The following is a 69,048-nucleotide window of genomic DNA, read 5'->3' as shown; positions in this document are numbered from 1 at the left end:
CGTCGGTGATCGCTAACATGTCGTCGGCGACGAATGCGTTTATGTTGCTAACATAGGGTAGCAGCGATGCGTTATCACTGAACGCATCGTGGAACCCCTGCTTTAAACATTAACGCATTGCTTCTACCCTATGTTAGCAACATAACGCATCGTCAACCCTGTGTTATGTTCAACACATCGTCGGTGTTCGCTAACATGTCGCCGGCGACGAAATACCAAAGGGACAAAATTAGAAACTTGAATTTAGAGGGGACAAACTTGAAACCACATTTTATAAATGGGCTATTTTGGGAATTTTCTCTTTATAGTTTCGTTGGAACCAATATATTTACATTTGGATTTCAAAAAAAATATTGTATTATTATTTTATCAATTGGGGTCCAATTTTGTACCAGTCCCAAGTTGGGACCGGAAAAATTATTAATTTTATCAATGTTATTAATTTATCGAGTATTAAAATATTGAGGTTCTACTATAGTTAAGTGAATCCATATTGTACATCGCGTTTTCGAGAATATCACAACGATAATGTTTGTTTTTCACGAATCACATCTGTCATTGAGAATTCCGCGCAAGAATGTGACGAACCCTTGAATTCAATTCATAGAAATTCAATGGAAGGGCTAAACTGGGATCCGACAAAAGCATGATCGGCACCGTTGGAGACGACGGTTCAATCTAACGTTGGAGCCTTCATTGTTCCGTAAGACATTCCAATCTTCTGTCATATTCGCAGGAACATTTTAACTCGGGACAAATTATTTATTATATTATATTCGTTTGTCGTTAAAAAATTATTTATTTTGTTTTATTCATCAAAATAGGACCACATTTGGATATTTGACCAGAAAAAATGTGAAAAGTGAAGAAAATGAAGCTACTTTTGGTTTGAGCATTTAATGACTCAACGTTGATTCATGATTGATAGTAGATAGATAACATGGGCAGAGGTGTTCAGAAGAGTAATTTGGACTGACACAAATCACACAATTGAAGCAGGTATTTTAAAAGATGCATATGACAGGTCAGCACTAGAAAATCTGTCCCCACATGGGGTCCACTTCATTGCCTCATATGCAGGCATATGAATATGATGCCAGAGAAATTCAGGTTCTTGAATAGCTTCTCTATATTGTGTTTAGTTTTTCTATTTTTTAACTACCAAGTTTTATAAAATATGAGACTAGTAAGTTGATAGTTGTCAAAATTCAAAATTCTTAAAATAAGAAAGAATATCACATCTACCGATCTAACCTAACCATTTTACCTTATATTCTACCCATAAAATGAGAGTTGTCTTATGTCTTCTTTGATTCGATTAATCAACGCCCGTGAGCCATTAAAAATAGTTTCATTTCTTTTCTTCCATAAACACCAACATGTGGTATATATGATTGATTGGATTGCTCTTCAACTGTCTTCATGTTCCTTTATATTGACATGTATATTAAGTAGATCGTTACTCTCGCATGCATATATCGGTGGAATACTTACTCCACACCAACAACCAATGAATTGACATATAACTGATGCGACACAGCAAGAGGTTAGAACATGATCAATTGACTCCAACACATCCTCACATAACGGTCACCATCTAGTCTCTTTGAAGACTCGTCTTTTGCAAAGCGCATCTGGATTTACTTTCTTTCCCCATCTCTGCCTCTCATCCAAATAAGTTCACCTTTAACGAAACTCATTTATTCCACTCTAGCAAAGAAAACTGGGCATGGCTCTTGAAGAGGTAGGTCCCAGCAGAGCCCAGTTGGACCCGCAAGACTCACCTTGAAGAGGGACGTCTGCGCAAGGACCAACTGGTTCCGCAGGACCAATCATGCTCAGAGAAGACCTTACGCGCAGTACGCCAGCTGTTCCCGCATGAAAAGCCTCCCAATGGTGAAGTACCCCGCCTGTTCCCGCAGCTGCGGGTACAAGCCATCAGGGAAGGCTATCCGCACTAACAGCAAGGCTACACGCATAAGGCACTAACTCAATAATTCAGTAATGTCACCTGAAGGAATGAGCAAGGCGGGAACACTCCCGCCCAAATGAGCCAGCCCGTACGCTTCTGGAAGGTCTTTTGTACTATACCTGCCAAGGTATGGACAAAATAGACAAGATCTGACCAGAGCGGCCCATGAACCAATCACAGGGTGACAGCTCACCGACAACAGTACGAGGAGCACGTTCTAGTACAAAATGTCACTATCAGCCGCTGCCTACTCACCAACCCTTGCGTGGCACGTACATAGCCTGCAGTTGGTGGAAAAGGAACAGTACACAGCCGGCCATGTCACTATCAGCCGCTGCCTACCCACCAACTACCAGCATGGCACGTGCGTAGCCCAAAGTTGGTGGAAAAGGAATATTATACAGCTGGCTGTACCTGCTTGGAAACCTACATTCGGCTATAAATACTCCAACACCTTGGAACGGTATCATTATCTTGTATCTTATCTTCTCTAGCAATCTCTCTTTATATACACTTATATTTAGAGCAATCTAGTCTGATTCTCACGCCGGAGGGTGGTCACAAGGAGGAACCCCCCCCCCCCCCTTCTCAGTGACGAGCTCACGGTGTCTGTTTTGTAGGTCATCAGAATAACCATCTCTGCCGGACCTAACCCTCATGGGAAACATTACTTAACCCCCAGATTATCCATAATCTACTCGGGGTCACCTAGTGTTTCTTCAGCTCTCTATTCATGATTTTGGAGTAAAAATACGTACCTTTGTTATCTAGGCATCAACTCCATGAATCTCCAAATAAGTTCATCTTTTCATGACTTTGGAGTAAAAAACGTCTTTAAAACTTTATGAAAATAATAATAAAAAAAAGAAGCAAAACCTTTGTGTGTTGTGGCGCATTATAAAAATAAGCAAAACCCTTACGGGTTGGAACTCGAACCGGTGCATGGATGGCGTATTGGGTGAAGCATGCTACCAAGTGGACCAACAGTTGGTACGAGAATGGCCATGCAACTCACTCACCTGGCTACGGCCATTTAACCCACTTTGCAACTTATTCACAACATATTAAATGTATTAACATGACAACTAGTTTAATGAGTTTAGATACTGGGTTGGGTATAGTTTTACAAATAAATGAGATGTTAAAACACTTATACCGGGAACATGATTTTGATATAGTCCCCAGTCTCGTTCAGTGGCGGATCCAGGTAATTTTTTTTGCCAGCGGGTGCAAAAACGGTCAACATAGAACTGTAAGCAAATGAAATTACATTAAATAAACCACGTATAGAAATGTAAGCAATAAAATTTCCCCAAAACACAATAACAAAATACATATCACAGTTGATAAAAACATTTGCATAATTGTTACAACACAAGCGCTCTTATGTACAAATAAAAAAAATTAAAGTTAAATAGTGTAAAATTATAAAAAAGAAATGATACTCTAAATACTATCATATTTTGGTCTAATTTTTATAATGGTCCGATTAAACTAACAAAATATATTACTATATTAATAACTAATTGATGAAGTGGTTAGACAATTTTAACAATCTAAACTTAATTGTTATTTGATTAAAGAAAAATTACACTTGCGTTTGAAAAGTTGGCTCGAAAAGTTGGGTTTGGGGCATTAAAAAAACACGGATGGGGCATTTGAGGTCTTTTAACCTAATATAGTAGAAGTTTATAGAAGAAAATACGAATTTAAGGTGGTATATACGCTCTCCCTGACTCAATACTGAATCCGCCCTGGTCCCGTTTAGCTTAATATTGTGGTTTGACTTGAATTAATTTCGTACGGTGGTTGGCAAAGCTTAGGTTGATGTCACCAGCTGTATAGGTAGGTGGAGATCCGATATAAGGAGGTGATTTGAGGTGGTAGGCCACTATTATTTCTGCCTCGTATTATCACATTTATATGCTACTAATGCATAACTTTATAAGTTTTTAATCCGAAATTGAATAAACAATTATCATCAAAGTTACTAGATGCGGGTTTGGGATTCAAAAGAAGGTTTAGGTCATAATTAATTTTAAAAAGGGTGTTTGTGATTCCTTAGTTTTTACCTTCTTAAGACTTATCCATAAATAATAAGTTGCAATCTTGTGACTTATGAAACTTTTCTCACGCATTAAGCAATCCCAAACACCTTTTTAACTTTGTATTAAGTTATAAGTTATAAGGAGACAAAGATAAGGAATCCCAACCACCGTTAATGAAGGAAATCTGGATACGGATGATACAACGCCCAGATCATTTCATTAGGATTATCTTTCCGATGAAAACTCTAGCAAACCCCAACGCCTGATCTGCAAAAAAAAAAGAAAAAAAAAGAATCACCGTTAACCTCGTCGTAGGACGAGGGTTCTTCTTGTAGCCACTCTTTTATATGAGAATAAGTACTGGTTTCTTGAGAAAATCAAGTACGAGAGTAAAGTGTTAGCGGGTAAGAGAGCATACCTGAGCACTTTCCATCTTGTGGTATTTATGGGAATGAAGGATGGGCCTGATGTCATTGATCACGTCTATTAGTCCCCACTTGGTGGCAACGACTAACGGAATTGTGACAACAACATCTATAATTCTACCAGTGGTAAATGTTCATTTTGTCCATTGAGGAATCCCTAAGGCTATGTGTAGTGGAGGGGCTACAATTGGTGGCGAATTGTGACACGTGGCGCCCAGTCAGCATTGAGTGAAAATTTGTTTTTATGGTGTAATGGTGTAGGGGCTACAAGTTGGGCCCACAGTGTCTTTTTTTATTATTTTCTTTTTATAATTAAACTAATTAAATAAAAACCAATTTATTTAAATAATTAAATAAAAATGTAAAATTAAAAAATAAATACAAAAAAAATACATAAACTAAAAAAATACACGAATAATAAAAATAAATTATAATAAAGAAACACACCAAAATAATAATACACATAAAAATTTCTATAAAAAAACTAATCTATTCGTCTTCGTCCTCCTCCTCGTCCTCCTCCTCAACGGGACGAATATCACACGTGTTGAACCAAATTCGCCTTCAATTTTTTATGTATATCACTTGATGTGAGCTGGTGTATGTTAACGTTCGTTGGTCTTGGGTTGGTTCAGGGAACTGTTCTGGAACGCTTCCTGGTATATAGTGTTGACATATTGCTTTTCCCTCGTCTTCTAAAATCATGTTATGGAATATGATACACGTATACATGGCATCGCTCATTTTTGCCAAAGTCCATACACGACAAGGGTTTTTCACATAATGCCAACGTTTTTTTAGAACCCCGAAACACCTCTCGATATCCTTTATCGCGGACTCTTGCTTCTTCTTAAAATAATATTTTTTTTCTTCGATAGGGTCTTGAAACGTCTTGACGATGATCGAATACTCTGGATATATCCCATCTCCCAAATAGTATTCGTGACGATAGAAGGTATCGTTGGCATAAAACGGTAAGACCGGTATGCTACGGCTGATGTAATACTCTAACACGGGTGGCGGGTTCAGAACGTTTATGTCGTTGTTGGACCCGACTGAGCCGAAGAAGGCTAACCAAATCCAGAGGTTGTGTGAACAAATGGCTTGAAGACTAACCGTTGGCACTCCATGGTCACCACGAGTGTATTGACCTCGCCATGCGGTTGGACAGTTGGCCCACTCCCAGTGCATGCAATCTATACTCCCGATCATACCTGGAAAAGAATGTTTGTTTTCGTGTACATCATATATGCGAGTCAGGTCGTTTGAAGTAGGAATCCTCAGATAACGACGAGAGTATAATTGTATTATCCATATACAAATAAATTATTAAACAATATTTATATTAAAAACAATAGTTAATACAAACAATTTAAATATTACCGATGCAAAAATTCTCCAACGCATTTCTCGTTGTTTTCTCAGCCATCTTTAAATACTCGTCATTGATATCGGTCGTGTTGCCGTATGCGAGGATGCGTATAGCCGAAGTACATTTTTGGATGGCAGAGAATCCTAAATATCCTCTTGCATCGGGTTTCTGTTGAAAATACTCATACTCCCGCTCCATATCTCCAACGATGCGCAAAAATAAATGCTTGGACATCCGAAAACGACGTCGAAACATAGCGTCGTTAAATGTAGGTGTGTCGTCGAAGTAGTCATTCATCAAACGAGCGTTCGCTTGCGTACGATCCCGAAGGATATATGACCGTCTACGTGGTGCCGTAGATGGAGCAGAGCCGGACACCATGTTATTGACGACGGCCCGAACCGCGTTCGTGACCTCTAAATGCTCTTCCGCCACTTGTCGGTGAATCTGATGAATTCTTCGACTCTTGTTTATTAATTGATCCAAAATCTCGGCAGAGTTCGTGGAATCCGGGGAACTCATTGACTTTGAAGAAGTATGAAAATAATAAAAATGATTGGTATTTTTATGTTTGTGTTTGTGTATGATAAGGTGAAAATAGTTAGATAAAGTTTGATATATATATTAAGTTTTTAAATTATTATTTTTTTTATATATAGCCGTTACCCAACGGCATTATTATTATTATATTATTTTCTTTCCATCTTCGCAGGCGACAAATATATCCCGCCCCCGCCCCTTTTCGCCCAATTATCGCCCAGGGGGGGGGGGGCGGTGTTCCTCCAAAAAATCGCCCCAAAATTGCCCTTTTTCTCACCCACTACGTTTAGCCTAAGAGACTGTAACATTCAAGGCTATCAGGATCTTCCTATTCTTCTCGAAGGGTCGTGTTAGCTCCATGGTCAATCTGGGTCATTCCTATTTAGGCGCCTTTCTTTAAATTGGACCTTACAGTCTGTTTCAATGGTTTTTTAAAGTGTAAAGCCATTATCAATAAATAATTAAATAAATAATTGATAGAAGAAGTGTTAAAGAGTATTCATTAAATATCATAGAAACATCCAAATGATTTACAATGAAGTGGCAGGTAAGTAGGCAACAAGCTGCGTCGCAACCCCCTTTTGGATAGCAAACCCAATCCTACTAAAAACAAAGTTTCGATTCTTATGGGCCGGTATGTTACTATGCACAACTTTCTGAACCCTATTCAAAAGGTCCACGACATCCGGAGCTAAGAACCAAAAGTGTCAAAGGCAAAGGGGATAAACACGTATTGATTCTCCAAACAAGCTTTCTCGTGTTTAGCCACCTTGCCCGATGCCGCCTTCAATATTGTCTGGCCTGCTACAAATCTATTGTCCATAATCCCAACAAAAGTATTTGATTTAGAATATACCATCACTATCTCTCAAAATTGTTGGGAAACACTCTTTCCCGTATATGTAAGATGTCTCAACTTAGAAATGTCCAGCTAGTACAACGGTCACTTAGGTCTTAGAGCATAGAAAATCCTCTCACTTTGTCCCATTTTTTCTCGTATGTCATATTTTTCTTGATTTTTTTATTTTCCTTACACTTCTCATTTTTTTCCATTGTTCTCCATTTCTTCCTAAAAGGGTCCGCTACACACATAATTAATCTGGGAGAAAGTAGGGAGTAATCACCGGATACCGAAAAAAATCATCCGCGAGAAACTGAAGGGATGGTGTTCACCATCCCCTTTTCCCCGCATGCTCTTATCGAAAAACTGGTTGGTTCAATCGGGGCTAGTCCAACCCATGTAAGCAGAACCGGCAAAAGGTCTGTTTCTAGATCCATCCGGTTTTAGGAGATCATTTATTTTAAGCAATAAGTTATTTATATTATTAAATTTTGATTTTGGGTAATTTTGAAAATTGAAAATAAATAAATCCTGATTTAGACGTAATGTGTATATTGATTGTTGAACTAATATCATAGATACAAATAATGTATCCGACACATTTTCTATGAAATAGCAGTAACACTGATTTGATAATATAATAACGATTATAATAAACATAATGATTGTAAATTATGTATTTAGTCTTTTACGTGTCTAACCAACAAATAATATAAATATAAATAATGGAAAAATTCCTAAAATAGCCCATTTATAGTTAGTGTTTCCATGTTTATCATCCATAATTAAAGTTTCCAATTTTAGCCCTTTGCTATCTCGTCGCCAACGACATGATAGCGAAAACCGACGATGCGTTAGCGAAACAAATAGAATAACGACACGTGTCCAACGACTCACATGTGTTATTGTTATCTCGTCGCCGCGATGTGTTCTTGTTAACGAAGTCAACGACTCACATCGCCGGCGACTTGTTAGGTATAACATAGGGTTGACGACGCGTTATGTTACTAACGTAGGGTAGCAGCGATATGTTATCACTAACGTAGGGTCCCGGCGTCATGTTATATAACCTAACATGTCGTTTCAGCATATTGTTTCCCCAGACCCGTTTAGAATTGAAACTCCCGCCTAACCTTTCAACTGCCACCAGCCCATATTACCTTTATCCCCTGGTAACACCTACGTCTGCCACTATCTCCTTTCTACCCAACAAAGGTCCTGGCTACAATGGATTTGAATCACGATATGGATCTCCATGAGAAACATGATACCATAATACAAATTGTCCAATTCGATTGTGAAGTTTATTTGAAGTATTTGAGTTAATTTTATCGAGTATTTGTAGTTTATACTTACAGACCTTCGTAAGTATTTGAAGTTTATTTTATCGAGTTAATTTTTTGTTCACCAATGTCTGTTTAATTTGTTAATTATGGACAGCATATGAAGTTATGGATTTATATTATGTTACTTGAAAGTTCACCACAATCGAATTGGACAATCTTGTCCACTGAGAGCATTCACATCTCATCCTCTAAATTTATGTGAGGAGAGTATGTAAATTATAGGGTGAGGTTTTGAGTGGTTGTGAATGTAAATTATAGGGTGAAGAGAAAAATGTAGTGATTTTTTGTAAATTTGGGGAAACATTTGGGGAACATTGTTTGCCCCTATTTATTTTTTAATATTTGTTGGATTGGTTGTGAGTAGAGGAGAGAAAAACTGTAATGATAAAGGTATAAAAAATATTATTTAATTGAACAGGAGAGAGAAATGTAATGTTTTTTAGTGTAATTATAGAGATAATGATGGGGAATGGGATGAGAATGCTCTGAGTGGTTATCGCTGTTGAAAGAGAAAAAAGGAGATTGTGGCAGACGTAGGTGTTACTAGGGGATAAAGGTAATATGAGCTGGTGGAAATTGAAAGGTTAGGCAGGAGTTTCAATTCTAAACGGGTCTGGGAAACAATATGCTGAAACGACATGTTAGGTTATATAACATGCCGCCGGGACCCTGCGTTAGTGATCACGTATCGCTGCTACCCTACGTTAGTAACATAACGCGTCGTCAACCCTATGTTATACCTAACAAGTCGCCGGCGATGTGAGTCGTTGACTTCGATAACAAGAACACATCGCGGCGACGACATAACAATAACACATGTGAGTCGTTGGACACGTGCCGTTATTCTATTTGTTTCGCTAACGCATCATCGGTTTTCGCTATCATGTCGTCAGCGACGAGATAACAAAGGGCTAAAATTGGAAACTTGAATTACGAAGGATAAACATGGAAACACTAACTATAAATGGGCTATTTTTGAAATTTTCCCATAAATAAACGCTTAGTGTTAAAGGTATTTAAATTAGTATTACAAATAAAACTAGAAAAAAAAGGGTGAAATAATGTATCCGACACATTTTCCATGAAATAACACTAATACTTAGATAATATAAAATAATAACTAAAAGAAACATAATTATTGTAGAGTCTGTATTTAGTCTATTCTATGTTTAGTACTAAAAAATTATATAGAATTATATATACAAACAAATGCTCAGGTTTAATTGTAGTCTCACCTGACCGAACGTCTAAAAAAATAGAAGCTAGAGTCTGAGTCATCTAAGACGAAGGAAGCGTTAAAGGCTCAAACATTTACTTTAATCCTAGACGTTTCTGGTTCACATTTTGACACTTCAGAGAAAACATCTTCTTTTTAGATGTTTCCTTTAGAAGATGTATCTGTAGACGCTCTTTTTCAAAAGTGGCACGCATCATGAAATAAATGGTCCATTGATGAGTCTGAAAAATGCCACATCACAAACTAAGTGGACCATTAATGAGTCTGAAAAGTGTCACATATCACAAACTAAGTGGTCCACTGATAAGTCTGACTGTTAGATAAAGCATCTAAAGTACAGCGCCTCACCCATGTGTCTGTCTTATTCATAGTTCCTCAATTTTCATGAAATGTCTCAAGTTACACTTCCTATGTTTATTTTGGTAATTAGTTGTGAGAACTTAGATTATTTGGATGATTTTCCCCTAAAAGAAATTAACTATGCATAGGAAAATTATATCACCCTCAGAATTTAAATTACAAATGAACAAAATTTTGGTATATCCAATACTTAACACCATCATTCATTCTTGGAAGGACCGACGCAATTATCTCTGGCCCAGAAGTCTGATTTGATTTTTGATTTGGGACATTTTAACCACTCTTGCTTTTAGATTTTTACATGTGTGTCGGTCTACATTACTTTGTACAACACCTTATATATTATAATTATAACTAGGAAAATTGGATTTAAATAATCCCACCTTTAATGGGTTGGCCAATAATAATCCCACCTCCGGTATTTCTCGCTGGCAGTCCCACCTTTTCAATGTTTTTTGTTTTATAAACCAACGTTAAAAAAACTTAACGGGGTTAAGTTTTTGCTGATGTGGCTGGTGAGTTGACAGTGTCATAATCCTATATGGTTTTTCCCTTTTAATCCTAAAATGCAATTACTATATTAATCCTACAAAAACGGGTTGCAGGGGATTCGAACCTGCGCCTCCAGCCCCGCAGTCAACACCCACATGCATAAGCCAACTGATCTAAGTGATCCTTTGATAAAAATCCAGAAACAGAACCTATATAACCAGACATTCGCAACCCATGGAGTATTATGAACCCTAGATCATCAATCGGCCAGGTCGTTATTTGATTGGCCGATTGAAATTAGGGCTATTAAAGAGTGAATGACGACGAACACAAAGGTATAATTAGTTACCAATAAAGATGATTGGAAGAGGGTTAATTTGATCCCAGCGGTGACGGCGAAAGGGGCTCAAGAACACGCTTCAAAACATCAATGATAATATAATTCATTATAGGGTAACTGTAGGCGATGTATGTGAGGTTATTTCTGAAAGTTTAATTGAATTATTATGAACAATATAAAGTATATTGATTAACAGGTTACGTCGGTTCATTCAAACGAGTAATACGAATCAATAATTGATCTCATTCCATGTTTATGGTGTCGGTGGGCTCGTTATGGTATGCATAAGGATATGCAAGATTCAATTTCTAAGTTTATGACGAGAATTATAGTGCAAGCTAGTGATTTGGGTATCCGGGTTCGCAAATCGGGTCACGGGTTTGGGTCAGATCCAAGTTAATAAATATGGATAATAGGATTTAATATAATAAAATATAGTAATACCGGAGGTGAAATTATTATTGACCAGTACATTAAAAATATGATTATTTAAATTCAATTTTCCTTATAACTATTATATATATATCAAAAAGTAACATTTAGCTACTCTCACAGAATTAATATTCATAAAATCCTTTGTTCTCCACCACACACTTGGACGATCACTAATCACTTTTTGTTTTATAGTAGCTCAATAGCTCATCTGTCTCTCTCTGTTTGCCAACGTTCACCACCGAATGCTTCTCTCTCTGTATATCATATACCGGTCTTTCGGTGGCCGCCTTTACCATTTCCGGGTTCCATTGGGAGCCCTGGTTTGTCGGCCGGAGAATAACGTCGTCTACTGTTGTCGGCTTCCGATTTGGAGTCCCTGGCTGCGACCCGTTAGTGGTGGTTCACTGGCGCCATGGACGTGTATGTCGCTATCTTCTGGTGGCCGCCTTTACCGTTGCCGGGGTTGCCGTTTGTTGTTGCCGACTTCAAATTCATAACCCTTGGCGGCGATGGAGTTGGTTTGTGAAACGTTAGCGGGTGTTGTCTGTCGTTGTCGGGTTCCGGGTCGGAACTCTTGGTGGCGGCGGAGTAGGTGTGGTGGCTCAGTAGTGGTTGTCGTGGGTGGTGTGAACCCTAAATCACGTTGTTGTTCAACGGAGTACAAGCGGGGTGTGGCCGACTTCGTTGTATTCTATTGTTACAGAAGGCGTTTGAGCCGTTTGCTTTGTTTGACAACTCTTTTGCTTTTGAAGAAGGTGATGAAAACTTGGAATTTGAAAGTTAAATGAATACTAAAATTTGAGACAGGAGACAAAACTTCTTTTTGATCTTTGTGCAACTGACGATGATGATAAATGATGATCAACTTGCACTTAATACATAAGCTTTGCCTCTGCCAGGTTTTGATTGCGAACCTTTGGCGATGGTTGAGTCGCGGTGGCAGTTGCCTTTGATTGTATGTCGTTGCCGGGTTCCGACTTTGAACTCCTGGTGGAAGTAGAGTGATGGTGGCAATTGTGGCCTATCATGGACCAATCCACGATTGTTCGTCATTGTTTAGCCAACAACTTTACACCCGACTTTTGTCAGTTTGGTTGATGAGGACAATGATGATAATGTATCTGAGCCTGCAATTTAAAGTCGTAATTGCTGTTTTAAATATATTGTTGTGGTTGCTTGCATTTGTTTATAGAAATGAGTTACGGTTTCATTCATAAGGTTGTGATGATGGTAGTTCTAAGCGTATGATGTTGTTTAATTCCGATTTTAAACCCGATGTCTTTTCATGCGTTTGTGAATTCTGGTAATTTGGGATTTGCTTTCATTACCCATTTATTTTTCATATATTAATACAAAGAAACACTAATTGACCCCGGCAGACTACGGATAATCTGGGGGTTAAATAGATATTTATTCTTTTATGTTCTGGATTTTTTAGGGGTTGAATTATTTTGCTTTGTAAGTTATTAAAAATTCAATTTTTATTATGGACCTTAGTATATAAGTTTCCTTGGAATTTCATCTCTGATGTATTGGGATACAATGTAATTTAAGTGCTCATATTTTATGGTTTTAGCAAAAGAGTAAGACTTGCTTTCTTCCTTCATGTCATAAATAATTTGAATGCAACATAGTCACAATGTTGATACAATATGATGGATAACTAAATATTAGTTTGTAAATCGTTTTCAAATTGTAAGATAGTTGGTAGTGCCAAGTTTTGTATCTATACCCGTGTATACCAATAATGCCTGCACGCGGCAACGCGTGGATGATAAAGCTTGTTATCTTTATTTATTAACGTTACATTTTTTACAATATTTATTTTGGTGTGATTAATCTCAACAATAAGAGTGATTTGACAAGGCCGATTTGGTTGAACATTCAATAAAATATACTAGGTATGTGATTTCGTAAACGACTTTCCCGATATGGTTGGTAGCATCAATTGCACAAATCTGGAGTGGTGAAGCTGTCCCACGAGCTGACGATGTAAATATTAACGAGGTGACCATTGACGTCCATGATTAGTTGATTAGTTGTTCAGGTGGTGACATCCTATTAGACTATGATCTTTGGATTGGCAAGCATATTTTAGTGCTGTGGGATCATATAACAATATTAATGTTTAATAACAGTCACATATTTTCTACTACATCATTGAGAGAGTTTGACCCGAGTCTACACTAAATGATGTAGAATACAAATACAGATATTGTCTTGCCGATGGTATGTGTGTGTTTGTGCGTACGTGTGTGCATGCGCGTGCATATATAGATTACGTCACATTTGTGAAATTATTTACATGCCTTCAATATGAAAAACAAAAAATATCTCAAAACACGTCAAGAATCGACAAGAAAAAATACTGAAGAGCGATTTGTTGATTCAAAGTCCATAGTTCATACACTAAAAGCCTTTGTTCTAAAACCTGTTTCTCTTGACTCTTGACTATAACCCCCTAGGGACCCTAGTATTAGAGGTGCACAAATCGGGTTTTATGAAAAACCGGGTTCGGGTATGGAACCGGGTTCAGGTATGATCGGGTATTGAAAAATCGGGTATTAACAATAATCGGGTCGGGTTCGGGTTGGGTATTGGCTTGAAAAACCATACCCTGTGTACCGGGTTCGGGTAGAGTATTTAACCAGGTCTTCAATACCCGGGTATTTGAAGACCCTATTTTCGGGTATTGAAAAAAACTCGTTTTATGGGTTTTGAATACCCTATTTTCCGGGTATTAAAAAAAACTCATTTTCTACATTTTTCTTCTATTAACGGGTCTGCTTCATTTTTTTATCCTAACTCCATTTTTTGCATACAAACTTCAAAGTTCATTCAAACATACATAAACAACTAAACAATGAAACAAAAAACGTATATTTTATGTGTTTTTAGTTGTTTGTTATATCAAAAGGTGTTGCTCTAAACAAGTATTTATATCATATACGTGCTCCAAAAAAGATCCGTTGGAGAACGACTATAGATCTTTGGACAGCCACACAAAAACATGTGCACAAACACTAATATCCTAGCATGCAAAAAATCCGGTTCGGGTATGCAAAAAACCCGGGTTTCGGGTATAACTAGAACCGGGTTTCGGGTATACCTAGAACCGGGTTTCGGGTATTATCGGGTTTAAATCGGGTACGGGTTGTTCAGGTTTCAACATTGAAAGTCATACCCTATCCGTACCCTACGGGTAGGGTCGGGTTCGGGTATTAAAAACCCGGGTTTTAGAAAAACCGGTTCCGGGCTTTTTTCGGGTCCGGTTCCGGGTTCGGGTTTTTTGTGCACCTCTACCTAGTATTCTGAAAATGAACTAATTAATGGGCTGGTCACTAAGATTTGTTATGGCCCAAAGGTCCGAACAATATTATTGAAAAGACGCAGAAAAAGTCCCTCTCTTTCTTCTTGGAACCTGGTAAAAGAACTAGTTAGTCGTAAAAGGTTTTACAGGTTTCGGACGAATATGATATCGATTGGCTCATTCGAAGCTTAAACCCCGTATCCAAATTGGAACTGAGTATATGGATCAGGTTATCTACAAAAGTAACAAAACAGAACTAAAATGAAAATGATTCGAAAAATTTGTGGAAAAAAAACCCCTTAATAAATGAATAAAAAAATCTTAATTCAAAAGAAAAGAAGTAAAAAAACAATAATGTTTATCTCGTCTTTCTCGTTCAAAAAAAAAATACAACGTTGAGAAAAAAAGATCATTGTATCTTTTTGTTTATCAACGTGTTTTTTTGTTTATTTTCATCATTGATTGTGTTTTTTTCATCCATAAATTGTGTCTTTTTTATATTATTTTATATTACTCAACATTGTGTTATATTTTGTTTAAAATTGTGTTATATTTTCCGATCTATTGTGTCGTTTTTAATTTATAATTGTGTCTTTTGTTAATTTTCATCATTGTGTCTTTTTTATCGGCATTGTGTCTTTTTGTCGTTTTTTTAACGGGAATGACGGAGGAAACATTATGGTTTTTAAAAGTTTTTCGTTATTTATTTATATTTTGAGTTATGAATTATTTATTTATTTATTTATGAATTTGTTTGAAGGGTTTTTTGTGTTGCTACAAATCATTCTCACACTTCTCATTTTTATCTCCATATATATTTTAACTTTACCATGAGTATATTAATATATTTTTATAATCTTAAAAGGACACTTATGCATCTCTATAGATATGTCACCACTTTTTTAGACATCATCCACATCTATCGTTAAATATCACCAAGTATAAAAAATGTGTACATCATTAATGGTATTGGGTTCTAAGGATGCAAGATGAATATAAATTTCTAAGAAATTAAAGATTAAATGTGTGATGCAAAAAATCACACATGAAAAGATGGGTATCTCTATGCTTCGCCAATGGATACATGGTGTTTGCAAAATACTTGAAGTCGAGAATCTCTGAAAGCAAAATCTCTATCTTATACGTTTGAGGTATTGTCCGCCTACAACTAAATTTCCTTATACCCTGCTAAATACCATTGCTATTAGCGAGATTTTATTGGTATGATTGTTGTTGTTGTTGTGTGTGTGTGTGTGTATATATATATATATAACTAGTTTGATCATCCCGTGTCACGAGAGTTTATTTAAATTTTTGTTTTTAATCGTTTCGCTATTTTATGATGATTTATTTTGTATTTTAACGTAGTTTGTTTTAATATATATATATATACACACACACATTAGTTTGTTATTATATTTTTTTGCGTTTGGGTATTTTTAATTGAGATGTGTATGTTTTTTAGATTTTAACGAACAAAAATACACGAACATGAACATGTTGATTTTTTTAAATGAACAAACATGAACACAAATATTTGTCTAATGAAAAAGGGGATGTTAATGTAGTTGACGATGGCTGGTGGTATCGGAAGTTAACCGACGATGAAGATGATATACCAACAATGGAGAACATGTAAAGAAGATAAATTAAATTAGGGTTTGAGGATGAAAGTATTTATCAATAAATAAGATCTTATAACCCATTTGAGAGCTATTAGGTTTGGTAAGACCCATAACCCGTGAAAATTATTCTTTGATGATTAAGGGGTTATTTCACAAATAAATGAGATGTTATAACTCGTTTAAGGGTTATTCGGGTTTGGTGAGACCCATGACCCGCGAAAATTATTGTTTGATTAATGAAAGAGTTTCATAAATAAATGAGATGTTATAACCCATTTAAAGACTATCTGGGTTTGGTAAGACCCATACCCGCGATTTCGGGTCAAATGCATGAGAAGCCTCCATTTAGAAATCAAGCAATCTGGTGGCTCTAGAGAATTGGGGAGGGGGGGGGGACAACCTGAGGGCGACACGTAGGATTTTATGGTAGACAATTATATAGATAGTTAGATGTATATTATGTAAAGTCTTTACATAATATACATCTATCAATACTTGATAATATTTATGTGTATGTTTAATTTTTTTATTATTGTTGAGTTTTATTTTGATGAATGCAATCCTTTTAATGTGATATTTCTTGTGACCAAACTATTTGAATTGCACTTTAAATAATTATACAAGTACGACTTAAGCTCTAAGCATATAGCACATCAATCATCTTGAATAATCAATTGTACTATAGTTTTGGTAATAATTAAAATTGATGTATGATAACCGTATATCAATCACATGAAACTTGTTTCACAAATTGAATATGAGCAAGTCAGCAAACAAGATGGGAAGAAGTCCTCACAAAATAAGCAGTTTGGTGATAATATTGCATATTAGTGTAATGTTAGACCATATGATTATGAATACTAATACAAAAGCCCTATGCTTATAGTTATTTGAATTGCTTTAAGTAAAGATGCGATAAACACGTTGACTATGTTACACCCATCTTAAATATAAACCTTTCGGTTAAATAGAAAAGTTATTTGCCGAACAGGCGAACATATATACTACAAGTTAATCACATTTAACTTAGTTCTATCAGCATGATATGTTTCACACTCCTTTTTGTATAGTTGTAGCTTACATTTAAATATTCGTCATGCCTATTAATTAAATGGTTGATCCACACGTATTTTTTATATTACTTTTGTAGATGTAACTTACATGTAGTATATATATGAAAAACCAAATAAAAGAATTTTGTTAGATGGATTCTGCATATATCTCCATAAATGAAATACTATATATATATATATATATATATAGATATGTATATATAGTATACTAGTTTTTACGGGGTTGTTTAAATTTTTCGTTTCTAATATTTTCGTTTCTAATACTGCGAATGTAGTTTTATGGATTTTAGTTTAGTTATTGTAAAAAGTTAATAATTTACTTGAACTTGTTTTTATTAATTTATGTTGGGTTATATTCATTTTTTAAAGAAAAGTTGAATGAATTATCTAAATTTTTATATTTATTCATTTATGTTCATCTGTTATAATTTGGATATTATTTTGTGAAACTTTTTATTTAAGTTAAACTTAAAAGAAAAAAGAATCGTCTAACTAAATTCACATTGACAAATTAAACTAGGGTTTGATTACCGGGTTTGTTTTACATTTTACGTTTCTAATATTTATATATTTTTAGAATTTTAATTTTATTTATTGTAAGAAAAATTAATAATATACATAAGGTTTGATGATAAAAAAGTTTCACAAATTAATGAGATGTTATACCCTGTTTAAAAGTTATCTACTTATATGGGTTTGATGGGACCCATGATCCGCTTATTTTTATTTACTATAAAATTGTTTCATAATTATAAATAGTATATTTTTTTAGAAAAAAAATATGATATTAATTTTTAATATATCCCTATTTTATAGGTTTTCATATCAAATATTTGGTGATATTAAAATTTTAATATAATGAGATGTTATAACCCGTTTAACGGCTATCTGGGTTTTGTGAGACCCACACCCGTGAATTCGGGTCAAATGTACGAGAATTCACTATTTGCAAATAAAATAATCTGGTGACTTTAGAGAAAATAAAGAGCTTTCATTTATGTTTTACATTATTCGTTTTTAATATTTATATACCTTTTTGAGTTCAATTTTATTTGTTGTAATGAAATTTATAATATATCTAAAGTTTGATGATAAAAATGTTTCATAAATAACTAAGATGTTATAACCCGGTTTAAAAGTTATCTGGGTTTGGTAAGACCCAAGACCCGCTTATTTTTTTTATTATAAAATTGTTTCTTAATTATACATAATATTAAAAAAAATAGGATTTTCACATCAATAATTTGGTGAGAATAAATTTTAATTTAATGAGATGTTATAACCCATTTAAAGAATATCTGGGTTTGGTAAGACCCATACCTGTGAATTTGGGCCAAATGAATGAGAAGCCTCAATTTAAAAATCAAACAAATCTGATAACTCCAAAAAAGAGGGAGCGACCACATCGCGACACGTAGAATTTTTATGTTTTCGTTTATATATACACTAGTTTTTATCCCCCGTATTACGGGGGCTGTTTTACATTTTCGTTTTTAATATTTATATATTTTTTTGCAGTTTAATTTTATTTATTGTAAGGAAATTATAATATACTTAGAGTTTGATGATAAAAGAGTTTCACAAATTACTAAGATGTTATAACTCAGTTTAAAAGTTATCTGGATTTGGTGAGACCCAAGACCCGCTTATTTTTTAAAAATAAAATTGCTTCTTAATTATAAATAATATCTTTTAAAAAAATCATATAATAATTTTTAGTATATCCTATTATATAGGATTTTCACATCAATAATTTAGTGAGATTAATTTTTATTTTAATGAGATGTTATAACTCGTTTAAGGAATATCTGGGTTTGGTAAAACTCATACCCATGAATTCGGGTCAAATGGATGAGAAAAACCTCCATTTAAAAATCAAGCAAATCTGGTGACCCCCAAAAAAGGGAGCGACTACATCGCGTCACGTAGGATTTTTATGGTTTCTTTTATATAGATTATAGATATGCATCTTAAAATTAATAGGCATCATTCAAAAGTGGTGATGAAAAATACCCATGGTGAGGTTACATTGGTTATGTTTTCAGCCATCATTTTAGTTTCATGATAGATTATTGTTTTGCTGATTACTCAGTTCGTGCCATATAAAAAAAGCTAAAAACAAAATGAGTTCGGATCATATAAAAAATGTGACACTTTTAGTTCGGATCAAAATGGATTATAACCAAAAATGAATTTACTTTAGTTTTGAAAAGATATAAATTTTGGTTTGGTAAGAGATTAATGATTTCAAATGATCAACCCGTGTTCGGATGAGAACTGTATGTTGGAAAAAATCCTGGGTTAAGTGTATATCACCTTTACATTTTTTATGATTCAGTTTATCATTTTGATTGATTCAGTTATTAGCCTTATGAAATATGTAGGAAGTGGAGTATGACAAAAAGCTTATTATGATCCATCCAATATATTATGTTAAAGGTGAATAATGGACTTCAGCATAAGTAGCAACACGTAAAAGATGCATATCTATAATATATATATATATATACTTTTTAAATAAATCAAAATCATATATTAATTTTAATATATCCCTACTTTATAAGATTATTATATCAAATATTTAGTGAGATTCGTTTTTAATTTAATGAGATGTTATAATCCGTTTAAGAAATATATAGGTTTGATAAGACTCATACATGTGAATTCGGGTCAAATGCATGAGAAGCCTCAATTTAAAAATCAAGCAAATCTGGTGACTCCAAAAAAGAGGGGAGCGACCACATCGCGACATCTAAGATTTTTGGGTTTTCGTTTATATATATTATTATAGATTATAGATTATGGATAGGAACTTCAATTATCAGCTATCACTATTTAACATACTGAAGAGGTAGGTCCCAGCAGAGCCCAGTTGGACCCGCAAGACTCACCTTGAAGAGGGACGTCTGCGCAAGGACCAACTGGTTCCGCAGGACCCACCATGCTCAGAGAAGACCTTACGTGCAGTACGCCAGCTGTTACCGCAGGGAAAGCCTCCCAATGGTGAAGTACCCCGCCTGTCCCCACAGCTGCGGATACAAGCCATCAGGGAAGGCTACCCGCACTAATAGCAAGGCTACACGCACAAGGCACTAACTCAATAATTCAGTCACCTGAAGGAATGAGCAAGGCGGGAATACTCCCGCCCAAATGAGCCAGTCCGTATGCTTCTAGAAGATCTTTTGTACTATACCTGCCAAGGTATGGACAAAATAGACAAGATCTGACCAAAGCAGCCCATGAACCAATCATAGGGTGACAGCTCACCGACAAACAGTACGAGGAGCATGCTCTAGTACTGTTTGTCACTATTAGCCGCTGCCTACTCACCAACCCTTGTCGTGGCACGCACATAGCCTGCAGTTGGTGGAAAAGGAATAGTACACAGCCGGCCTGGTCACTATCAGCCGCTGCCTACCCACCAACCAGCATGGCACGTGCGTGGCCCGTAGTTGGTAGAACAGGAATATTATACAGCTGGCTGTACCTGCTTGGAAACCTACCTTCGGCTATAAATACTCCAACACCTTAGAACAATATCATCATCTGGTATTTTACCTTCACTAGCTATTTCTCTCAATATACACTTATATTCAGAGTAATCTAGTCTGATTCTCACGCCGGAGGGTGGTCACAAGGAGGAACCCCCCTTCTCAGTGACGAGCTCACGGTGTCTGTTTTGCAGGTCATCTGAAGAATAACCATCTTTGCCGGACCTAACCCTCGTGGGAAACATCTACCTGACCCTAAGATTATCCGTAATCTGCCGGGGTCAATTAGTGTTTCTTCACATACGTTGATAGCAAGCGTGCCTTTAATGTAGCAAGCGAGTAATTATGAAAGAGTTAAAGTGTACGCTAACTTATAATTGTACTTGTGTTTAATTATCTCTTCATTAAATATAAAACTAAATACAAAAGTAATTATTTTTATAGTGCCTATAGTGCCTAAAGCTTATAAATTTTATATATTTGTAAGGAACTAAGGAAGTCACTTTCGTGGAGTGGCTAGGAGGTTTCCGTTAAGATTTTCTTACCGGAGGTCTCGTATCGAATTCAGGCTCACGTGCACGCTTTGAGATATAGGCAGCGACACTGTAAAAGAGATTTGAACTTGGGTAATAGGGTATAACAAGTGTTATGACCATTTGAAAGAGATATTATGCCACTTTCTCCTTCCATGGATGTCTTTCAATATATATATGTTTATATATATATATATTTGTATGGATTAAATATATTTGAGATATTATAAACACGGTAGCAAGAAAAGTTAACCATAGGAAGTTCTCATATTTAAACTTGATGAAGAGCAAAAATGATGCGAGAACAACGCACGTTCGATGCACATACAACCTATAGAACAACCGACATGAATAAAACCAAGCAAGCGTCAAGTACAAGTTCCATGTATAATGAAAAATGTTTACGTTAAGGAAAAGTTTGCAAATATGTTGAACATGGTACTGGCGGAAAAAAATGAGCTCATTAATAGAATCATATGTAGTCATATACTAAGTAGATGATTTGTCTAATGACCAAGTATAAGCTTAAATGGGTTATCCAACAAAATGTCTTAAAGCCATTTTTTCTAAGTGAGCATAACAAACTACTAACGTATTTGTTCTACTAAACTTAGTATATTGTATATGAAAATAAACATGGTGATTTGTAGGATTGTAAAGTCTTGATCAATTCAAGGACCAACAAATAGTTGATGAAATGAAGTAAGAGAAAACACTCATTAGTCATCATTAATCTTCTAAGCACGTCTTTTATAAACTAAACAAAGTTATATAAGATAGTTTAAGGTTAATGAGAAAAAAATACCTCAAGAAGTAGCTTATGTTAGTATGTTTATATCGAAAGTACCTTTGCGTGTAGGTTTAAACAAAAAAACATCATATCTAATTTTCCGATGTTTGAAAGTAGAATAGATGATCGACGATTGAACTCTATACATAAACCATCCCACACCCTCACTTTTCCCCAAAGTTAATTCATGTATCTATTTAGAAAACCATTCGATCTACACTTAAGCCATCATCTTAGGTACAAAACTGATTCTTAATCATTATTAAGTGATCTAAAAACCCTTCTAACATTTTATAAGACGTCATAAAAGCAAAGCGTTCAAATTGTGATATATTTGAGACTACTATGTATTTACGAGTGGTGATCACACCAAAATTAGTAAAATTTATAACGACATCTACCTTATAGAGAAAACTAACATGCCACTATTGATGTAAAGAGAAGTTTGTAAACATGGTTTCTCTCCATTTAATAAAGAAATACCCAATCTTAATTGGAATACTGGATTTCAATAATCCTTATTAAATGGTATTGGCCGATAATAATCCATATTCGTTTTATCGCCGCCACTGGCGGTTCCAAATTCAAAAAAGTTGGCCCCCAATGGTCCCTGTTAAATTTGACTTAACGGTGTTATAGTTTTTTCTGGATTTCAAACCAATTTTTAGGGCTTTTGATCGTTAGGAGGATACGAGTCGATTGGTGTAAAATTTAGTTTGAAATAGTGCTTCAAAATGACGAAACAATGTTTCAATTCGGGTGTTTAAGCTTACAATTAACTAAAATCAAGTCGTTTGGATAATTGTTTCGGGCTAAGTTTTACATCAATCGACTCGTGTCCTCCTAACGATCAAATGCCCTAAAACATTGGTTCGAAATTCTGAAAAAACTATAATGCCGATAAGTCATTTTTAGCGGGAGACCATTAGGGGCCAACTTTCTTGAATTTGGGACCGTCAGCAGTGATAAAATGAATATGGATTATTATCGGCCAATACCATTTAATAGAGATTATTAAAATCCAATATTTCATCTTAAATATATATAAACAAAATCTTTAAATCACCAAGAAACCAAAACCAAAACCAAAAAAAACATATAATAATAAATAAATAAATAAACAAGACAAAATTATAAATTTTGTCCTTTAAACAAAGCCAATTTACGGTTCATGTCCTTTTTTAGTTTCCTTGCAGGCGGTGTCCTTTAAACATTTTTTTCCTACACGTTACGTCCTTTACGCTAACTGGGTTAGAAAAACTCAGTTAAGTATGTCATGTGCCAGACATGTGATGGGCATAATTGTAATTTTAATGTATCGTTAAATTTAAAAAAAGAAAAAATATATATATAATACATTCCCCTCATTTCTCTCTTCTTTCTCTCTAAGCCACCATCATCACCATAAATTCCGGCCACCTCGTTGCAGATCGGAGGAACCAACTCCGTATCATTTATGTCTTCCGCAGGCGGATGTTTGGTTCGAACCGGAGAAGGCGAGGGAGACGACACCGGAGGCTGTTTCCGTCACGAGGGTTAACGGTGACTCTCCACCAGATCTGGGTTAAAGCGAAGGTCTGAGCTGAGAAGGAGTCGGTGGCGGAGGTTTCTGGTAGTGGAATGTTAAGAGTTACGGTTGGTTTCCGGTGACTCTCCACCAGATCTGGTGGATGGTGGTGTTTCCGGCGACGGTTGCAGGCGAGGCGGTGGCGTTGGAGTGGTGGCGGTGGCTTCAGACCGACGATTAACGGGGGGTGGTGGTTGTTACCAGATTTCGAACCACATTGATATCGAACCACCATTGATTTTCCGGCGAGCTCTTGGCAGACGAGCGAACATGGTGGTAAAATACCAAATCCATCTCCTAGCCATCAGATATGGTTGTGGTTCCGGCTAGATAACGACATGAAAGGGGGTTGGTATGGTTGTGGTCACGGCTGAGAGAGAGAAAGGGGGTTGGTAGTGGTGGTGGTGGTGGTGTAGAGAGAAGAAGAAGACGAAGAGAGAGAGAGAGAGAGAGAGAGTATGTATTTAATATTTATTATTTATTTTTACAATAATATATATGAACCACTATGTTAAAAAGACCAAAAAGCCCTCACATGCAACTCACGTGACGATATTTAACTGAGTTTTTCTAACCCAGTTAGCGTAAAGGACGTAACGTGTAAGAAAAAAAATGTTTAAAGGACACCGCCTGCAAGAAAACTAGAAAAAAGACACGAACCATAAATTGACTTTGTTTAAAGAAAAAAATTGGTAATTTTGTCAAATAATCACAATTTACAACAGTGAAACTAGCAAATAAATAAATAAAATGAAATATATATATATATACACAACATGTATCTATCTGCATGTACATCTGTTTCTCTCTCATCTGTTGAGAGTTTGACAGACAGACACACAATGAAGCCTCTCTTCTCTTCTAATCTAATCTAATCTAATCTAATCTAATCTAATCTCACTTCCACCAAACTCCCCCTGTATCCACCTCCAATTTACACTTTTGCCATTCATCCTCTCAATAAATACACACATATGGCGATTTGATCATATATATATAATACATATTCAACCTAGGGTTTCAAATCCAATCAATCAACACAATGCGAGTTAAGGAGATGCACCCACTCTGTTGCATCTCACTCGAGAGTCCGGCGATCGGCGACACCTCGCCTTCGCCGGAGCCCACGACGGCGTTGTCGCGGTCGTGTTCCGTCGTCGATTTGCCGTCTGATTCCCGCTCCGGCGGAAATGGGTTCGCCGGAGTTTTACACAAATGGACTAATTACGGTAAAGGGTGGAGACCCAGATGGTTCTTTTTACAAAACGGTATTCTTTCGTATTCCAAGATCCACCGGCCGGAAAATATCGCCGCCGGTGATGACGTCAGGCTCATCGGAGATGTGTCTTCCGGTAGTGGACTCAAACGACGTCGTAATAAGCATCAGAAAACAGTTGGAACCGTTCATCTTAAGGTGGGTAGTTAATCAATCAGATCATATGATTTGGTCAAACCTTTGGTCAACGGAGATATTGAGGTTTAGATTTATGAATGTGAAGCAAAATGAAATGAGAATGTTATTATTATTATTATTATTATTGTTATCATTAGTGGATGGATCTTGTAAAGGTCACATCAAGAGGGCCGCAATACAAAATGGCTAACCAATACAATGAGTTTACTTTACTTTTTTCTTGCCCTCTGTATGTATGTATATGGGATTGATATATAAGTATATAACCAACCCTACACCACCCCTTTATTATTATTATTATTATGTAATAATAGTGTGACACTAGCACAACATTTTGTGCTTATTTGATCATAATCTCAACGGGTTTTTGCTTTGTCCTTGTATTTCATACCCTCTTTTCATTTGGATCTTGTCTTTTGGTTGCATGTCTCTTTCATTTGACCCACTTTATAGTTTATATAAAGTCATCTAAATGTAAGTCTTAACATGGTTATTATGCATTATTATTTATTTATTTCATTTTCTTTTGACCATTTAATCTTGAACTTATTCAAAGATCATAACTTTTCATCTTGAAAACAAGGTTAAGTTGACCACTATTGGTTAACCTATGTTATGCATAGTTTTCTTCACCTATTTGTTCATCATTTTGTCTCATTATGTTTTAAGGTTTTGTATTGTATGCAATTGATAAGAAGTGCACATCAATGGGCTAGAATTAACTATTTTAGGAATAATAAACAAACTGAGTACAAGTTTGTTGTTGTTGCAGATTTCGTCTTTTCGAGAAAGCAGATCGGATAGTAGACGGTTTTATATATTTACTGCTACAAAGACGCTTCATTTAAGGTGTAGTTTGAAGGAAGAAAGAGTTGCTTGGATAGAAGCTTTGGCTTCTGCAAGAAACCTGTTTCCTTTAAGAAGATTGAATGATAAAATTCCAGTTATACCCTCTGATATATCACTCTCAACCGAAAGATTAAAGCAGCGTTTACTCGAAGAAGGCGTTAATGAGGTGCTAATCAAGGATTGTGAGCAGATTATGCTCTCTGAGTTTTCGGAAATTCAAGGGCAACTTTGTCTTCTTTGTGAAGAACGTTCGAATTTACTCGACACCTTAAGGCAGCTTGAGGTAAATCTGTTCTAGTTTCAGGGTTAAAAGTTGTAATTTGATTTGTGTTAAACAGGTGTTATGTGTTTGTCAGGCTGCTAATATTGAAACCGAAGCCTGTGGAGCACCAGAAAACGAGTATCAATTGACACAACACGGGTTTTCAGATAGTCAACGTGCAAAATATAGTGGTAACTTGTAATTCTTTCTTTAGGCCTGTAAACGAACTAGACGCTCATACAGTTCAGCGGGGAGTTCGTTTTTTTATATTCGTTTTTTAATAGATGAACGAACACGAACAACATTTTTTGTTCATTTTGTTTTACAAACGAACATGAACAAATTTCTCGTTCGTTCATTTATGTTTGTGAATGGTTGCTTATGTTTGCTTGTTTATGTTCATTTTGTTTGTTTGAGTTCGTCCGTTTATAATTAATTATATATATTCATTTGAATCTTTTAGGTGCATTACTATTTGTCTAAGTTTATGAAAAATATAAATTTACCGATTACAAGTTTGTCCAGTTTTATAAATTTTTTAAGTTTACTTTTAATTAGTATTTTCTCAATTATGTTTGCTTATCTATGTTCAGTTATCTTTGTTTCTTACATTCATGAACCTTTCGCTTATTGCTGTTAGTGAACGTACGTAAGCGAACACGAATAGAAAACTCTAATCGTTTGTTCGGTTAAAGTTAAACGAACGAACATGAAAATTGGCTGCTTGTGTTCGCTCGGATCGTTTACTGGCCTATAGTCATTCTTTAACTATGTTGCTCAGTTAATGATTTATAACCATAAGTTGACTACTGATTAATATTCAGAATGGAGTACAACTGAATCATCTGATGATGTGGAGAAACAAGATCTCGAAGAACCTTCAGAAGATGAAGAAACGTTCTTTTTTGACACGAACGATCATTTTCCAGGTGTAATGAACCAATCTGATATTATGGATGAAATAAATACGAAAAATTTGCAATTTGAAAGAAGAAAGAAGCTTCCTGATCCTGTTGAAAAGGAAAAAGGGGTCAGTCTGTGGTCAATGATTAAAGATAATGTTGGCAAGGATCTCACACGCGTATGTTTACCCGTTTATTTTAACGAACCCATCTCGTCTCTCCAAAAATGTTTTGAAGATCTTGAGTACTCTTATCTTCTTGATCGTGCGTATCAGCATGGAAAAGAGGTATAACTTGTTATTTATTGGATATTATTGCATGCTTATATTGACGAACTTAAACATAATGTAAAGTAACAAACACAAATGAATGATAACGAACGTACATAAATGAAAGCAAACAAACATAATAGAAGATACGAGAAATGTGTTCACGTTCGTTTATTTAACTAAACGAACAAAAACTTTGTTCATGTTCGTTTGCTTATCAAATAAACGAACTTACTACCGAATGGTTCATGAACGAGTCACTGAATGTTCAGTTTGTTTACAGGGTAACAGTCTACAAAGACTCTTGAATGTTGCAGCGTTTGCGGTTTCTGGATATGCTTCATCTGAAGGAAGACACTGTAAACCGTTCAATCCTTTATTAGGGGAAACTTATGAAGCTGATTATCCTGAGAAAGGAGTTAGATTCTTTTCAGAGAAGGTTTGTTTTCCTTGATGAATCTTGTTTATATTAACGTTAAACGGGTGTTTGGATGTTTGGTTTTAATGTGATTAGTTATGCCGTATCCAATAATCAGAATCAATTAACACAAGCTGAGCATGGTTGTGTCTGTTTGTTTAACTTTAGCCGAATGATCAAGCCGAACCCGAACAGTTCGTGTTTGTTCATTAAGAAAGTGAACATGTCCTTGTTTATTTATGTTCAGTCGTTTATACTACATAACTTAACTTATATGAACGATGATCATTAATCAATTAAAAGTAATGTAAAGAACAATGTGTTGGTCCCAAAAAGTTATTAAAACTAGACTAAGTTGTAATGGGACCAACACTTTTAAACAAACGTAATCTAACTAACATAAACGAACGTTCACGAACATAAATGTATGAACGAGACATCTGTTCAAGTTCGTTCGTATGTTAAATACGAACAGAAAATCCTAGTAATCAGATAATCAGTTTCAAACCACAAATTCAAAGTTTCAAACACCCTTTAATCATAATCAGCTTCTTGCAAAGAATCTTTGTAGTATAAACTATAAAACATGAACATGACTCATATTAATGATCATGGCAGGTGAGTCACCACCCGACCCTGATAGCTTGTCATTGTGAAGGTAAAGGATGGAAATTTTGGGGAGATAGCAACATAAGAACCAAGTTTTGGGGGCGATCGATTCAGCTTGACCCGGTTGGACTTTTGACACTCGAGTTTGATGATGGCGAGGTTTTCCAATGGAGTAAGGTACAAAAACACTTAAAACGCTTTCTTGGCTTCATCATACTTGCTTGATAATTATATCTGTTGTTGCCAGGTCACCACCAGCATTTATAACCTTATTTTGGGGAAAGTATATTGTGATCATCATGGACTCATGCATATTCGTGGTAATTGCGAGTTATCTTGCAAACTCAGGTTTAAAGAGCAGTCTATTCTTGAAAGAAATCCTCGGCAGGTAATTTAATGTGATGTTCATGATTTTGTGGTGTTCACATAAAAAGTCGGGCTGTTCAACGGGTCGTGTTTTCGTGTTCAACCAGATATGAACCTGATCACGACACGAACCCAAAGTCTTGTCATACATTTGAACCTGAACACGACAGAACAGAATCTGTTTAAGCTGAATAATCTTATTTTTTTCGCCTATTGAGGGGGTGTTTGGCCTAGTTTTTTTATTTTGGCTTATGCTTATATTTTAAAGTAGCTTATAGCTTATTTTCTATTATTTGATAAGCTATTTTTAAGTGTTTGGATTAGCTTATATTCTACAAGTTAATTATGTGTCTTAATAAGTTGTTAAATCCGCCATTCTTTAATTTGTTAAAGTAATAAGTTGCTTCAACAATTAATAATCCATCATCATTTGAGGGAAAATGAGTAACATACAACCTTAAACAAATAAGGGGGTCCGAAAAACGTATAATGTTTATAACTTTTATAAACAATGAAATTTTAGTTATAAAATCTTATGTCAATTTCTCTTTTAAGTTTTAAATTTTTGCATAAGATACCCAATCCAATAAGGGGGTCCGAAAAACGGAATTGTATCCATAACCGGAAAAATTGAACCAAATTGTTTATTTGGTTTTTGGTTTCACAAATCTTGTTTATTCGGATAACCAAATCGAATTCAATCGAATAAACCAAATAATAACCGGTTTAATCGGATAACTGGGCCGAATAAATCGGTTGAGTTCGGTTTGGTTAAGACACATTTCTAATTTGGTTATTGGTTCCGCCAATCATGCTTATTCGAACAGAATTCAATTGAATAAACCGAATAATAACCAGTTTAATTGATAACCTGCTAACCAAGCCAAATAAATTGGTTTAATAGGTTGAAATCGGTTTGGTTATGACACATGTTAATTCGGTTTTCGGTTCGGTTATTGGATTCTCAAATCTTGCTTATTCGTATCACCCGACCAAATTCAATCGAATAAACTGAATAATAGCGATTGGATAATCGAATTGAATAAATTGGTCTAATCGCTTGAATTCGGTTCGGTTAGATTCATATCTGATTCGAATTGGTTTAGTTTTCGGTTAAGGCCAGACAATATTCCAAACTGAACAAATATCCAAACCAATGAACACTCCTACACAATTAATATAAGTTATGACATAAAAAACATTTTAAAATAAACAAAACGATAAATGGGTTAAACAGGTAACTCCAAACGTGTCGGGTTGACACGAATACAACCCGTTTAGCTAAACGGTTTGGCTCAAAACCGTCTCAAACCCGTTTATACTATAGACCCGCGAATTTTGTGCTAGGTTCATATCGTGTTAGAAACTGACACCCCTAATAAAAAGATTAGGTCATTAAGTAATATTTGGATGGTTAATATGAACAGGTACATGGGTTCATTGAAGATACAAATGGTAAAAAACACGCCACAATATTCGGTAAATGGGATGGCAGCATGTATTATATAAACGGGGAGGGAACTAGCAAGACAAAGGATATGGTCGATGAAAACTTATTTTGGAAAAGGACTTTGCCTCCCGCTAATCTCACCCGTTACAATTTAACTTCGTTTGCTATCACTTTAAACGAGCTAACACCCGGCCTGAAGGTAGACACAACACATTTTTTGTTTTTTTTTAATATTATTTAGTGTGAGCGCGTGTTTGAGCGTGGGTGTTTGGTTATAAATGAAGGAGAAACTTCCGCCCACGGATTCAAGACTTAGACCGGACCAAAGGCATTTGGAGAATGGCGAGTATGACATGGCAAATGCTGAGAAGCTACGACTTGAAACAAGACAGAGAATGGTACGTGTCTCATGTTTTGACAATTTTTATACATTTTGGTATTTTTATTTATGAAGATGGGAGTTTCACTGGGAGCTAGGGGTGTGCATGGCTCGGTTTTGGGCTCAAACAGAACCAAAAACTGAAAAATTGGTTTTTGAGTGTTTGAAAACCGTTTGGTTTTAGCTTTTTCAGTTTTACCATTTGAAGTTGAAATTTTGGGCCAAAAAAACCCAAAAATAATGAATTTGGGCCTAAAATTTTTTGTTGATTATTGATTGACTATTATACATTCGGGCTAAAATATTTGGGTTGCTTTGTGTATTAAATCCGTATAAATTACTTAACATTCAAAATAAAAAAAGTGAAAATCCATAAATACAGTTCGCTTTTCAGTTTTAATTACATGCAAAAACGAGGCCAAGCGGAAATTTCGGTTTTTACAAAAACATAAAACTAACCTATAAACCGTTGGTTTTTTTGGGGTTCGGTTGTTTTAAGTTACGGATTAGTTTTATCAGTTTCATGCACACCAGCTCCGCTATAAGCGGGTTTCTTCGGTACAATTGATTATTTGTTTGTTTGTTATTTTTATTAATATTCTACTACTAACCTATGCTTCACAATACTCTAAAATTCATAGTCAAGAAAATTACAAGAAAATGGATGGAAACCAAGATGGTTTGAAAAAGACTGCGAAAACGGGACTTATAAATATGTAGGCGGATATTGGGAAAAAAGGGAACAACGCGATTGGGACGATTGCCCTAATATATTTGGCGAATTTAGGGAAGATGATGTTAATAACTCCAAAGTCGGAACCTAAATCCGTTAAGGTAACATGTCTTCAAACAGCTTTATAAAAAAACATAGTACCAAATGACACCATTTTGATTATGCAGATGGACAGCTAGTGTATTAAGATTCTTATTGTGATGATATCAAGAGTTTTAAGTGTTTGGGTTTGCAAATGGAGGTGTGAGCGGCGCGAAGTGCTTGTAATTTCATATATAGTGTAGGTGACATTAGGAAATTAAATTAGATGAGTCTACTCTTGTATTGATTTTGATAATAGAAATAAATAAAAAGAAAAGATGTCTAAAATTGTTTAGATACTAGGATTCAAGAAGTTAAAGAAGAATGTATTTAGGAAAAATTATCAAAGGAAATAGTTGTATGGTTATGTTTTGTGAATGCAAGTTTGCCTATTTTTTAATAGCTGTTGCACTTTACTATGCATGCTTTATTTTGCGAGGATTTTTTTCTTTTTGGGGCTCTTTTAAGTAGTCTGCTGAATTATTATTAGGAGTCAATCGTATCAGGTTGGTGGGCTGGGCTGTTAAACTCGAGCATGATCATATTTTCTTTATGTAAAAAAATCAACTCAGATGCACTAAAATCATGTAACCTGAATATGACTTGTTTAAACCATTTATCTATACATGTCAAATAGATTGATGTGTAATAATAAAGTTGTAACTTGTAAGCATGCTATTAGGGCTGTTCATGAGCCGAGCCGAACTGAGCGAAGGCTTGCTCGTTGCTTGGCTCGTTTACAACCGAACCGAACGGTTGAAATTCGAACCGAGCGAAAACCGAAACGAGCCAAATTTGAATCGAGCATTTTTCGATCGAATATCGAGCGATTTCGAGCATTATTTATTTATTTTTCACTTAAAAATTTTCATTAAGAAACAAATTTGAAGGTTGTAAATAATATATTTTATAAATAAATTAATAGTTTTTAGACAAACTTGTAATAGATTGTAAATTTTTATTAAAAATAAGTTTGAAATGAGATATAATGATCATGTAAACAAACTTCTGATATTGTAAAAACTTGAAGCGAACAAAGAAAACTATAAAATTGACGAAATATGAAAAATTTTAAGGGTAAAAATAATTGTAAGTTTATATTTATGTATTTTGTGTATATATTTATATATTTGTTCATATATAATTATATATAAAATAAATTAAAAATATTCGAGCCGAACCGAACCGAGCAGACCTTTGCTCGTTGCTTGGCTCGTTTACAAACCGAACCGAGCAGAGCGGCTCGTTTTCAATCGAGCGAAAAAACGAGCGAGCATTTTCCGAGCAATTTCCGAGCGAGCGGCGAGCAAGTTCGAGCCACGAGCGGTTTGGACGGCCCTACATGCTATACAAGTTGGTGGGCTGCAAAAGAAAAGGTACATGCCTGTTTATTTAAGCATGTGTTAAACGTGTCAATTTGAAATTTAATTAAACATGTCAATTTGAGCATGACCTACTTATAAAACGACTTTGATATGACAACTTATAATTTAATTATTTCGTGTCGTGTTTTGGGTAATAGTTGGAATTGCCGCATCTATTTAATATTGTAATATGTTTAAAATTATAATTATCTGATCATCACATTGTTTCAATATGTCGGGTGTTAACTTAGGTCTGCTATGCTGCTTCCTAGATTAACATCACACATGAAATTTATACACCTAGCGCGTTTATGGATGTGATCATTTAAATAATAAGGTGATTTTACATTGTAAAGACCAATGTTTTCATAACCGGACCGGACATCGAACCGGACGGCCTAGTTCACCGGTCCAATAAATTTGGTCAAAAAATGATGGCTCAAGCTAAAAAATGATTTTTGTCAAAAAATAAATAAATATATTTTCTTTAGAAAACCGGTTCACCGGTTCTCTAGCAGCCGAGCAAACTATGTGAACCGGACCGGTCGGTGGACCGAATCCCGGTCGGACCGGTTTGACCGGCCGGTCCGGTCCGGTCTCAACAACATTGGTAAAGAACGTATTCATACGAGAAAAGTGCACCTACATTGTTAAACAGTTATGTTCATTACATTGTTTTACACCTACCTCTTGATGCTACAGTAACCACATTAAATGTTAAAGAGTTAAATTCTTTTTCATATGATCTGACATGACTAGGCGTACGGGACGTATTTTTCATATAAAAAGGTGCGACGGTTCAATGAAAAAGACCATGAACTAGCGTGTCGGTTTGCATAAGGGTGACAAATTCAAACGGAACGTGAGCAATCACAACCCTTCGGATTCACACGTAAATGATAAATGATGTCATGCTAGAATTGCACCATGTCAATGGGTTGTCTCATAGCCTGTAAATACAACTCCTATCACTTCATTTTTACTTAAGATTGACACACAAAAACCTTTCATAAACTCTCTTTTCAGACCATAATTGCATACAACTTGGCTGCTAATGAATCGAGGATCTTGTAAATCAAGACCCCTGTTGTACTCACTAGTTCATATCGGTTATCATTTCATTCGTGAAGGTATACTAACTAAAAGTTCTGAAAATTCTCTACCACGTACCTGACAATTTAAACAAATATAAACTCTCTGAAAATTCTTCTCTCTCAGTGAAATTTGTTGGGATTACAATTATCAATGATAATTGTTGAAATATGTGACATGGTAATGTTTTATTTGTTACATTTCAATATCCAGATTTGTTTATTTAGCTATATATAACTTGGTGGTGTGTTTTATTAGTGTGCATATTCTGCTGGATTCAACTCCAAATTTATGCATGGCCAACAAAGTCATCTTCTTCCAACTCAATACCTTCTTCAGCAAGCCTATGTTCCTTGTAGACATACCACCTAGCTCCCACAAGAAATAACCCTAAGTTCAAAACACTTAAAATTGCAAGTAACCAATAGAAGTTGTAAAGCTTCCCTTGGTTCAAGTTATCAGCTATCCAAGGCTTCTTATCTCTGGTAATCTTGTGCACTATCGTCACTAAAAGAGAGCTAAATAAGAACCCTAGCGATAATGTGCTTAAAAACAACCCGGTGCTCATTGTTTTCATCCCTTTTGGGCACTCTCTTAGAAAGAAATCAAGTTGTCCCATGTAAGTAAACGCTTCACCGGACCCTACTAATAAAAACTGCGGTACCAACCAAAAGACCGTAAGTGGGACCACCTTAGATGGATCATCTACTAGACCATGTGACCGAGCCACATTTAGTCTCTTGATTTCGGTTTGGGCGGCTGCAACCATGGCCAGTATGGATAGGGTTAGCCCTACTCCTACGCGTTGGAGAGGGCTTAACCCGTGTGGGTGTTTGAGGAACCGTTTGGCGATTGGGGCAATGATTCGGTCGTAGATTGGAACAGTCAAGAGAATGCTCCCAACAAAGAAAACAGTGAGGGAAGCTGCTGGGATTTGGAAAGATTTTCCAATGTGTCTATTCATTGTAGTAGCTTGTGACACCGAGAATGTGGTCATTTGGGCATATAAAGTCCAGAACAATATTGTGGTAGCCCAAATTGGTAGCATTCTGATCACCAATTTCACTTCCTCAACATCGGTTAACGTTGCAAGATGCCATTTGTCTACCACGATCATTGATTCATATGATCTTTCGGTGTCTTTTATTGCTGCCTTGTCAAGGAACCTGCCAAAAAATAGAAAAAACAATCAGTAATCATAATAATATGTTTTAAGTTAAGGCTAGCCACAATTATCTCCAAAATTATAATTCTTGTATGCTCCATATGGATCACACTTCACACCCATGTCTAAATCTCTGGAACATGAAAAAACTAACATACTCAAATTATTTTTCTTTGAATTTTATGCTAAACAATACGCATAGTAGAGATGGAAATTTGCCCAAAGGTTTATTGGTATTCTAAGTCTCATATGTGATTGTATATATCGTATACATAGTGTCATGATACTCAGATACATCACACATAGGGTTAGGTGTGACCTCCAACTTAACAAGTTAACTCAAACACGACTTAAAATATTAAACACTCTTAAGATAATTCTAAGAATTTCAATCAAGTTTAGCATCGATAATTTCGAAAGTTTGTTTATTAGATAAAATTGTATTTTATAAATAACATACGTACTGATGCTGATAGCTGACTTCATATTAGGTCCCATATCCGTATACTTGTCTGCTTATAGTCACGCCTATGTTTTGAGTTTTGTGTTTCATATTTATATAAGTATAGTTGATCCATATTATCTTCTTTCTTTTGTTTGTTTTAAGTATCAAACACACCAATTCAAGTTAATTATTTGAAGGGCATATTTTTAATCCAATCATTCAAAAGTGATGATAGATACACTTCATACATACGCCCGCCCCACCAGGGATGACTTATAATAAGTTAAAAGAAAGTTTTTCTTGGAAAAAAACTTAATATTTGTATGTTTTCGAAGATGGTGCATGAATGGAATAATTTCATATCTTTGTATTTCGTTTTCAGAGTCTCAAAAGTTATCCTTTTGTTTCACTAATAGGAGACAAAAAGGGCGTAATTATCTACAAATCTTTGGAGTTGAGGGTTAGGGTTACAAGATAGAAAATTTGGTTTTCACACACGTTATAGCATCGATCAAGATTGATTTATGACAGACTGTTAGGACTTCATGATCTTTATGTATATTTGTCTTCTAGCACAACCAAGACACATGCACACACACTTTGTTTTATTTATGTGCATGTGTATGTGTTTTTTCCAAATTACGTTTAGTTAATTAACCTAATTATGTTACACTCCATAAATATCTATATATATAATAGCACAAGGAACAAGAACATATTGTACTCTTGAACTTTATAAAATGTGATATTAGGTACTTCTTGCAGAGATTCCTAGATATATGCTAATATAATGTTCAAACAGATCTTAGTATATAAAGTGATTTCCAGTCTTTCTAGGCAAATAACTATAATAATATTTTCTATGATCAAGACATGATCTTGACAGTATTGAAAAATCAAGACCCATGTTATCAAAACCGATATAAAATGGTAATATATATGTAGTTTTTAACCGGTAAGATACCAATAATCTTGATAATATCTAAGAATTAGATTTATGCATATTTCGGTTTCTGTTCATCTCTGTATTAACGTGGAATTGCTTTTGGGCATATAAGCATATCCACCGACTACAATTATATGTATGCATATGAAGTTATTCGGTTGGTGAGCGTCAGTGAGAGACAAATTCAAATGGTTAAAAAATTTCTCAAAAAGCTAAAAATATTGGTAATCTTGTGTCATTGGATAAATTGTATTTGTCTGTATGAGTTTAATTATATATAGTATTGTATTATTTTTCATAACTCTAATAAATAAACGACTTTCTTATGTTTTTCTCCCAAACTACATGAAAATTCAAATGTTAATAGCCTAACAATATACTATATTAACATACAAGTAATTTCAACTTTTTTTATTAGCACTCAATAATTATTATTTTGACATGTCTATATTAAACACCCAAATATTCTGAATTTAAAAACCCGTGAGAAGTAAAATAAAATTGAATTTAAATAAAATTAACTGTACATATCCAATTATTGTTGGTAAAATGGCCGTTATGGTTCAGAAACATATATAGTGTAATTAATATCAGTGACAGATATTTCAAGCAATATAAAAATATTTACAATCTCTATGAAATAAAAATGAATGGTATTTTAGAGCATTCTTATATAATCCCTCAAATTTATGTGATGAAAGTTTGCAAGTTATAAGGTGTGGTTTTGAGTGGTTATGAGTGTAAGTTATAAGGGGTTGAGAGAGAAAATATAATGATTTTTGTAAATTTGGGAAAACAAAGTTTGCCCTTTTTTATTTTTAATATTTGCTAAATAGGTTATGAGTAGAGGAGAGAGAAATTATAATGATAAAGATATAAAAAAATATTATTTAATTGAACATGAAAAAAAAAAATATAGTGTTTTTTAGTTTAATTATAAAGATAGTAATAAGACATATGATGAAAATGCTCTAAAGTCCATTGGTGGACAAAAATACATAAATACTGTTATAAATTTATATAGTGAATAATTATTAGCGGACAATTTTAGTCGCCTTTGTTGGGGCCAAAAGATGGAACCCTCAAGTTTTGGTTGGCAAATCAAGAACACACCATCAATCATTCGTTTATCTGATTGGAAAAACATGCATGTGACTAATTAATAAACAAGATAAGTATACGTGTATATTATACAGGGATATACATAAGGTGTGTTCTATATAGAAATCATAAAACACAATTTTATATAATTCTTACTGTAGTTTATTAATCACTAGCATATATTGTAGACAGTTAATTCAGTTAAAAAGGGAAATATATAAAAGATACTAACCGAAATTGTTTGCTATGAGGCAACTTCTGCTTGTTCTTTTTGTTGTCAACTTCTATAATTTCAACATCATCCACATTGAACAACAACGAAGGATCCGATGGAAGCTCCATATGTCTCTTGGTCCATGCTGCCATGAAAACCGACGCTATTTGGGTTAACGGGCTACCCGCAAGCTTCTTGAACCGGTATCCTTTTGTGCCCGACAAGAAGACCAACCACCCGATAACAATGGCACACGCAATGATCCCATACCCCCAAGGCCTACCCAGATGGTCCTGAATATAAACCAGGATCGTAACCGCCGCAAGTGACCCGATACTTATGAAGAAAAAGAACCAATTGAAAAATGTTGCCATTTGGGTTTTTTCTTCTTTATCTGTCTCGTCAAACTGGTCTGACCCGAAACCTGAAACACTAGATTTGAGTCCACCCGTCCCGAGTGCTGTCAGGTAGAGTGCAAGATAAAGAAAGGTCACTTGTGTCATGGTGGCCTTGGCGCAGTTTTCGATGTCGGGTGTGCACTTTGGTGGTTTTAGACTTGGAATCGCAGTTGAGATGGCCAAGATCGTCACGCCCTGATAATTTTTACAAAATGATTAAAGTTTAGAACTTCTTTTTTTGGTAACCGAGAAAACTCGTTACCAAAAAAACTTATGGGACCCATCAATAACATGTTGGTCAACAGGATCAGATGAACCAGTGGAAGTAAGATTCGGACCTGAGACCTCTCACGAAATCAGATGTTTACGTTTACGACTATGTTACCCTTTAAAAATTAATTAAAGGCTTAAAGCTAAGAAAACTGTGGACCTAATTCAACCAATTAACCTTTTATATTGTTCTTTTAATTAACAAGAAACTGAGTAACTAGTTAAGAAATGATATTTTAATATTATTTTTTATATATTAGAATATCCAACAATGAACAAAATATACTACTTACTGTTGCTTGAACAGCAGCGAATAAGGCAATGGTTAGATACCTATAGACATCATAAGAAAATAATTGTATTTACAAAGAATTTAACACATAACAAAAGAATACATAAATAAATACATAAGATTAGATGATTACCGGCCAAGGAAAGTATCAGCAACAAAACCGCCAAGAAGACATAACATGAAAGAGGTACCCAAGAAATTGGTGACAGTATTCGCGGAACTAGCATTTCCAAAATGCATAGTTCCAGTTAAATACGTCACCAAATTCACAGCGATACCCAAAGTCGCTAACCTTTCACATGCTTCCACACCTAAATATATATTCACGTATACTTTGAATTAATCAGATTATCTCTAATCCTTAATTATACGAAACTATGAAAGACAAGAGCATGTGACACCGTTTAAAGTGTTTCAAATTGGTAACAACGTGTTTGTACCTTTATAATGCAAGTAATGATACATAATATGATAAAGATATAGGAAGAATGATGAACCTAAAATCATGGTGGCGCTGATCCAGCCGCCGGTGGTTGCACGGTGGGCGGGCTGGCCCTTGTAGTCCCCGGCATCAGGTATAGTTTTTTGCACTTGTAATTCAGGGAGAGCCATATATTTGTGATATATAAAATAAAAGAAGAAGCAAAGATTAGTTTATTAAGCCTTAGGATTTGTAGATTGGAGGACAGATCAAAGACTTTGGGTGGTATGGATATATGCTTAAGATTCCATGGATTTTAGACAAGGCCAAGGTGCCTTTTATAGCCGTTATTATGTGATATTGTGATTAGTTATTTCTACAATACATTATTACTATTTTTTACTATTTTATGCATAACACGTACTCTAAAGTCTTAACTTATTTTAAAAATTAAAAAAACTGCTACACGACAGGAAAATTGTATTTTGCAAGGGGAGAGTGTATGTCCATCTAAATAATCTACATCAAAGAAAGTAAGAATTAAAGAAAAACTAATCACTTTTATAATTCAATCTCAAATGCGAATACAAAAAATGAAAATGATTAGAAAGACAAAAAGAATTGATTAAATCTCTTTGTTTTAAACTAGGTTATAGAAACACGCGTATTACAAAGATTAAATATATTGTTTTTTTAATATTCATTTTAATAATAAGTCATACAATTCTTAATGATGTTTATTAAAAAGTTAAAGAATAGGACTTATGGTGTAATCATATGATTTACCAAAATAAAGGAAAAAATTGTTATTAATTAATAGGAGATATATGCGGGAAATCAAAATCTAGACTTCACCAGAAGTCGATACGCGACATCCAATATTTAATACAAAAGAAAGACGGGAATACCAAATTTTAGATGACCTATAATGCTGAAACACGTCCCTCTAATTTTTATTTATTAGATATAGAATAAGATCTCTCCCATTACACTATGTTTCCACTTATTATAAACCATAGTTCATAGAATTTTTACATGTCCTTTGTGAAGGTAGTAACCATTAGTAATTCGTCGGTTTTCATGAGGAAATTGAGAATGATTTATCAATGAATCAACATATCATATTATTGATGGGTCATCAATAAACTATTCGTCGATTGATCGCCAACAACTAACACAAGTTTGTTATTGAACAAGTCTTTCACTGAAGGATTCATCAGTCAACAACAATTTTTAATAAAAATACATTAATAAATGTTGATTTCTTAAATCTAACTAAAATGTTCTAAATATATAAAAGAAATTCGGTAAGTTAAAAATAAATAATTTCAATAATCATAATATGTAATAATATACAAAATATGTTCATAGAATAAAATCATGTCTAGCTAATTAAAGAGGGAGAACTAAGAAGGTGCTCGGTTCATGGTAGTCTTGGTGTATAAATACGTTAAATTAACTACTCATTTAGGTGGCCTCCGGTGGCTTTTTTTTGGAAATGATTCGACTTAGCTTCTAGCTTGCGTTCGTGTGCCTACTGATCTCTGTGTATCACCATAGTTTTCTCTATAAAAGCATTATTCTTCAAACAACAAACATTTTGCAAATAATTAGTAACATTTTTATTTCAAGATAATTCCACTTAGCTTCTAGCTTGCGTTCATGTGCATGTTGATCCATGCGCATCCACCATATTTATCCATAGAGGCATTAAACCTCAAACAACAAACATTGTGCAAATAGTTAGTAGTTGTTGGAGACAAACGACAATACTTACCTTTTATAAAATTTATAAAATATACCTCGATCCTCATGAGTGCAAATAGGTTTCTACCGGCTTCCCTCCCACAACGGTGGATCGTTGCATGTGCATGTTCCGTTCGATAGCAGCATAGGTTTCCTCAATTAGTTGCACATAGAAACTACTGAGTCTGAGACAAGGTAAGCTTGTGTGTTAGCTGGCTCGTTGGCTCAATTAACGCCTAAATTTTAATATATTTATAATATATTAATTATAGTTTTGTAGTTAATAAGTCTTTAAAATAAATGATTCGACTCAACCATATTAGCTCGTTAAGATAAATGAGTAGAGCCAAGTTGGCTTGTTTAAATTCGAGCATGATCTTGAGCTCAACCTAGCTCATCCCGACTTTTTTACATCCCTATCACGTACTATTTGGGCTACACCTGATACCCAAGCGAGGCTTTATGAACAATCCTTGAGTTGTGGTGACCATGTTGATCAGTTCTTCATGTAAGTAATATAAAACATGATAAATATTAAACCTATGAACCTGTTACAGCATGGAGAGTAGCAACCGCAACAGAGAAGGATGTAGACGACATGGCTGTCAGCTTGGTCGAGTTCCCCTTTAGGATGTATAGTTAAGGATGGTGTTATGGTTTTTGAGAGGAACCCGGTTTTATGAGAGAGGAGGCACACAAAATTTTTATGTGTGTGATTATGTTATGATGTTAATTTATTCTCTCTATATATACACTTAAGGGGAAACCCTTTATTAGCTATTAAGAGTAATATGGCCCATCAACAATTACTAAGCTAATATATAATAAGGTATAATTAATTATTTTGATCTATTATTACATAAATGATAATGATGGCTATATAAATAAATATATAAAAATATATTTATTCTTACATTCTCCCACTTGGCCGAGTAATCATTTATTATGAGCATTAGATAAGTTTGATCAGGAGTTAACACTCGTTTTAGCTTTAAACTCAAACTGGAACAGAGAAATACAGTCATTGAATTGAACATCAGCTCAAGACCCCCATTAATCATGCTGCAGTCCTTATTTAAAACCTAAGTAGTTATGATCAAAATTTTGAAGTAAGCCCTTCAGAACGTTTGATTTGTATATTAATTCGTCTATATGTCATTATGCATGCAGAACATATTAAGAGACGTACAAAATCAAAACTGATGAGGAAATTTAATAGTTAATCATTAATAGTATGATATGCAGTTGCGCATTGTCATCAATAACCTGTCATTATTATAAGCGCTTTCATAATATTTATGGGTGAGACTTTTAGTTATCGGATCCTTAAGCATATCATGAATGTACTCGATACGAAAATTTAGATTCCTCAATTCGTTTATAAACGAATAATAAATTTCATATCGGATTTTAATGCAGCACCTCTCGAACTATTACTGTTTGAGAAAACATGGTAGCTGACTTTATCACAGTAAGTCTTCAATATATAATTTTTATGGAGTTAATAAACTTATGAGTTCACTGATAAATTTTCAACAACATTTATTGCTAATTGCGTTGTGATTAATCAACATATTATGTCATTATAACTTAGGTTGTTGTTATCAATTCATTATGACTCCTCCACGAGATAGATTTATCTACTGACATAAGAATATATCCCGAAAATTACATTTTCTTATCTCTGAATATGACAAAGTTTAGAGTAATATACCGGTTTGAATTCTCACTTCTTCTTTTAAATTATAGTCTTTCGTTTCTTTTAAAGATATTTTAATACTCTTTTAGATGTTTCACATTAATCTAGGCATATCTAGTGTGTTACAATTTTGAGTAATATCTGAACGAGTATAGACTTGAACCTACATAAGGCTTCTACTTAATGAAGCATAAGGTAATAATCTCAATGATCCTATTATCCTCTAAATAGAGCAATATTGTTTGTTACATGTGTAAGGACCCATTTAAGATAAAACTTATAGAACAAAACTAATGTCCCTTTGGGTCTATCTCAGAATGTTATGATATCTATTATGTAAGGGATATCTTTGAGATATTTCATATCAAAGTGTGTGAACAATGCTTTGACTTATGTAACATATACTTGTCAGAAGAATGTCATCTATATAAGGACAAGTTTGTTTTTAGTTGCTCCCACTCATCTTGAGGTAGGTACATTAATCCACTTGGTTTTTGATGAAAATAATTGTATAAATATTTCATCAAATTTTGATGTTTGCATTAACCCATATATGGATTTTATTGACTTATAGACTAAATGTTCATTAACCTTCAGTTTATAACATTTAGGTTGTTTTATGAGTATGTAGATATGTAAGTCAGTTATTAGGGAAAGTTGTTTTAATGTTCTTCTAACGTAGCTCTTTAACTATTATAAGCTACTTGAACAGTGATGATCCTCAAAGAAATGTTTTATAATATAGGTTATAAGATTCTTTGATGATTTATTCCCTTTTGAATCTAACCTTTAATAATCAATTATGCTTCTTAGTGTCTTAACGTTTGTGTTAGGATTTAGTTTAGTTATGAACACCTTTAGGTGATTCAACCAAATCTCAAAACGTTAGCGACTTATGGAGTCAATTATGATTGATGATAATAGTTTAATTATAAAGGGTATGATCATTAAACTTTCCAACATCCAATTCAACTTTAGTTAGGGAGGTTACATAAGCATCAAATTTAGTAGGTTTTAAAACCTAGATGGCCTCATAAGTTGATTATTGGGTAATTTTAAAAGTCTCAGTTTTATGGATTAGCTCTTAGTTAGGTTGCTATCATTTTCAGGATTCTAAGTGTGTAAGATTCAGCGCAGTATGGTGTACAAGAGGTGTAATTGGAGTAAAATTTAATATCTCTCTCCCTCCTGCCTCTTGTGCTTCTAATAAGTCATTATAAAGACTTTTACTGCTCCCACTGACCTTAGAAACCCTTAGGAAATTAGCATAGTTAGGGTCAGTATTTAAAGACCAATAGATTCTAACAGAGAAACAAGTTAATAATATAAGTTGTTGCTGTTTCTCTTGGTGAGGATTAATTTAGTAAGAAATCTGAATTTGTCCACGTTTAAGAAACAATGAAACTTTTGTAAGAGTAGTAGTAAATTCTAAAGAGATAAGTTTTGATGGAATAGTGTTATGATGGAGCAGTGTCTTGTACAAGAGGTGTATTTGAGATAATATCAAGTTTTCACTCCCCCACCTCTTGCAAATCTTGTAAGTTATGATTGAGACACTTAAGGCTCCCACTGATCTTTAATATCTCTTGGAAAAATACAAGAGAAGTTTCAATGATGTACATGACGTGGGAATCTGTCATATATATGTTAGACTTGATTTGATTCCATTAACGTCCAGATGTCATAATAAACTTAAAGGACATATTTAGAAGAAATCGTATTAAGTATATATGAATGGATCTCTTTAAGACCGCAGACCATAGAATACTGATTAGATACAAGTAAATAGCATTTTAAATGATAAAAGAATTATGTCTGAATATTTCGTTTGAATAAGTTTCACGAATGTAAGTGAAATATAACTTATGGTGGACCCATACTTATTCCTTAAGCCAAGTAACGTTTAGGTCACTTAACACATGATTTAAAATCACTAAGAATGAGATTATATGAAAAATCACTCTCATCAACCATGTCATGATTTCTCATGAAATTTGGTTTTAATAGATGAATATTATAGGTCTCATATGTCTTTCGTTAAATTTTTATTTGCATTATAACAAAAGTTGTGAAAGTATACATTATCATCTAGTTCTATTTTATAAATGTTTTAATCCAGATATTGATAACAAATAATATAAGAGTTTAAGGTAAGAGTGACTTTATGTTGGCTATGCAAACCTTATAACCGTCATAATGTAACTTAAGTATTGATACTAAATTCTGATTAATCTTCAGAATATTTAAGGTATCATAAAGTGTAATTAAAAGACAGTTTATCATGGTTCTAATAACCTTAACATTTAAATTTGTCACTAACACTCATGTTAGTTATTTGTTGATTTCAGGTAAACATATAGAACTAGACTCAACAAATCATGTGTTAATGGGAATATTAGGATTAGCAGACTTATATATCATTATTATACAACTATCAATTTTAGCCAGTTGTTCTTTTGAATTATGGATAGTCTTGTAATGTCTATGCCTAATCTAATGGCATATTTTTGCAATGGGACTTCTCCTTAAGAAACCTAAAGCTGGAAGTAATACTTGTATTTTGTCTATGAACCTTAGAATTATCCTCTTTTAGGTTTTCGTGGTAGTGAGTTGAATAACATCTTATTTATAGCACCAAACATTTCTTTTCGTATACATATGTTGATGATCAACACACTCATTTTCCTTTGGTACTTCTGAGTGTTATAGTTGATTCGTAAGGCACTAAATTGTACTGCTGAAAATTTTAGTATGTAATGTACTAAAAAAATGTATTTATTTCCATGTGTAAGCCCTTAATTTTATGGGTCATGGTATTTTACATTATGATGTATTCGGTAATGCCATTTAACCTTATAGTTAGAATTTTCAAGAAAGAATGCATGCATCTTATGAGTTATTTTGATTAGTCTTAGGAAAAACTAAATCAAGAATAACTCTAGCGATAGCATTTATTTAAATAAATTATTGATTATCATTATTATAAGAGACATTATGATTGACGCATCCCATTTGTTATGCTCTAGTTTCTAATATAATGATTGTTATTAGAAAGAGCAGTAGGATAGCCGTATCATGTCTTAATAAATAATTAAAATTGAGACGAGCTAAATGTTATTAAAACTCTTTATGAGACAAAATTCAATTGTATTTTAAGATTAGAGTGGATGATTTGTATGATATCGTTATTTATGGAAGAAAATATAGTGAGTAATATTATGGGATATTAAAATAATATAGATTAAAGTTTATGATCATTAGATTAATGAATGATCATTAATATGATGATCACTATATTTTATTGAAGATGTGATATGTCTATTATTAACATCAAACTAATAGACTATAATTAATAGTTCTACTTAAACCAAAAATAAATCACCTTTGGGCAGAATTAAAATTTATTTAAGTATATGTGCAAAACAAGTGTAACACATCACCTTTGGGCAGAAGCGAGACAATTATTTTAATTATGCACAGGCTAGTTTTGCTAAATAAAAATGTAACAAATCACCTTTGGGCAGAAGTGAGACATTTGTATCATGTTAGGCAAAACTACCAAAGCTTTTCAGTTATACTTGAATGATAGGGTAAATGTAACTCATCACCTTTGAGCAGAAGTGTTACATCAAAAGTTCACTCAAGTTAAGCCTTTATGTTTTGTAAAATTTTATAATATTTAAGGTTTACAAAACATTTAATTAGTTAATAGCGGAAAATGTTTAGAGTAAGGATTTTTAAGTTTCTGGTAGGACCTTATTTTGCGGAATTAGTTCTCGGAAATTTTGGGTTCCCGATAATTGCAAGTTTCCGGCTTTTAGTGGGTTTTTCAGTATTTGGGTGTTTACATGATTTTATGGAGTTTTATGGAAAATGTTGATTCCGATATTAGTGAGTTTTCGGGTTTATGGGTTATGACCCCAAACCATTTTAGAAAGTCATAAACTCTTAGAACACATAAGCTATTTTAAGCCCATAATACATGATTTTTAAATAGCCCGTGAACCCGTCAACTTGTTTAAGCCCTTAACCCATGATCTTTATTAACTAAATTAATAATGATAAGATTTGGTTCAAATCTTTTTAATGATTAACAATTATATTTGTTTCCTATTTTAAGGGGATTCAAATCTTTTAAGAAAATAATAAAACTTCTAAGTTATCCAAGATTTGAAAAAATATTTCCCTAAATAATCATTAACAAATTTTAATCTAGATTTTGAACCAACATATGTATAATTTTCGATAATAATGATGAACACGAATAACATCATCGAAAATTTTAACAATTAAACATAAAAAAACTTGGAATCGAAATCTTTAAACATGAAATTAACATATTTCGAAAATATTAGAGTTTACTAAATATGAATTTTAGCGATTTTAAACAGTTTCATGTATTGTCTTCGTAATATAACATGAAAAAAAAGAAACCTAAAAAATTAGGGTTTATTAAGTTTTAGTCCATGTCTTCTGATTCAATTCCAGATTTATGGTAAACATGAAGAACTGATTAATCAACATCGCTCTGATACCACATGTTGATCAGTTCTTCATGTAAGTAATATAAAACATGATAAATATTAAACCTATGAACCTGCTACAGCATGGAGAGTAGCAACCGCAACAGAGAAGGATGTAGACGACATGGTTGTCAGCTTGGTCGAGTTCCCCTTTGGGATGTATAGTTAAGGATGGTGTTATGGTTCTTGAGAGGAACCCGGTTTTATGAGAGAGGAGGCACACAAAATTTTTATGTGTGTGAGTAGGTTATGATGTTAATTTATTCTCTTTATATATACACCTAAGGGGAAACCCTTTATTAGCTATTAAGAGTAATATGACCCATCAACAATTACTAAGCTAATATATAATAAGGTATTATTAATTATTTTGATCTATTATTTTATAAATGATAATGATGACCATATAAATAAATATATAAAAATATATTTATTCTTACAGACCATAATCTAATCCTGGTGAAAATCTTCCTCAATTTGGCTCGCATCCACACAATCATCAATGTACAGCAGAGTGTTGCCCCTACGTGCATGAGTGATGGGAGTCCTGCCGTCGGTGCTAACTCTTTACGACCAACATTTGAATATATGGCCCGCAATTACGACGAACTTACATAAAGTGAATCAAATAGTAAAAGGTGTGATAACTTTATGCCAAAACTCTTTTCAGAATTATTGTAACATTTTGTTTCTATCAATAATGCACCTACAAATAATGCATTTGAAGGACAAAATTAAGTTGACTAATAGCGTGTTTCAGTGTTAGCATACTTGGTTTTAAATGCATAAATGTCCTAAGTGGGTCTAAATACGCACCCATGGGCCTGGCTATGAATTTTGATATTTGACTTTGTTGTCAATTTGATTCCTACAACCCTTTTGCTGTCCCACACCTCTTAAGGAAGATAGTAACCTCTTAAAGCTGGATATACTATAATAAGAGTATTGAATAGGTATTATAGATGACGAAATGATCTTTTAATTTGTGTTGTACAATTTCAATTTGTGCAAAAATTATTGGATTAAAGTATCAATAAACACAAAAATCAAAGTTAAAATAAAGATCTTTATAGGTTTATTTGGGTCGACGTGTCAATTTTTCAATTTTGGTTTACCCAAGTTAGACAAGGGTCAAAATGGGTTACTATTATCAATGTTGTTTATTTCAATTAAATGAGTCCAAATGAGTTATCATTACTCTGACCGTTATTTGTACAAAAGGGGTGCATCATTGTGGTCAACGGTGACACCAACGCAACGACCATTGCTTCCGACCGCTCCACATACAATGACGCCCACCATCCGCACCATTGTTGTCGCCTCCACCACCACCACCGCTTCCCCCTTAAAATATATAGCTAGTGAGTAGAGGTGGCAAATGGGTTGGGTTGGATCGAACGAGTCATGGGTTAAAATGAGTCATGGGTCAAAACGAGTATGAGTCAAAATGAGTTTGGGTCAAAATGAGTCAATTAAAAAAAGGGTTGTTTTGGTTTGGGTCAAAATAGGTTAGGGTCAAACCGGGTTTTTTTTTTTTTTTTTTTTTTTTTTTTTTTTGTGAACGAGAATAACGACAGAAACATTTTAGTTTTTTTTAGATTTTTCGTTTACTTATATTTTAAGTTATGATTTTTTTAATTATTTTTTTGAATTTTTTTTGAAAGGTTTTTTATTAAGATCAAAAACCCTCAAAAAATATTCAAAAATAATAATAAAAAATTTATAACTCAAATATAAATCATAAACAAAAAATGTAAAAACACTAAAATTTCATAGGTTGTCCTTCCAAAAAAAAAATCTAGAATTGAACCGAAACCGAAAGAATCAACGAAAATGAAACAAAGAAACAAAAAGCTAAAACCGGACCACATCAATCGAAATCGAAAAAATCAATCAAAATGAAACTAAAAGAATTCAAACTGAACAAAAACAAAACTGAAAAAACGAACAAAAACGAGTCCGGAATCGATCATAAAGAAACAAAAGAAACCAAAACCCAACACGTCACGGGTGAAAACTCGTGTTGACTTGAAACCTAAACCGAACACGTTCCGATCTGAAACCCGTTTCGTGCCGAAACCTGTCTTGTACAAAAACCCGTTCCGATCCGAAACATGTCACATTTCCTTAGGATACTAACCCACATCGACCCATTTGTTTGAACTTGTCGACCCATTTTGACCCGAAAATAAAATGATGAAATTTCAAATGACTCATTATGACCCATTTATTTAAAACATTTTACCCAAACCAACTCATTTAATTTTTAAAACAACTCAAATTGACTCATTTGAAAGGGTTTGGGTCAAGATTGACACCCCTACTAGTGAGTATTTGGTTTCGTGACAACCACTGCTGCTTCTACCTCTATCGTTGCCACCACCACCTGTACACACTAGTTAATATAAAAAAACGATTGCGGGTGAACTTATTTCGTTATGTTTTCTCACTCGTTTCAACCCAAATCTTTTTGATCTGAACCAAACTGACATCTTTGAAACACATAATTTTTATTCAAACTCATTTTACTTGGAACTCACATTGACGTAAACCAATTTTGACTTGACGCCACGTATCAGGCTTGATACATTAGGTTTGCCTTAGAGCATCCACAACAAGCTACAAATTCCAAGATTTGGATCTAGGTGGCATCAAAAGAACTTGAGTGTCAAAAACTTTATTGATGTGGAGTGAAGTTTGTGGAGATGAGTCCTTGTAAGCAAACTTGAGAGGGACTCCATGGTGGCCTAACTTTCTCTCTCATTCTCTCACATACATATATATGTACATACATAATTATATGTATAGTTTTAATACTTTTTAATGAGGTTTGTGGAAGTTTGTTGTTGTGGAAAAAAGTGGGGTTTTTGAGAAAAATCTGAAATATGATGTGATGATGATTTGGCGGTTTGTATACGTTTGTTGTTGTAGATACTCTAGTCTGCTAATTAAGTTGAGGCAAAAGGAAGTTAGTTTCTCTTGTTTTGGATCCCTTTTTAGTGGATTTGGCATGTTTGGGTGTCAAATTTTGTCCGGATTCATAATGTTATGTGGAGAAGAGTTAGCCATTTGAAATACACTAGTTGAAAAAGGTTTTAAAGTTGGACTTAAGAAGTAGGGTAAACGACATAATCCTAGGAGCTGTGATCAACATGTGCCATGTGAGATGTTCTCACCTGAAAGGCTGAAACAAGAACAACTCCATCTTGTTTGTTGCCTGACAATTCAAAACCTTCAAGATACTCAACTTTAAGGTTAAAGTGTGTGAAAAAACTAGTATTGATTTCTAAAACTTATAATTTGATCTTTATTATTATTAAATTCTAAAAAGCCAAAGTTATTTGAAAATCTAGTTGTTAATCAATAATTTATATAATAAAAACTATTTTATATTATATAAATTGTTTCTTTTGATAAATATATGATGTGCAAGACTAACTGAACTGCCTACTTGAGTATGAGGTTTAACTGCTTTATGAAGCTTGGACTTAGCTTCTATATACTCATAGAGGATATGAACATGCCTTGTGTATAATAATATCAAGTAAGAACAATAGAGTATGCTCTTAATTAATTAATTAATTAATTAAAAAGGTTCAAGGGACACCTACACATAAAACATTAAGATGTAAATTCATTCATTAAAGCTTTTTCATTCCTGCATAAGTTCAATTTTATGTTTATGACTAGATTAAGTAAGTCAAGGATTGATAAAGTTGGTGATTTTGCATCGTTATGCAATTTTAGTTAATTACTTAAGATCAAAGGGAAATTCGATTATACATTGATACGAGTTAGAAAGGTTCAAAGTACACACCTATGAAACTCATGGTTTCTAAGGGATGAAGTCCCCTAGGCCATGGGGGCATCGCCCCGTGTCGTGCCGGGTGTAAGGGCAAAGCCATGTGAACATGGAAAAAAATATGTTTTACCTTATTGAAAGTTACTGAAAGAGTGCTCGAGGCTTGCATGGTTGATAGAAAGTTGCATTAAAATAATCAATAGTTTGAACTAATTATTAGTATGAAAATGGTTCAAATAAAAATAAGGAGTTTCCTAGGAATGGTAAGAACCAACAAAATTTTGACATTTGACATTACAAATGATGGTGAAAGAACAATTCTAGGAAACTATGTCGGTTATAATGATGAAATAGTAATTCTAGGAAACTATGTCGGTTATTGGTAATTTTAAATCTCAATCATTGATCAACATGATCCATTGGCTATGATTTATTCCTAGTCTTCCTAGAAAATTACTTCTTTTTAGGATAACTGACGGGTGGTCCATGGGACAACCCTTAAGTGGTTTAAGTTCATTAATATTCATACGTTTAATCGATTTATCCTGTTGAATTAGATGACTACGTTTACTCGTATAATTGTAGGTAGGAAAAGCTAGAAAATGGAATTAGGAGAACGTGGGCGAAAACAGTGAAGAAAACGGTGTCACACCTTGCCAATAGGGGGCCTGGAAGTTTCAAGGACAAGTTGGTACCATGTAAGCAGCGGAATATAATTGATAAAAATAAGTTACAACGTTTGAACTAAGTATTCATGACAAGGTGTAACTACAAACTATCTCTTCTCTGACACTGCTACAATCCCGAAGTTGGTTCTACTAATCTTCTCGGCATCTAATCTTCATTGTTCATGTTCGGCATACGCCTCTATCCTTAAGCATTCTCATTACAAGGCTAATCCAAATTGCTAATCCATGGTACCTGAATACATGCTAAAAAGTGTCAACTAAAAAGTTTGTGAGTTCGTGAGTTTAGCTCACATACACATAAAACAGTTCATTTACAAAAGCACGCAAGTTTGCGTGTATCTAAGTATAAAGCATGGTGCACATCAATCAAGTACACAATCAAACCTGCAACTAGCATAAGTATCCCCAACTCATACTAGAAGTTAAACCGTCCAGGACTATCACCCTGCTAGAAGCAATAATCAAACACGTAGGTTATATGCCGCAATGATCCGCAGATCTCAGTGTGGTTTACCCAACATAGGGTCACTGTGTGTGGGGGTCTTCCAAATAGTACTACCCATACAAGCCTCCGGCCCATCCCCTTGGGCTAATGATTGTGTAAAAGTTGGGACAAAATTTTGCAGTAAAACACTTCTTGATAAATATCACACCATAAGTAAAACCAGCATGTATCCAGCCCAAAATGTTTAAGTAAAAAGGGCAGCACAAAACTCACCTCAGTCTGTATGCAAAATGTATGTGAAAGATAATCAATGAGCTTGCACTATGCTAGAAATTACCAAGTAGGCCTAGTATATATATTAATCAACAATAAGTTATACGTGAAAGATAATCAATGAGCTTGCACTATGCTAGAAATTACCAAGTAGGCCTAGTATATATATTAATCAACAATAAGTTATCGAAGAACAGTGTAAAATTCACTATTGGTATTGTGTACTAGTTAATTCTAAGTGTTTTCCAACACATTTGGTTCTTGATGAGTAAAGTTTTCTTTTATGGGAAGTTTGTACTTAAATAACTTAATAAGATTGATGTTTTGTGTTTAGGTATATAATTCAGCTTCCGGGAGTTTTAGTTACCTTTGTTCATTTGTCGAGTTTCCATAAAGTATCCATTTTTGGAAAGTTCAGGTTTTCAGTAAGGTTTAGGGTTACCATATGACCCTAGAAGCTATATACATTTCATTGATATCAAAAGTTTAATGATGCTTATTAAATCAACCATGTCATGTGTTTACAAACGTTGACAATACCGGTTAACCGGTGTTATCGGTTTTTCAAGGTGTCTTGAAAGAATAGTTTAAATAAACGAATGCTCTTGTAACTAAAACTTCTAATTTTTCAGAAACATATATTATACTAAGATATGCTAGTTCCAGGTCTGATTATTCAGAAAGTTTAGTGTTGTACGGGTTTAGTACCCACACTTTCCGTAAACGTTCGTTTAGGCAAAAATCGGGTTAAAGACTTGATTAAATTTGGTAAAATAAGTAAACACTAAAATCATGGTTTTATTAACCTATACTTACCATTAAAATTCAGAAAATTGAAAAGTTTATATTTTTCAAATGCTCGTTCGGGTTACGCCGTTTTTACCATAACTCGCGTTTAAACGCTATTTCTTAACAAAAAGGGGTGTTGTAAATATTGAAAATGTTTTATAACATTATAATAAATCATTTTAATTATATAACTCATGGAAAAATATCCATGTTATATTTCTGAAGTCTTTTAGTCTTTAAAAGACGGCTCGTTGTCGGTTTCAAACGAAACAATGAGTTTAAGCATGCAAACGGGCCCATTTTGCTAATACATTTTCCCTTAAACATTTATAGCTTTTATCTAGCCATTGAACTCACAAGTCTTTGTTTCAAAAACACAATCTAATACTTTCAATTTTCGAGAAATAACCGGTTTCTAAAAATGCCCTTTCGTTATCTTTTTAACAAAAACTCACTTTTCGTCACCTAACGAGTTAGGACCTGTTATAATAAATAAAAAGAGGTTGTTTTGACATATCGTGGTTTTAAAAGATGCTCATTGCTGAATTTTCGCTAACGGGCCCGGTTTTGGCTCTTTCGAGTCTTAGTTCGGTTTTAATAATGATAATTCATGTAAAGCAGTTCTAGGTCAGGTTATAACTCATCATAATATTATGTTTAGGGCTGTAAAAATATGCTAAAGTATCAGTTAGGTTGCTGTGCTTATTTCTTAGTTAAGCGAGTTACAAAAATGTCATTTTAAACGGTTTTTATAGCCCGATTTTAGTATTACCCCTTCAGGCTGGTTTATAGAATTTCAAGGACTTAAATATGCATGTTTAACTTCTGGAAATTTTGTTAAATGCACAGAAGTTAACAAGGTCACATTGTCAGGTTGGTTTTCGAGCTAGTTTCCACTTAGACGAGCCACCGAATGACTATAAATTGTTTACGGTTTTAAGGGCTGAAATTTGTGTAACTTTTAGGGGTTCATGGTCAAAGTCAACTGTTATAAATTTGTACTTTTCTGTTTTCAATTTGTAAGTTTAGACCTAGCTCACTTTATTACCAAAAATGCCCTTTCGTTTTTATATTTATTTTGAACTTGTTTTTAGTTAGCGAAACATGTCGAGATATGTTTTAATACGCAAAAGTTACTTGCTTAAAGTATCATATTGGTATTAAGGTGCTCATAACCTAAATAGCGGCTTCAGTTCGTTTTGGGCCTGCTAGCACCTTTTGGTTCGGTTTTAAAAACAATTACAAGTTCTTAACAGTTTTTGGACAGCTTGTTTATTTGCTCTAACCCTGCTATTAATATTATACTTTTACATAAAAGAGATGCCATATAAGATGGTTAGAGCTTATGGTCGGTTTCTTGTCTTTACGGGTTATTAAAGTAACGGATTTTAAGTAAAATAGCAAGGGTGTTCACTCTATTAACTTCTGGATGTTGTGAAAAATGTCCTGATGTTACACGGTCTCGGTTTGGTTCGTTTTTTTGTAGGTTGTTTCACATGAATTTGGCAGCCATCACAGTACAGTTTGGTTGCAGTTTTACTACATGTTGTGGGTAGATTTTAAGTTCCAAAAACATGTTATATTCTTGCTATATTCTGGTAAGTTGAATCAAGTTTAATGGTCCAGTTTACACCCTGTTTGGTTGGTTTAAAGACTGAGTTTTCGGTTCTGGTTTTCCATTTGTAAAAGTAGTTTGTAACTGGTGACAGGTTAGGGTTCTGGAACGGATTTGTCACATGTACATGAGTGTGATTCTTCGTGTATAGGTGCTGGTCATTTGTGGGCTAACACATGGGTTGCGATTATGTGAAATAAAACGAAGGAATGATGAATACCTTGAACGATTGGAGAATTCGTAGGGGTTGGTCCCTTCGGTTTTCCGAGAACAATCCGAGAGCAAGGACATATTTAGGCTGTGATTTTTGTACCAACATTAAAATCAGTAGAAGGTTTGTCAAAGAATGGAGTAGATATTGGTTAGAACATGACAGGTTACCGGTTTTCTTCAGCTTCAGGCTGGGTCGTTTGGGTTCAGTTATAGCAGCAGAACAACAACAATTCAGTAGAGATGTTAGTTGATTGAAAGTGTAAGCAAGGATTAATGGGTCGGATTTTTATAGGGATGAGAAAGCAAGATTCATTGGTTCACCTGTTTGCATGAAGGATGAGTGGTTAATTTTGCTGCAATGATGGTGATTGGGTGAATTGGCTGCAAGATCAGAGAGGGTACAGGGAAGAGAGAAGAGAACGTACTAGAAAAGGAGGTACAAGGGATTGGGCAATTAGGATTTCCAGTATCTTTATAAAATCAACCAATATCATCTAAATTTCTTTAAACTTCAAATACTTATTTTATAGAATAAATAAACCAGATCTTGTATATAAAACATAAGTTGTTGATTGTTAAATATTATTATATAAGATGCTCAGATAGTTTGGGTTTAAGCGAGTTCGTTAAATATTGGTGCGGTTGGGTCGGTTCAGAGTAAACGATTCAACGGTTTATTAATTGTATAATATTTGGATATAGGGTAAGATTTAAATATTTATTATACATCTCGAGTTATCATTGGATTCAGGTGGATATTCGAGATAACGGGTCCTTCCTGTTTATTGTTTAAACGTTGAACGGTTTTTGGGAATTTGATAACTGATTTCGGCTCAAAGCCGTTAGTTAATATTTAGTTATTTAGCCCGGTTTGAACTATGTTCGTGTATTATTTATATAATATTTAACTCGTCCTAATAATGGTAATACCGAGGTGTTAACCGCGTACGTGAGTCGACATGTTAACTTCTTTAAATCTTATAAGTTACTAATATTGTTTAATAATATAATTACTGAATGGTTCGTATCATTTTTTAAATTCGGTTTCATTTGATTATTATCCGGGTCGCCATTTTATAAAACGTGGTATTATTGTTGTACATCTCTATTTCTATCAGGTTCTACATAATCATCGGGCCGAGCCCATCGGTTATCATCTCAACGGTTCAACCCAAGCCCATTAATGTATAGTTCGCTTCGACTATTCGACCAACATCACACTCGGCGTCTAACGATAAGTTTTCCTTTTCAAAATAAAATAATAAAAAAAAATCTAGCCCCATTTTTGGGTTGTTACAAACGGACTTGGAACGAGGAAGTTATGGCGAAAACAAAATCTTTTTGTTGAAAGCCACCGTAGCTTACGGTAGCCACCGTAAGCTACGGTGGAGTCTGAAGACAAACAACTGCCGTAAGGAAGTTGTTAACCACCGTCAGTTTTTTGGAAGCCACCGTAAGCTACGGTGGGCGCGACGCTGCATTCGTAACCACTAATATAATGTGTGTTTTGAGACAGCTTTTGGGATTATTATCACATCTTTTCATCAAGAGATGACCCAAGGGCGATATTTGGAGATTATTGATCAATTGTGAGTGTGGTAATCATTAGACACTTGTTTTTAATTCATATGACAATTATAATTGAAGGGATGACGAACCGAAACATGCTCGGCTAAATTCCTTCAAGTTTTCCCTCAGATTGTAAGGTTTACTATGTTTGTTTGGTTGAATGTTTAGACAATTTCTAAGGTAATATTTGATCTTATTGATTTCATTATTATGGTGTTTGTGTATTGGTTGATAGATTGTTAGTTTGTCGATTTTGTGTTCTAAACCGTCAGTTCTTGGTGCTTTAAGTAATCGAGATTAATCGGGAGGAATTTAGGGTTGGATAAACTATTTGGTTTTTGAGTGATTACCTTGCCTTATATAATCCAAGTACTTAATCTTCAATTATCGCAATCGTTTACATAAACACCAACTTTATCTAATGTCCATCTCAGTTTAAACATTAACTGTAACATTCATGGAAACCTGAAACTGAGGGAAGACATAGTTTCTCATATTGTTTAAAACTCGTTTGTTTGCTTTAATTCTTTATTGTTAATCAAATCAACCAACAAAATACTTGAATTTATTAATAGCATTTAGTTTAAATATAGATTAGTTACAAAGCTACTTAGTAACACATTTTCCACAAACTCTTTGTGTATGACACCCGTTTACCGCTATCTATTTAGTTGTATTCAGTTTATTTTTTAGTGAGTCTTCGACCTCACGTCAAATTTTGGCGCCGTTGCCGGGGAGTAGTGCACAACGTGTGTTAGCTTTAGTAGTTTTTGTTTGTTATTTTCGGGTTAACGCTGGTTGTGTTAGTGTGCAGGTACCTACAGGTGTATGCAACTATGCATACTAGAAGATCTAACAGGTCATCACCACTTGTAATCGATCCCGAGATTGACAGAACGCTTCGAAGAAACCGAGTCTTACTTAGGGAGAACAAGCTTCTTGGTTCTCCAACTACATCAAACAGCACCATGGAATCACCAGTTCCCACTTCGGGTCAACCATTACCATCCACACCTCCACCAAATCCATCTCCACCGATCACTACTAATATACCTACAGCATCAAGTGAATTGAAACCACCACCCATAACCGAACACATCCCTGCTCAATACACCTATGCAACATCATCCACATTGCCATTTATTTCCAACCTTTTTCCTACCTTTGGTGCATCATCATCTCAACAAAATCAACAACCAACCTTTCAACAATCACAATCAAGCTACCAATATCAACCTCAACCTTTCATGCAACATTCAAGATCACAAGGTGACGGATACGGATATGGGTTTGACAGTGAATTCGAGGGGTACGAAGTGGAAGGTTATTGCATGAGAGGTGATGAAAGCAAAAGGGTAAATCCGGGAAATTTTGGTTATGGTCAATGGCAACAACCGGAACCGTTGCAAGAGCTTAATCGACAACAACCACCGCCGGTTGTCCAACAACACGTTCAACCACCACCAGTTCAACAACAAGCTCAACAACAACCACCGGTTTTTGTTCATCAACAAGTTCAACCGCCATCGATTGTTCAACAACCACAAGGGCAACCTCAAGATCAACAATTTCAACAACAAATGCCCCAGCCACAGTTTCAACAACAATTTGCGCAGCCAAGGCCCGTTTAAAGGCAAATGGGTCAACCAAGAGTACCAATGGGGGTACCAAGAAGGCATGCAAGATAAATGGTGAGGGGGATTGAAGCCCATTTCCGACCAATAATTACAAATAATCCATCTCCGGTGGTTATTCCTCACAATCAACAAGGGAGGACATTTGAAGTGAGAACCAATGCACTCCAAAGTCTACCAAAGTATAAGGGTTTAGCAACGGAGGAACCGTATTTTCATTTGGAGGCATATGACTATGTGCAACACAATTGGGGGTCAAGGTTTTTCAGCGGATGAGGTGAAATTGGTTCTTTTTCAATTTTCGTTGGAAGATAAAGCAAAAAAGATGGTTCTACACATTGCCTGCCGCATCAATATACACTTGGGCCGAGATGCAACAACGATTTTTGAAAGAATTTTACATGGCTCAAAAGACTAACGATGCAAGAAGAGTCTAAGATCTTTCCAACAAAAATCGGGCGAAATGTTTCATGTAGCGTTTGAATGGTTTAATATGATGATTAAGAATTGTCCTCATCATGGTATTGCTCTTTGGGAGGTATTGAATGCGTTTCAAGAAGGGTTGAGTGCGGAAGATGAACAAAATTTAATGTCGATTACAATTGGTTCATTTGGTACTAACTATGAACTATGTTTGGGCATATTTGGAACAAATAGCGGTTACTTCAAAGAGAAAGGCCCAAACCGAAAGAAGAGCAAGACCGGCGATTAGTAGACCGCAAGTGCAAGCCGTGGAAGAAGGAAACGTACAAACCACTAATTAGGTAATTGATGTTTGTACAAACTGTAACGAATTGGGTCATGCTTCGGAGGAATGTGCGGTAGGTCAAGAACCGGTGGAGGAGGTGAATGCACTTCAAGGGGGAGGTGGTAGGAATTACAACATGAACTCCAACACCTACCACCCCGGGTTGAGAAATCATCCGAATTTTCGTTATGGAAATCCGGCTACTCAATCCAACCCGAACTTTCAAGGAAATCAAGGAAATTATGTTCCTCTCCAACAATATAATAGCCAAGGTAATTTTCATGGTGGGAATAATCAAGGGTTTCAAGGTCACGGAGGTGGCGGTCAAAGTGGGTCAACGGGTCAAAGTTCATCAAGTGGAAATGAAGTTATAGACATGTTGAAGTTGATGCAACAAGACATGCAACGAAGAAATCAACTTGATGAAGTGAGAATGCAAAAAGATGAAGTTAGAGATAAGGTCATCCAATCGTTGACCACACAAATGGGTCAACTTGCAACGGAAGTGTCAGAATTGAAGAAAAATAAAGGTCAACTACCAAGCGACACTAAGGTAAACGCGTCTCGTAATTCATCTCGTAATGTTCCTATAAATCATGTTAGTGTGCTAAGAAGTGGTAAATAATACAAAAAAGATTTATCACAGGGTTTAGTTGATGGGGAAATCGAGGACATTTTGTGTAATGAAAGTGATAATGAAATTGAAACTAATAAACCACTAAAAATGTCACTTTTGAAAAACCGTTACAAAATCCGGGTCAAACTTCTAATTTAAAAGATAAAGACAAGGAAGTCGAACCAAATGCGGTTCCATTTCCTTCGGCTTTGCTTGACTCGGGTAAGAAAAATGTAATTATTAAAAGGGTTCCTCAAAAGGAGGAGATGTGGGAAGTGTTTAAACAAGTAAAAGTGAATTTACCTCTACTTGAGGGCAATAAAACAAGTGCCCGCATATGCTAAGTTTTTAAAAGAACAATGCACTCAAAAGAGGCAACAAAAAGTTCCTAAACGAGTGGATTTAACTGAGCGGGTAAGTGCGGTTTTAAAAAGAGATCTTCCTCCTAAGCTTCTAGATCCGGGAACGCCCTTAATTAATATTCAAGTAGGCGATTTTCAAATGTCTAGGGCGTTACTAGATCTTGGGGCCGGAGTAAGCATTCTCCCGGGGGGTTTATTTGACCAATATGACTTTGGTCCTTTAAAACGTGTTGAGGCCATGGTTGTATTGGCTGATTTGTCTCATAAACTTCCCCATGGAATCGTGCGGGATGTGATTGTGAAAGTGGAGGATTTTTACTATCCTGTGGACTTTTTGGTGTTAGACTATTCTTCGGGTGACCCAAGTCAACAACAAAATGTTATCTTGGGTCGACCATTTTTGAACACTGCTCATGCAATCATTGACTGCAGATTTGGTACCATTGACATGACGTTTGGTAGTCGTAAAATGCGCCTTAATGTTTTTACTAACGTTTCTAATTCTTTGAGTGGTGAAGAATGTTTTATGGAAGATTTGGTGGACCATTGTATTCCTCATGAATATGATGAAGATTGTGTAGAAGCTTGTATTTGTGATGATTCTGAACAGGTACACGTGTGTGCTTTGAGGATGGAAGAACAAAACAGGATGTCTTAGCTATGCAAGAGGGAAGGTCACCATGGACACATCAATTTGAGAGTTTGCCAACGGAGATCAATTCAAACACAAAGCCGTCTTTGGAGTGTCCACCAAAGGTTGAATTAAAGGAACTCCCAAGTTACTTGAAGTATGCATTTTTAGGGGAGAATGAAACCCTTCCGGTTATCATTGCTTCTAACTTGGAGGAAGAACAAGAGAGGGCGTTGGTAAAAGTGTTGGGAGCACATAAGGTTGCTATTGGATGGACGCTGGCGGATTTAAAGGGTATTAGTCCTTCGATTGTTATGCATAAAATAATTACTGATGAGGAGGATAAACCCACAAGGGAGACTCAAAGACGGTTGAACCCGAATTTGCGAGAATTGGTGAAAAAGGAGGTTATCAAATGGTTGGATGCGGAGATCATTTACCTCATTTCAGACAGTGCATGGGTGAGCCCGACACAGGTAGTGCCCAAGAAAGCCGGCATCCAGGTAATAAAAGATAATAATGGTGAACAAATCGCCACCTGACCGGTAACCGGGTGGCGAGTGTGCATCGATTATAGAAAATTAAATAATGCAACCTCAAAAGACCATTTTCCACTACCATTTATTGACCAAATAGTTGAAAAACTTTCCGGTCAAAAATATTATTGTTTTTTGGATGGATATTCGGGTTACAATCAAATTGCAATTCATCACGATGACCAACATAAGACCACTTTCACGTGTCCATATGGTACTTTTGCCTTTAGGCGAATGCCATTTGGACTGTGTAATACCTCGGCTACCTTTCAAATATGCATGATGAGCATCTTTTCTGACATGGTCGGGGAATCACTTGAAGTTTTTATGGACGATTTTTCTATTTTTGGCTCAACATTCGAGTCGTGTCTCGTTGATTTAGAAAAAGTTTTTAAAAATGTGTTAAGACAAACTTGGTGTTGAGTTTGGAAAAAGTAAGTTCATGGTGCAAGAGGGCATTATGTTGGGTCATGTGGTTTCAAGTAGGGGAATGGAAGTTGACCAAGCTAAAATAAAAGTAATTTCATCTTTACCACCCCCAAAAAATGTTAAAGGGGTGAGATCGTTTTTGGGACATGTCGGATTTTATAGAAGATTCATTAAAGGTTTTAGTGCAATTTCAAAACCTTTATGTAATCTTTTATTGAAGGATGTCCCCTTTGAGTTTACTGATGAATGTTTGCAAGCTTTTGACAGTTTGAAGGAGAAGTTGGTACAAGCACCCATTCTGCAATCACCGGATTGGTCAAGCCTGTTTGAAATCATGTGTGATGCTAGCTATAGCATGGTTGGAGCGGTATTGGGTCAGCGAGTCGAGAAAAAGCCGGTGGTAATATACTATGCAAGCAAAACTTTATCCGAAGCGCAATTAAATTACACCACCACCGAAAAAGAGTTACTTACGGTGGTGTACGCCTTGGATAAATTTCGGTCGTATATTTTGGGAAGTAAAGTTGTGGTGTACTCGGATCATAGTGCGGTCCGGTATTTGATGGAAAAGAAAGACGCGAAACCGCGTTTGATTCGATGGGTGTTATTGTTGCAAGAATTCGATCTTGAAATCCGGGACAAGAAAGGTTGTGAGAATGTAGTGACGGATCATTTGTCTCAGATTCCACTGGAATGTATTGACGATTCGATAGAGATAAACGAACGGTTTCCCGATGAACAACTTTTAACCGCATCGACCGCTCCGTGGTATGCTCATTTTGTGAATTATTTAGCCAGTTTTGTGAATTATTTAGCCACGGGGTCTATGCCAAGTCATTGGGTGAAGAAAAGAAGGCAACGGTTCATGGCTCAAGTGAAACAATATATTTGGGATGAACCGGATTTGTTCAAGATTGGTTTGGATCAAGTTATACGGAGATGCATTCCCGAGTCCGAGGTGATGGAAGTTTTGACTCATGCGCATGCATCGGCATGCGGGGGTCATTTTAGTGGTCAGAAAACGGGCTATCGGGTCCTTTAAAGTGGGTTTTATTGGCCCACCATTTTTAAAGATGCAAGTGAGTATGCTCGACATTACTTGAATTGCCAAAAGTTGGGTAGTATCTCGAAACGGGATGAAATGCCTTTTCAACCGATTTTGGTGTTAGAGATTTTTGATGTATGGGGAATTGACTTTATGGGCCCGTTTCCAAATTCAAATGAATTTTTATATATCTTGGTTGCGGTCGATTATGTGTCCAAGTGGGTAGAAGCGGTAGCAACAAGAACCAATGACCATTAGGTAGTTTGCAAAGACGTTCAATCAAATATCTTTGCTCGGTTTGGTATCCCGCGGGTTATTATTAGTGATGGTGGGTCACATTTCAAGAATTTCAACTTTGGGAAACTTTTAAAAAGATACAATGCGAATCACCGAATTGCTACACCTTATCATCGACAAACAAGTGGACAAGTTGAAGTGTCCATTCGCCAAATTAAAGAAATTTTGATGAAGACGGTGCGGGTCGCTAGAAAGGATTGGTCTTCTAAGTTAAACGATGCACTGTGGGCATATCAGACCGCATACAAAACTCCTATTTGCACAACTCCTTATCGGTTAGTTTATGGGAAAGGGTGTCATTTACCAATGGAGTTGGAACATAGGGCATTTTGGGCGATCAAGAATGTGAATGCGGATTATAAGGAAGCGGGTGAATTGAGAAAGTTGAAATTGAATGAGATTGAGGAAATCTGGGATGAAGCGTATGAATGTGCTTTCGCATACAAAGACAAGCTAAACAAGGTCCATGATTGAAAGTTGAGAAAAAGGACCTTTGAAGTGGGTCAAAAGGTGTGGTTGTACAATTCAAGGTTGAAGTTGTTTCCGGGTAAGTTAAAGAGCAAGTGGATGAGTCCATATATCATCACATGAGTGGGTCAGTTTGGTGATGTGGAGATAGAAGATGTTCAAGACCAAACGAAACAAGTGGTGAACGGTCAAAGACTTAAACCTTACTTGGAAGGAAAAGACATCAATGTGCTCGATGTGGATAAGGTGAGTTACTTGTTAAGCTCACCGGATGAGGAAACATATTAAGAGGCCAAGGTATGTTTTTTATTTTAGTGTAGGTTAATTTAGTTTTTATTAAATTTGGTTTTAAAAATTACCGTTCTCGTCTTTAAGTAAGTTCGACTCAAGTGTGGGAAATTTTAACAAATTTCTTTACCGTGTCGGGGATAACTCGGATTTTTCAGGGGGGTAGGGTAATTTTTGGTTGGATTTTTTTTTGTAGGTTTTTGTGTTTTTTTAATGTTTCTATTTGAAAAAATATTATTGAGAACCTACAGGGGCCACCGTAACCTACGGTACCCACCGTAGGGTATGGTGGAGTTGAAAAACTCTACGTTGCCTACTAACTGTGTTATGGTAGGATTTGTTGAACCAAGGCCACCGTAAGCTACGGTGTCCACCGTAGCTTACGGTGGACCCTGGAGCTGGGCAACGGATTTTGTGTTTGTTTAAAATAAAAATAATAATAATAATAATTTTTACAATTAATCTCCACCACATATGGGATTCTCACCTCAATCATCACATATTTCACCAACATCTTTCTCATCATCCCCAAACCTTAAACCCTAACTCTATACTTCAAACTATCATAACTTTCACACTTGTTAACCAAATCGATCGATTTTTGGGTCTAAATTGGCTAGAATTTTACAAGGGTTTAAATTACACCATTGTATTTGAAAGAATCTCTCGTTTTGCTGGTCGATTTTGGATAATTAGTTTCGAAAATTTGAGGGTTTTTGGTGTATTTTGAAGCTATGTTCATCTTCATCTTCTACAACACCAAGGTATGTAATTTATTTTCATTCTTGATGGTGTATTGCAATGGAATTGTAAGTTGTTCATAATTGTTTCTAGATTCACACTTTCTTGAATTGTTGAAAAATATGAATAGTGAGTTTGAATGGGTTATGGTTGAAGATGATTAGCATGAATTGGAACATAATGGGCATATCGTTGGTTATATATTGGATATAATGTTAAAATTTTTTGAAATTGTTTGGAAAATTGAATAATATGTCTAAGTAGCATCTTCATTCATAATTTTAAGCAAGTGTGGGATGTTTAAGGTTGAAAAGTGAATAACTTGCTCTTTTGTTGTTGTTTGTGTATTCAGAATGGGTCGAAAAGGGAAAGAACCGGTTGGGTCCTCAAGCATCCTACTGATCAACCAAAAAGAAGAAGGTTAGTTCTTCAAGCAGATATGGACGAAGAGGAAGAAGATCAAATATGTGAAATGCCAATTTGGAAGCCAGGGTCTTTAGCAGACAACCTCAGGAATGGCTAGAAACACTATTTCATGAGCAAATGAACTCGTTGAGGCAGCGAACTAATGCGTTTATTTGCGAAAAAGAAGTTAGAGAAGAGGATTTTGGACCATTTGGGTTACCGATAAATTCAGAGCATTGGGTTGGGAAGCAGCCTTAAAGTATTGGGACAACGAATCAACTAACTTATTTGATGTAGAGATACAAGAATGGATGGCTACCTTACGACGGGTTACAGGTAACCATCCATCAAAGAACAAGTTAATTGGTACTGTGAATGGGGTTCAAGTGGAAACGTTGTTTGATAGTTTAAGACGAGTAGCAAAATTTGATAGTAAACCGCATAACCAGTATATGTTTCCAAGTTTGGATGATTTGTATTTGGCCCCCCGAGAAGCACCCGATGTAACACCACGTCTTTTACCCTCTTTAATTTAAGCCTAAATATACTAACTTAGAAAGTATAGGGATCAAAAGTGTAAATTCTGAAAATATTGACCCATCGCGGTACGCGACAGAGGTAACACTCAACCCATCGAGTAGCGCGACGGGCTTGGTGAGTCACCGGACACTTGTCCAACACCGTGTCAACACGTGGCGCAATGTGACAGGCCACGTTTCACCACCGCATAAGGCGGCATAAAAGTGCGGCGCCGCGGTACGCGACAGGTCCCAAGAAACCCATCGCGTACCGCGACGGGGTCCAATTTTGGCTATAAAAGGGGGGTGACGGGCATGAGCTCCATTCATCCCAAAATACACCTCTCTTTACACACACATAGCATTGGAAAGCGTGCCCCATTGCCGTAACAAGCCGACGTGCTGTTTTCTCGTAATTCGTGCAAGAAACGAAGTTATAATCAAGTAGCAATCACTTAAGCGAGTAGATCAAGATCCTGCCTTTTTCTTATTATCAATCTAAGCATCCGAATTAAGGTAGGAGTTATGTTTAGGTTATTATGATATAGCTTAGACTATCAATCGAGGCTATGACCTTTAACCTTGATCGTATTTTACAAATCATTCACTATCATGTTTTCATAAATGTTACTTCACGATGAAGTAATGTTAAACAAAAGAGATATTTTGACGTGCATGTAGTAACTGGAAGGGGGGTATCATTAGTAGTGAGTTTCTTGCTTAAGGAAAAGTAATTCGCATAAATCCCAATCAACCGAGGGACACGTTTACTTACCTGGAGAAACTTACCAACGTGATAGAACCTATTAGGCCAAAGCATGCTATATCAAACGTCACATAAAACAAGTGTTTTCATTCAAAATCAAAGATAAACGATTTCAAGGTTAAGCTTAGCAATCATAGCTTAATCAAAACATCATTCAAGTATTTATACAAACCTATTATGTATAGGTTAATATCATTCACAATCAATCAATCAATCAGTCAAGGTTTACAACACCGATGATACAGGTGAATACGTTAACCTTTTTAATTAGTCAAATCATATTTATACTCAATAAGACGAACGGGTGTTTGTCTTAACGAGTCAATCAATGTCTACATGAGATCGAGCAATCTCTAAAACGTTATAATACAAAGTAGAGAATAAAATCAACTCAAACCGAATACGCATGTGTCTGGATCCAAACATAACTGTTAAAGCTCAATCAATCAATCAAAGGCAATGAAGCCGCGAGCTTAAACGGTCATGACCAGTTCCCAGCTTAGAGCCGTTTGGCTCGGGGAATACCGTTGTGTGTGTAGGGCAGTGGTACATATACCGGAAATAGAAATGCTTCCGCTGAGATTGTCAAGAAAACTACATTTGTATTGTAATAATCATTCAAAATTTTTTATTGAGTCATACGTGTTCACCAGCATATAGCTGACGTATTTTTCCAACCCATTGCAGGTAATTAAGCAACGTTAACAAGGATTGGAGTCTTATTGAAGATAGAAGCGCGTACAAGATGGCTCCGTTTTTTATATAAAATCCTTGTAATATGAAAACATATCTTCTGTAAACCAATACTCGGGTATCTAATTCCCGAGTAAATTTCAATGTAAATTAATATTATATTCAACCTAAAGTCTTCCGCTAAAATTAATCCATAAAACTCTGATATATTTACAAAACATGTACCAACTTATGGTCACACGCCTAGGCCCTAAGTCGGGTGTGACACCCTATGTGGAACACCATGTTAGTTGATATGTTTTTACCCGGGACATACGCCGGGAAGTTGTGCCGAAAAAATCTGAGAATGGAAGCAAAATCGATGTTAAAGATAAGCATCAATAACATCATCCTGCGTCGGGGTGATAGGGTCGAGGTACGATATCCCGAATTTCCAATATTATACACAATGTTACATGGATCACCGCTTATTTCATACCGTTTCTTGGTAATGAGTAATATATGGATAAGCCGAAACAGTGTGGATAGAAAAATCATACCTCAATGTCGATTGATCGCTGCATTGTTAAAGAAGTACGAGGCAATTGGTGTAGGTGATAAGGGTTCTTATAAGAGGTTCAAACCTTTCGACATTACACATTTGGGGTCCGGTTGAGTATACTCACAATCCGAATGGTACCATAAATTGAAATGTGATGGAAGGAGATGGAGAGTATTGAAGGAAGATGCAAGACCATTGAATGTGGGTGAAGCGGATAACCCTGAAAGTGAAGATGAGGTAAGTGGTGATGAGGCGTATCAAGATGATCCAAATGTAGCTCGCATGGAAACAGATCATGCGGGACCGAGTTGGGATGGAAGGCAACCGGGTATGCAGTCGGGTTATGTGGGAAGTGCGTTTGACTATGCACAAAGGCCATAAGATTCGAATTGGGCCTATCAAGGGACTATGCAAGAGGTGGTAGAAAGACAAAGACCACCTACGTTTGGGAATTGGTCCGAATCTTCCCAAACCATTTTTGATCAACAAACATTCATGGGTGAAAGTATGGAAAGGGCGTTAAAGCAAAATTATGATCACCAAGAGCAATGGAACCGGACTCATTCTAATGCTTTTGAGAACGAGATAAACAGTCGGTATATTGATGATCGTAATAGACGGATGCATGATGCGTGGCATGCGGGGCAACCAGTTGTGGTTGATCTGCCATTCGTGGACTACACTACTTTCCCACCATATGATGGAAGTCTGTCATACCCGACACCACCATTGCATCACTCAATGTGGGTGGATCCCAATCAAGGTTCGAGTCAAGGTGCCACGCAACAACAAGGAGGCGAACAAGATGGTGATGACCAAGGCACATTTGGATTCGGTGAATTTAATGATAATAATAATAATGATAAAAAATCAGAAAAATTAAAAGAAAAAATATAAAAAAAATGTGTTTAAAGAAACCTGAAAGTGGTAAGATGGCGGGATAAAGCTTTGGTCCCTTTTCAGGGTCACAATTCCCTAAATAACATGTGCCTAGTTGTTTTAAAAAAAAGGAGATTATGTAGTTTGCTAACCAAGGTTAGCATGCTTTCGGTGTAATAACTTGCATAACACGTTCGTTTACACTTGAAAATTGAGAAAGCAAGGATTGGTGAAATGGTTGATATTCTCCGATAGAACTTGTACAATTAGTGCATTTCGAGATCTGGCGTGAGTGCAAAAGTGATAGAGGCACTTAGGTTAAGCCTCGTCTGGATGAGCGAGAGTGTGGGTTTTGGGGAGTTGGGCCTCATACATTACATATATGAGCGTGGATATGAGAGGGGCGGTGGGTTGGTTCCTTTAGAAAACCCTATTGGGCTTATTCTTTTATTTAATCAACCTCGATGCTATATTGCGAAACGATCCGACTTAATAGGTTTCTATGTAATTGTTTTAGTATTTATCAATTAGATATGTTAAGCATTATGTTTATCATTCTTACAAAAAAATAAAAATAAAAAAATTGTATTAGAGTTGCAAAGTTTAAGTATGCAATGTTCAAGTATTATATTAGTTCAAAAAAATGATTATGTTAGTGATGTATATAGTTGTTTATTTCATTGTTTATTTAGTTTGTTTGTAATAAGTCGGATCGGATCGCTTGAGCTACTTTTAATATGCCCTTCCATAGCCTTAAACTTGGCCCCATTATAACCCGTTGTAAGCCCTCTTGATTTTCATTCATGTCAAAGCATTTACATAGGTGGAGATTTGATGATTGTACAAGCGTA

At 35.2% G+C, this 69,048-nt stretch overlaps 2 protein-coding genes across 2 annotated transcripts; one reads left to right on the top strand and one right to left on the bottom strand.

The window, feature by feature from the left end:
• The first annotated feature begins 24,839 nt into the window (after positions 1-24,839).
• On the top strand, positions 24,840-31,739 carry LOC143633461 (oxysterol-binding protein-related protein 2A-like). The gene is made up of 11 exons (XM_077101769.1): positions 24,840-25,211; positions 25,984-26,343; positions 26,417-26,513; positions 27,147-27,511; positions 27,777-27,932; positions 28,530-28,697; positions 28,768-28,908; positions 30,314-30,535; positions 30,621-30,734; positions 31,357-31,549; positions 31,616-31,739. Exons 1-10 carry the CDS (start codon positions 24,840-24,842, stop codon positions 31,537-31,539), a joined length of 2,178 nt encoding a protein of 725 aa, XP_076957884.1. The 3' UTR covers positions 31,540-31,549; positions 31,616-31,739.
• A 2,533-nt stretch (positions 31,740-34,272) lies between these two features.
• Positions 34,273-39,680, bottom strand: LOC143633460 (protein NRT1/ PTR FAMILY 6.3-like). The gene is made up of 5 exons (XM_077101768.1): positions 39,314-39,680; positions 38,950-39,127; positions 38,818-38,857; positions 37,875-38,449; positions 34,273-35,151 (listed from the first exon to the last, which is right to left on the bottom strand). Exons 1-5 carry the CDS (start codon positions 39,426-39,428, stop codon positions 34,275-34,277), a joined length of 1,785 nt encoding a protein of 594 aa, XP_076957883.1. The 5' UTR covers positions 39,429-39,680; the 3' UTR covers positions 34,273-34,274.
• Between the last annotated feature and the right edge of the window lie 29,368 nt (positions 39,681-69,048).

The sequence above is a fragment of the Bidens hawaiensis genome, unplaced genomic scaffold (genome assembly GCF_021521415.1).
Source record: "Bidens hawaiensis isolate Kalapana, Puna unplaced genomic scaffold, B.hawaiensis_p1.1 tig00006734_1, whole genome shotgun sequence".
Classification (NCBI taxonomy): Eukaryota; Viridiplantae; Streptophyta; class Magnoliopsida; order Asterales; family Asteraceae; genus Bidens; species Bidens hawaiensis.
Note: the sequence above shows the minus strand (reverse complement) of the source record. Positions and strands in the feature narration are given on the sequence as shown.

Bases quoted from the DNA above. Each gene is read 5' to 3' on its own strand.
- LOC143633460 (XM_077101768.1), bottom strand. From the start codon at position 39,428: ATGGCTCTCCCTGAATTACAAGTGCAAAAAACTATACCTGATGCCGGG. The intron at 39,128-39,313 runs GTTCATCATTCT...ATATATATTTAG, and splicing joins CAGCGCCACCATGATTTTAG to GTGTGGAAGCATGTGAAAGG. The intron at 38,858-38,949 runs GTAATCATCTAA...TGATGTCTATAG, and splicing joins GCTGATACTTTCCTTGGCCG to GTATCTAACCATTGCCTTAT.
- LOC143633461 (XM_077101769.1), top strand. From the start codon at position 24,840: ATGCGAGTTAAGGAGATGCACCCACTCTGTTGCATCTCACTCGAGAGT. The intron at 25,212-25,983 runs GTGGGTAGTTAA...TTGTTGTTGCAG, and splicing joins TTGGAACCGTTCATCTTAAG to ATTTCGTCTTTTCGAGAAAG. The intron at 30,536-30,620 runs GTAGACACAACA...TTATAAATGAAG, and splicing joins AGCTAACACCCGGCCTGAAG to GAGAAACTTCCGCCCACGGA.